This window comes from Drosophila busckii, chromosome 4, assembly GCF_011750605.1.
Source record: "Drosophila busckii strain San Diego stock center, stock number 13000-0081.31 chromosome 4, ASM1175060v1, whole genome shotgun sequence".
In the NCBI taxonomy this organism is placed as follows: domain Eukaryota; kingdom Metazoa; phylum Arthropoda; class Insecta; order Diptera; family Drosophilidae; genus Drosophila; species Drosophila busckii.
The window spans coordinates 47621-118756 of record NC_046609.1 but is presented as its reverse complement, the minus strand read 5'-3'; the positions used below and the strand labels follow the sequence as shown (position 1 = coordinate 118756).

At 35.6% G+C, this 71136-nt stretch overlaps 7 protein-coding genes across 12 annotated transcripts; 2 read left to right on the top strand and 5 right to left on the bottom strand.

Moving 5' to 3' along the window:
• Positions 1-13162: 13162 nt before the first annotated feature.
• On the bottom strand, positions 13163-18994 carry LOC108607364. 3 transcript variants are annotated; one of them, XM_017998077.2, is made up of 10 exons: positions 18889-18993; positions 18438-18551; positions 18243-18371; positions 16712-16867; positions 15989-16616; positions 15743-15925; positions 15283-15675; positions 14343-15208; positions 14062-14281; positions 13163-13729 (listed from the first exon to the last, which is right to left on the bottom strand). In XM_017998077.2, exons 3-10 carry the CDS (start codon positions 18321-18323, stop codon positions 13671-13673), a joined length of 2586 nt encoding a protein of 861 aa, XP_017853566.1. In that variant the 5' UTR covers positions 18324-18371; positions 18438-18551; positions 18889-18993; the 3' UTR covers positions 13163-13670. The 3 variants fall into 3 exon arrangements, with proteins under 3 accessions (XP_017853566.1, XP_017853567.1, XP_033150528.1); XM_033294637.1 differs by having other exon boundaries at positions 13715-13743; positions 18889-18994; XM_017998078.2 differs by lacking the exons at positions 18438-18551; positions 18889-18993 and adding an exon at positions 17932-18013 and having other exon boundaries at positions 13164-13729; positions 18243-18332.
• Positions 18995-19491: 497 nt separating this feature from the next.
• On the bottom strand, positions 19492-21804 carry LOC108607317 (fatty acyl-CoA reductase wat-like). The gene is made up of 10 exons (XM_017997988.1): positions 21690-21804; positions 21507-21622; positions 21372-21439; positions 20962-21288; positions 20785-20894; positions 20572-20657; positions 20400-20509; positions 19962-20216; positions 19645-19902; positions 19492-19588 (listed from the first exon to the last, which is right to left on the bottom strand). Exons 1-10 carry the CDS (start codon positions 21802-21804, stop codon positions 19492-19494), a joined length of 1542 nt encoding a protein of 513 aa, XP_017853477.1.
• A 1457-nt stretch (positions 21805-23261) lies between these two features.
• LOC108607365 (synaptotagmin-7) lies at positions 23262-28766 on the top strand. Of its 2 annotated transcripts, XM_033294638.1 has the most exons (10): positions 23490-23582; positions 23980-24143; positions 24210-24359; positions 24457-24541; positions 25656-25958; positions 26019-26099; positions 26162-26330; positions 26394-26606; positions 26919-27031; positions 28317-28766. In XM_033294638.1, the coding sequence occupies exons 2-9, from the start codon at positions 23983-23985 to the stop codon at positions 27017-27019; spliced, it is 1263 nt and encodes a 420-aa protein (XP_033150529.1). In that variant the 5' UTR covers positions 23490-23582; positions 23980-23982; the 3' UTR covers positions 27020-27031; positions 28317-28766. The 2 variants fall into 2 exon arrangements, with proteins under 2 accessions (XP_017853569.1, XP_033150529.1); XM_017998080.1 differs by lacking the exon at positions 23490-23582 and adding an exon at positions 23262-23280 and having other exon boundaries at positions 26919-28766.
• A 446-nt stretch (positions 28767-29212) lies between these two features.
• Positions 29213-44371, bottom strand: LOC108607363 (eukaryotic translation initiation factor 4 gamma 1). Of its 2 annotated transcripts, XM_017998075.2 has the most exons (15): positions 44190-44371; positions 42181-43080; positions 40443-41063; positions 40213-40384; positions 40024-40150; positions 39912-39967; positions 32074-34568; positions 31760-32009; positions 31539-31702; positions 30965-31469; positions 30679-30893; positions 30471-30617; positions 30188-30410; positions 30007-30108; positions 29213-29943 (listed from the first exon to the last, which is right to left on the bottom strand). In XM_017998075.2, exons 1-15 carry the CDS (start codon positions 44265-44267, stop codon positions 29882-29884), a joined length of 6117 nt encoding a protein of 2038 aa, XP_017853564.1. In that variant the 5' UTR covers positions 44268-44371; the 3' UTR covers positions 29213-29881. The 2 variants fall into 2 exon arrangements, with proteins under 2 accessions (XP_017853564.1, XP_017853565.1); XM_017998076.2 differs by lacking the exon at positions 42181-43080 and having other exon boundaries at positions 44190-44368.
• Positions 44372-50312: 5941 nt separating this feature from the next.
• LOC108607427 (metabotropic glutamate receptor) lies at positions 50313-56605 on the top strand. The gene is made up of 8 exons (XM_017998237.1): positions 50313-50500; positions 51235-52658; positions 52797-53044; positions 53124-53230; positions 54208-54333; positions 54387-54906; positions 54978-55273; positions 55339-56605. Exons 2-8 carry the CDS (start codon positions 51382-51384, stop codon positions 55819-55821), a joined length of 3057 nt encoding a protein of 1018 aa, XP_017853726.1. The 5' UTR covers positions 50313-50500; positions 51235-51381; the 3' UTR covers positions 55822-56605.
• Positions 56606-56872: 267 nt separating this feature from the next.
• On the bottom strand, positions 56873-65584 carry LOC108607406 (protein cup). Of its 2 annotated transcripts, none has more exons than XM_017998190.1 (8): positions 65369-65584; positions 63481-64939; positions 63273-63402; positions 59020-59535; positions 58865-58951; positions 57720-58163; positions 57256-57657; positions 56873-57198 (listed from the first exon to the last, which is right to left on the bottom strand). In XM_017998190.1, the coding sequence occupies exons 1-8, from the start codon at positions 65392-65394 to the stop codon at positions 56951-56953; spliced, it is 3312 nt and encodes a 1103-aa protein (XP_017853679.1). In that variant the 5' UTR covers positions 65395-65584; the 3' UTR covers positions 56873-56950. The 2 variants fall into 2 exon arrangements, with proteins under 2 accessions (XP_017853679.1, XP_017853678.1); XM_017998189.2 differs by having other exon boundaries at positions 58727-58951; positions 65369-65582.
• A 1465-nt stretch (positions 65585-67049) lies between these two features.
• Positions 67050-68818, bottom strand: LOC108607345 (phosphatidylinositol 3-kinase 2). The gene has a single exon (XM_017998029.1). The coding sequence runs from the start codon at positions 68764-68766 to the stop codon at positions 67153-67155; it is 1614 nt and encodes a 537-aa protein (XP_017853518.1). The 5' UTR covers positions 68767-68818; the 3' UTR covers positions 67050-67152.
• Between the last annotated feature and the right edge of the window lie 2318 nt (positions 68819-71136).

Sequence of the window (71136 nt, the reverse complement as noted above, 5' to 3'; positions counted from 1 at the left end):
GTAGGTGACGAAACCCACTAGTATAAGTATACATCCTTTTAGCACTAAAGCCATTGGCGAACATTTTTTAAGTAAAATTAAAGATTTTAGAATTATGATGTTTTATAATCTTTGGCGTATAAAATCTAAATATAATATAAATTAGATACTAGAAGAATTACTTAGTAGAAAATAAGAATGATAACATAAATAATTTTATGAAAACTGCGCTTTGATTGTTTGCTGTTACATGCGACTATAATTACCTGTTGAAAAATTTATATCGTTAAAGTGAATCAATATAAGGTATCTATGGTGCCACAAGCTTATTACGGCCTTTACAGGTTTAGGGTTGGATATTGTTAGGTCTCGACAATTGAAAGCGTAGTGGCACGGCGGTCAGCACGCGGCGCGTATTACTTGCCGGATACGGAAATATTATTTTAAATAACTGTGCATCATCACGAAGGAGCAAGAAATGGAAGGCAGACCATTCGCTTCGTCTACGCTCTTCGTCATAAGTTCATTCCTTCCTTTTTAGGAGGGATAGACGTGTGCGTGTGCACGGGAAATTAACAAAGGAGCGTGCAGAATCTGATTCGAAATATTTGCTTACGAAAGTTAGCATCGTTTAATTTATTTATTGCTTGGATTTACAAATGCGCAAGGCATTAGCTTTGCAGCACGTGTAAAACAAATTCAAGATTGAGCACTTTTTAGTAAAGCATTACATATGTACGTATGTATGTATTGTTGGCAATATTACGTGTATACATTTTTCCACTTATACGAGTATACCTCATTGTTTCTTTATCCATATTTCGCTAATTGATTATGTAATTAGGAAAAGGGTAAAAAAAAACGCTAGTAAAAATAAAATAAGTGAGCATTCCCTAGGGTGAAATATAAGAGGTATACCATTAAACCATTCTTCTAATACGGGAACAACTGCAATTGGGGCATAGTTAAAAACAGATAGAGCTATTATTATTATTATCATCGTCACGTTGACAACCACAAGTAATGTAACAGACCATTTTGCTGCCCGACGTCTAGGCGTTTAAATCTCTATTTAGTGCACCTCACAGGCAACAATGTGAACGTGGGGGATATGTTGTACCTTTCCTTGTTTCTTTTTCCTGCTTCTGGATGCTTTGCGTCTCTGGCACACGGTCGTCAATTGAACGCGCAACTCAAGCAAACGTACTCCCACTCCCCTAAACCCACTTCCACCGAAAATCAGGATCAGAAACAGCCGCCTGCTGTTGCCAGCGAACTAGAAAGAACAGTCGTTCGGCCACGTGTCGCTGACAAACTGCTTAAACACGCCGTTGATGAATTCAAATAGCGATTGCAGGCCCAGCCTTTGGTCGATTGCCGACTTGACAGCATGACGGGTTGCCTGGTTGCCGAATCGCCCTTTCCGCCATGTGCGTCCGCTTGTTCATGTAGTCGACAAATTACACACTTTGCGGCATTTTGCGCTTTTAACAATTTTATTGTTATCGATCGGTGGTCCTTGCCTGATGGCTGCCAATTATCAAGTGCTAAGGCAGACGAGCATTCATTGTAAGAGGAGTGTGAAGAGTGGGTGGGAGCGCCCAAAGAGCACACAAAAGAGAGTCCATGGACAGGGGCAGCAGCAAGGATTATGATATAACAATATGAAATTTGCCTAGGTCTAAAAATTAAAAAGAGATGAAGAAACGGCTAAATAATAATTTACATATTCAGTACATGCTAAATGTGATTAATTATATGGACGGCTGGCTTTTCTGCACGTGTGTCTGCTTTTACATGGGCCCTTTCCTCAATCACGCCCAGGCCTACGTAAACATAAGCAGCCATATGAAGATACGACAAACGTGCATGTGTAAAAAGGGATTAGTAGGTGGTCATCAAAGTTAAATTGTAGGTGTACATGACATTAAGGATTACACGAGTTCTCTTGATTTACCTGTCGTATGACTGTAATTGTTTTAATTTCGAGCCAATGTCAACTTAAAACAAACAGTATCATTTGTTGTTTTTCATATTTACTTTTTTAAGTATGGGGACACTGCATCTAAAAATCAAAACAGCATCATCATTATTTTGTTATTTGCTGCTTCTATCTATCCTTTGCCGGTAGCTAAGTATACAGGAACACAAATTGTTTGGGCCCTCCTTGAGTAAAGTCTGTCAACGCTCATATCATATGCATAAGTATGTGTAAATAAAATGCTCTGTCTGTTTATATAGTAGTTTGGTTAATATGCTTGTATATTAATAATTTATAAATTTATTAATAGGTTAACTGGGCTTAATTTTGCCGTTCCTTTATAATTATTTTGGTAATAATTTTATCTTTTCAGCACATCGTGTAATTAATTATTATTTTATTTATCTTATTAAATAAAACAAAACCAAAACAAGTGGACAGGTTAAAGTTGGGCGCCACCAAATTTAAATACACTTGACTAGGGCATCGCAGCAAACACACGCAAGCACTTCACAAACACACACACAAAAAGCTAACGCCTCACAGCTCGTTTTCGCTGTAGCGTCAGCAGCGACGCCGCCGCTGCGTCGGCAGCGACTTTTGTATGGCGCGTCAGCACGTGCACAACGCTGTCTATATTGAAAATTGAATTATAAATAATTCCATAAGTTATTTATCCGATCGTACTGAAATTTTGTGATTTATTTCAGATTTTTAAAGATCTTTGTGCTGCCTTATATATCGTTTTTTTCGATTTGCGGGAGGGGGGAGGAAATAAAAATAAAATAAAATAAAGCGTGTGTCCTGGATATAGGAGCACCTACATACCAATTTGGTTGCTCTAGCTCTTATAGTTGCTGGGGAACACGCACTCATACAGACGGACAGACGGACGGACGGACGGACAGACGTACATGGCTATATCGAATTAGTTTGTCTTGCTGATCAAGATATATATACTTTATGGGGCTGCCACGCCTCTTTCTCCCTGTTACATACATTTGGACAACTTCATAATACCCTTTTTCCATTTTTACAAAAATGTCAAAGTGTATAATAATTATAAACGAATATATATGTATAATAATACATATATTATTATATTTTAGCATTTATTTACTTAACTTTATTATTTTGTATTATAATGTTATTATTTAATAAAATAATTTATTTTTTTTTATTAATTATGTTTGTTTTATTTACTTTAAATATTAATTGTTTCTCCATTAAGGACGCAAATATTTTTTTTGTAATAGAATTAGTAATGCACACTTGCAAATCTACCCAAACATGGACAAACGAATGATAATCCTGCATATGTACTAACTTGGACGCAGTTCAGAGTTATTAGCTTGGACCAGGGGTGGGAGAGCTCTGAGTGCTCCCATTCCTCCCATTTTTTTCTTTTTTGTTATTCAAGCATTGGCACTGTTTTAAATTTTACATAATAATGTTGAAATAATAATAATGTTGGTTGCGCTTTCAAATTTTATTTTTTTCAAGTTTTTTGAAAATTTACTTCTTGATTAGTAATTTTATGCAGAAACAAACCATTCTTACTTAGTTTGTATCCTGGGCATAGAATTCAGGCAGATCAATCCACCTGTGGTCGTTACCTGTTGTCCTTGCGCACTAATCGTTTAATCATTCTTGAGTAAGATCTTTAAACTGGTATCAATATAAAATGTCAGTTTTGTTCACGGAAATTCCGATCAACAAAGTATGATTGATGAAGATTCATATGCCTTATAAATAATTTGACCTGATCTCAAATGTCATAGGTTTAGTTATACTCTGAAAACAATAAATAAAAAAGGAGACTTACATATATCGTATTTATGTGATATGACTTTTCAGTTACTAGATGGATTATTGAACCTTATGGCTAACCGAATAAATTTCGTTAAATAAAAGGAATTTATACTGAAATTAAATTACTGAATAACAAATGTTACGGTAATTTTCTTGAATTCAAAATCATTGAAATGAAATAATGAAAATCCCAAAAAACAATCAAAGGGATACCCCACAGTCGAGCGTTTTTTTTTTAGAAAACTCACAGACGGACTGTGTGGCAAGGGTACTGGAGGTGTTTGTGTTCAATGATTATGATCCTTGCACAGTTTTGGGGTGCGTGCACGCGTGCATGTTCATAGTGTACTCTACACATACACAGGCGCTCGATTGCTCATCACTCCCTTGCTAGCTTGAAAAAGGCGTAACCCCGATGATAAAGTTAAATTAGCACTCTCAGTTGCTTATTCTATAATCCCATCCCTATTTTATTAAACTACATTAAATCAAATTTGTAATGGAACAAATTTCATGTTGGTTGAGTATCACTAAAGTTTGCATCGTATTTAAAAATATTAATGGTATATTCTCGCAGTAACAAAACAGAGAGCTTCTTATCTGGGCATGCTAACTTTGAGGCAATACTTGCCTTTCCATACATTTATCAGCACCACTGCACCACAACATGCCTGTACTCCTGCATCCTGTAAACTGCTAACACAATCCATCCCCATTGCCTAGAAAGTGTTTATTGTAGGGTACGCGAATCGGGCTTAACCGTTGTGAACAATGCATTGTTTCATTATTTTCTTTGAACGCAATAATGAACAACACAGCAATCATTTAAACAACAATGCGATGCGCCCAGAATGCGGATAAAGATGACGATGACTAGGACTAGGTTATGGCGATGACGACAATTACAATGAGGATTTAGCCGCGGCGGCTGTGGCTGTGGCTGTGGTGGATGGCCGTCATCAGCAGAGCCCAAGGCCCAGTCGTATGTCCTGATATTGAGGCTGGAAGATGCCAGTTGACTGGGCAATTAACCATTCGCTTGGAAAAGGAAAAAGGGAGCTTCACCAGCATCAACAGCAACATCAACAAGAACAGCGACATAAAGCTACTCAGTGTATAGATGCTGAACCCCAAAAGGTTTATAGCTGTGACGGCAGTCAGTGAGAGTAGCGCTGGTATTAGTAAGTATAAGCATTTGAAAAACAGAGTAATTGGTAGACATACTGGCATATTCATATTGCTAACAGCCATACGATGGAAATGGGGGACCGTCTATTGGGTAGCAAAAATGTTAGACGCAAAAGCTTGTGGGGTAGTATTGAGCACATATACTTATATAAAATTGACATTCGATTAATCTGGGATTTCAGAAGTTTTATAAAGTATTACAATCTGTAATGTCCTGCAACTCTATTTTTATTTAGAACCAGAAGTCTGATAATATAGTAATAATTAAAACGTTGTCTTGGAATTGTTTACAAATACCCGAGGCCACATACATACATTTTTGACTTTATTGAATATGATTTCATATTCAATAGCACAAAGGAGACTCACGCACTTATATGAATATTTCTAAGTACACGGGAAACTGTTCAAAATATAGAAATTTAAAAAACCATTAAATATTTTGCTGTCCACCCAAAATATATGTATGTATATTTTAGATTTTTTGATATTTGACAAAAAAACAAATTGACGAACATAAATACATATGTATCTACATATATATGTAGTTTGTACGCATCACTTTGTAAGTACAATCAATGCAAAACAAGGCTTGTGATTTTTGTATTCGTATGCGTTGCTGACGCCCTTAATCCAACAAATCCAACAAGTGTTGTTGACAGCATCACTTTCCTTTACATTTCATTTCATTTTGTGCCATTAATTTTCGATACGAACGAACCGCAACGTGAAAAATAACAGCTGATCCCGCTTGGCTTTACGCATTTTCTGACTCCTGACTGGAACTAAATTGACAAGTGATAAGAAATTTCAGATAAATTCATAATTGAAAGAGAAAAGCATTAATTTTAATGGCGATGCCGAACTTTTTTGAGCTTATGTAGGTAGGAAATAAATGTCTCTAGAGAAATAAAGCAGCTTATTCTGGCGTATGTATGTATATGCATGTCCAACATTTTTGTTTTGTGTCCTATTTTATTTTTTTTTTCATATTAAATCCAAAATCTTTGCCAAATGTTTCTTTTTATAAAATATAGCTATAAATTTATAGTCACATACTTTACAAATGAATGTTGAATTGTGAATTTTAATAACAAATTCGGTAGGATATTGGTCGGCATACACTAGTAAGCATATATATTTTGTCATACTTTAAAATTAAATCTACTCATAATTTGAGCTAACTTTATGGACATATTGGTATCAATGGAAAGGTGTTCAAAATCCCTTTTTAATGATACCAAATTTGTCTTAACCCATTAAGTACCCACTAAAAAATGTTATCTGTTGTAAAATACAGGCTCTTGAAATTTTTTTTTGAGACATTTAAAAATAAAATATTGGGATGCAAAAAGTTGCCCCTAAATCTATATTAATAGTTACTACAAGAAAGTTTTTTTCAAAATTTGTCTTAACCCATTAAGTACCCACTAAAAAATGTTATCTTTTGTAAAATACAGGCTCTTGAAATTTTTTTTAGACATTTAAAAATAATATATTGGGATGCAAAAAGTTGCCCCTAAATTTATATTAATAGTGAATACAAGAAAGTTTTTTCAAAAAGCTTATTGATTATATTTTTTATGATTTTTTGAAAATTATTATTTTGTATGAAATAATAATTATTATTTTGTATAAAATAAATTTAAATACATGAGCAGCCCTGGTTGTAGTTGGCGCCAACCCGGCCGGATAATGAAACAGTGATGCCGGATAATGGCGAATAAAAGGCTTTGGCTAAATGTCGCTAACAGATTTCGAGCATGGTTAACAGAAAAATAATAACATTTTCTGTTAAGACTGTGGTGGTGCCACAGTGTCACTGTGGTATCACAGTATTTTTCTGTTAATTAGCTGTTAAAAAGCTGTACTTACGCTGCCAGACAATAGATGGCGCCAAATGAAATGAGATAAGAGAGAATATATTTATTTCGTATGCGTATGAGATTTTCGATTTTAAATTGATTTGATAGTTGCATTGCCGCTAATTTAAATATGTTAAATGATTAATATTCAATTTATTTGAATAAGTTAGTTGAATTATCATATTAATTTTTTGTATTTCATTTATTGCCCATTTACGATCGGACTAAAATTGTTAGTCAAGAGGAATAAGGAAATATGAGCTATTTGCAAGAAAGGAATAAAAAATAAACGGTTATTCTTCTCCGCCTGTTGTTCTTATCCTCCGTTCCTTTTCATTTTCTTGCATGATGATTGCTCAATTTTTAACTCAAATGACCAGAGGATTGTTTTATAATAATATGCACATATGTATGTATATATACATACATTGAATAGTTTTGTTACTTTAAAGCAGATGTAATAATACATTTAATAATAATAATACAAATTACCAATAATTACAATTATGCAAAAGTTAGTATAAACGCACGAATCTGCAGCTACATAATGTTGTACATATTAATTATTATTATTCAAATTTTCAATATAAATATACAGCGGAATTGCTGTGCATATGTACGCATTATGCAATCATTGTTTTGTTGTAAATAAAATGTACGCATGTGCATACATTTGTAATGTAATAATATATATGTATATATAATATACATATGTATATTGTCTTAATTAAAAAAAGGCGTAAACACTTATCGTGAAAAGCACTGCAATATTGTTTTAACTTAAGTCAGTGTTGAACTGAAATACATATGTATGTATGTATTTGATTCATTTATAGCAACAATGCATATTTTAATACACTTTGACATTATTTTTTATTAATAATTCTAATTATATAAAAGGTACATATGTATACATAAAAGAGAGAATGTCTTATCAGGATCCTGATTTATTTTATTTTAGCGCGATCGTATGATTAGCGTTGTTACTAATTAAGCATCAATAGTCAATTATCAACATAACCATAACTTCAACACAAAGAGGGGGTGGGAAAAACGAGCGCTAAGGAATAATTGTGAAAACAGCCGTTGACCTTGATAATTTCTTGTTTGTCTTCTTTTTGCGAAACTAGAAATTGAGCATTTTCGTGGGCGTGGGCAGAAGACAAATAAGAATTATCAAGTCTAAAGAAAATGCAAAATTCGGCGGCGAGGGCGCGGCTTATTCTAACACACATATGCATGCATACAAACACTTGCCATTCCTTTGCCCATATATGTACATATGTATGTATTTGCAAAACAGGAATAAGAAAATGAAGGTCAACGGTTTAACTCAAAGGCTTCACGCACTTGCCCTATTGCATTTGATATTCAGTTCAATTTGAATTTTAAAACGCAATTTTCATTGCGACATTGTGTGAAACGGCGTGTGCGTGTAGTGAGAAGTTTGTAAAAACGGAATTTTCATTGCGCGTAAAGTTAAATTCTTGAAGTGTGAAAACGCAATTTTCATTGCGCGTCAGTTTTGGTGTTAAATTTTTGAAGTGAAGTGTTTGAATTTTTAGTGAAGTGTGTGAATTTTTAAGTGAAGTGTGACAGTTTTTAAATAACCGTCCGTCCGTGGGTGCGTGTAGTGCTAGTTTAAGTTTACTTTCAGGTTTTATCTCTTTGCAGCTTCAGCTTTTAAATATCAATATGGTGTGGCTGGACACAATTATGTAAGTATATTTAAAATACTATAATTTTTGTTCCCTACCTCCTACTACTCTACCCCTACCCCTACCTACATTGTTATTGTACAATAATTTTATGCAATTTTTTTTTTTTATTTCCAGTCTTGGCGGGAATATAAATGTTGGCGATTTGGTGAATATCATCACCCTGGATGATCCATTCTTTGATGAGGCTAAATTGGTGGAAGCTATGCTGCGCACAGCATGCAAGTAAGTTTTTTTTTTAAATTTAATAACACACACACACAAATTAACTGAAAATATCACTGAGCTAATGCTATAATTTGCAGCTTTTCTTTGATTGTTTAGCCAGTTACGCGCAGAAATTCAAATTGCACGAGTTGCCATGCTGCAAAAAAAATATTTAACAAAATTAGCTTCTTTCTCAATAGATGGCGCAGCAAACTTATTTGATTTTCATAGAAAACCATACATCATTACTGCCGATGTGAGGCGCTTAATCGCAAAAGGCTGCTAAGTTGGTATTTTCATCCCAGAGAACGGCAAATGTGGCAATTTTTAGACACAAGGGTAGTACTGTAGAAAAAGAAGTGCGAGAACTGACTCGGACACAAAAAATGTTCCAATGTACCCACTTGCACTTAAAACACTTGAAAATACTTTTAAAGTGTTTCAAGTGGTCAGAAGACAAGGCAAAGGAAAATACGTTCGACTGGACTAACCCTTTGCGAGAAATAATTTCGCTTTTTTGCAACAGTGCAATCCATGTGATTTAATGTGAGCGTGACTTGATGTGAACGTGATGTAATATGAAATTGAATATTTATTTATAACCAAGCTCATTCACAATCACTACTTTGGTTTTAGCCTTTGCAGTCTGTCAGCACTGGCTGCAACGCCGCCGCGAAGGCAGGTAGAAACACTTGAAACACTTTTTTGAACCTTTTTCTTGTGCACTATGATCGCGAGACATACAATATTTCTTGTGCCCATCAGCCACTGTTTTGCTTATATGTATCAGTAGTACTGGGTTGTACCACTAAGCATACAACATGTATGCTTTGTATCCAACCGCCCAAGCCACCAGCAGAGACCTTCACTTTTAGAGCCCCCAAGTCACTGAACTGCTAGCTGAGAAGCGACGGCTCCGTCGTGTTTGGTTTCTGTCCAGAAATCCTAGAGACAAAGCCATTCTCAACCGGGTGACCAAGGAGCTTAAAGGAACCCTGGCAAGTCTTAGGAAGGAGGCCCTCGACAGCTTCGTCGAAGAGCTAGCGCCGGGTGACCCGCATTATAACTTGCGGCAAGTTATCAAGCATATAAAAAGGCCACTGAGACGAATCCCACCCTTCATGCGAGCTGACGGTAGCTGGTGCAGATCTGAGGCATACAGAGCCAACGCGTTTGCTCATCATTTTGCAAACGTCTTCACGCCATTCAGCCGATGCTCTCCCCAGGACGCAGCTGAAACGGCCAGGCTGCTGTCTGAACCCCCTGGAGCTGCAGACCCCATACCTCCGGTCACAGAAGTGGAGACAGCCATATACATTGCCGCGTTGGGCAACTACAAGGCACCAGGCGATGATGGTATTAATGCAATTGCATTGAAACTACTTCCTCCCCCAAGCCTGAAGATCATAACATCGATCTTCAACAAATGCTTGGAAACAGGATACTTTCCCACCCAGTGGAAACGCGCCCAGGTAAGCCTGGAAAGCCTGAAGCTAATCTTGCCTCTTATCGTACAATAAGCTTACTGCCAGTGCTCTCCAAAGTACTCGAAAGAGTATTTTTAAGCAGAGCGCTCCCAGTAATGGACGAGGCTGGTCTGATCCCCGATCACAAGCAAGGTCACAACCCAGAAGCATACAAGCCGGCGTACCCCAAGGCAGCGTCCTAGGACTGCTGCTATATAACGTATACACCGATCTCCCTGTGCTTCAGAGCCCCAACATTATGGCAGCTACGTACGCCGACGACACGGCATTCCTCGCTGTAGCCGATTCCCCCGTTGAGGCCACAAGTTTGATGCAATCTCAACTAGACCTGCTCAACTTGTGGCACGAGAAGTGGAATATAATTGTCAACAGCGACAAATCCACCGCCACCACTTTCTCCCTCCGGCCCGGCAACTGTCCACCAGTCACACTGGACAGCGTGCAAATACCACACAAAGACACGCCCAAATACCTCGGTATGACACTGGACAGGAGGCTCACCTGGAAGCCCCACATCGACAAGAAGCGTAGACAAGCCGAGGAGCGCCTCAAAGCCTATTACTGGCTAATAGGAAGAAGATCTAAGCTCAACTTCTCTTCAAAGCTGTTGGTCTACAAGGCAATCATAAGGCCGATCTGGACATACGGAATCCAACTCTGGGGAACTGTCAGCAAATCAAACATCCGCACCATCCAGACGTTTGAAAACAAAGCACTCCGTATCGCCACCAACGCTCACATCTTCCACGATAACGCCACTATTCACGAAGTGCTTAAGTTCCCCTGGGTGAAGGAAGAAATAAAGAAGGCCAGCAAACGCTAAACCCATCGACTCCACAACCATCCCAATGTCCTCGCCATCTCCCTGCTGGATAACAGTGAAAAGACCAGAAGGCTCCACAGAGTACATCCACTGGATCTCCCCTGGGACGAACCGACCTAGATGCACCCCTATAGCCAACCCACCACAGCCAACCCACCACAGATGAAATAAAGACCTGTCAATGTATAGCTACACAATTTAATGGTTGTCCACGTAGGACAGTTTTAAATAAATTTCACAGTAAAAAAAAAAAAAAAATTATATGTGTGGGTTGTATAGTGGTTGTACGCACAGTGTTTTTAAGGGTGAGTGCACTATTGCCGCTCTCTGTTTCATGCTAAAGTGATCATGACGCAGAAAAATTAAAATATCAGTCAGCTATCTTGACGGGCAGCTAAGCATATTATATTGTAATAATAAGCCTAATCCTACAAATGCTGATACAAGATAATAAATTCTTCGTAATTTTTACATAAATCAAAATTGTTCTTAATGTTAGAATAAAGCAAATTTAAGTATTGTATGGATTTTTATACACTTTGACATTTTTGTAAAAAATTGAAGTGTATTATGAAGTTGTGCAAATGTATGTAACAAGGAGAAGGAGGCGTGGCAGACGCCACAAAGTATATATATTCTTGATCAGCAAGAAAAACTGAGTCAATATAGCCAAGTCCGTCTGCCCGTCCGTCTGTATGACTGCGTGTTTCTCAGCAACTAGGAGGTAGAGCAACCAAATTTGGTATGTAGGTGCTCCTAAGCTCAAGACAAAAAAATAAACTGCCACAAAAAATTCTGGAAAAATCTAAAATAAATCAGACATAAGTCTTGTCATGTTTTTGACCGATACCATCAATCAAAACCTTCAAAACGATCGGATTAATAACTTAGGATTTGTTCGGATTTCAATTTTTACTATAGACAGCGGGGTGCCATAAAAGCTTTTGGTTAAATGCATAAAGCACCCGTAGACATGTTTGTTTTATTTATTAATTATAGTTCAAATTTAAAAAGAAACGGGGGAAAAAACTCAAAGAAATGCATATGTGCATACATATGAATGTATTTGGTTTGACCTTTATTATAGCAATATATACATACATTCATGTGCATATGAACATATGTCTACATATGTATGTATGTAAGTTAGCTATGTGTTTATAAGTAGTAATTGAAATTTCTCATATTAATTTGCATTAAGTTGCTATAGATTATATTCACAGCCAATTCGTAAACGTACTTTAAGCTTTTTGCCTTCAACTTAGGACTATTATTGTACTAGTTAATACATAATCTATTCTTAAATGGTAACATGTTAAATTGTTGAATTGTATGTACATAAGTGTTGGTATATGAGGCTAATCACCAGCATTATGTAATGAATTCGTATATGTATGTTCTTACACTGTGACACATTTGTCACATTTATTACTAAATTTAATATTGTCATGTACAACTTACACAAAGAGGATACATATGTATAAGCATATTATCTTATCTCATGCTACATCTTAAGTGGATTCATAAATTGCATAATAAACAGCATTTATCTTTGAAAATATGTACATATGTATGTATGTATGCACATATACATGTAGAAATATCCGTGAGTTATTCGAACGCGTTGTACATACCGGCATGCATAATGTACATTCATACATTCAGAACAACATTTATTTTATTACTATTATTATTACTATACTATTAAATTAGTTTTCCACATGATTAAAAAACAAATTTTATTTTAAAGAGAGACAATCAAATATGCATTTTCCAACAAAAATTATTCGCACAGGGTGAAAAGGTAAATATGTATTTAAAAAACCATAGTATCGTAAATCTTTAGAAATTACAACCTTCATTTTTATATCATTTAAAAAAATATTATTCATTTTAAAGTTTCTATTTATCAGTGTTACTTTTGCGTAGTGGAAAAATAATTTAGTGAAAAAATATTCGTTCCTTATTATTGGCAAGTCTATCGGTCTTAAGATTTTTTTTTTTTTTGCTTTTTTAAATAATTATTATTTATTAATCATGTTGCTAAACAAATTGTTTTTATGAAATCAATAATGTTTAATAAATAAATGTTGTGCTGACTGTATATTATAATACTTTTAGCATTAATTATAACAAATGTAACTCTTGAGTATGTGATATTAAGAGAATAACATCCAATTTTACATTTAAATGGCATTCAACTTAATAAGTTGAAGTATGTTTTTTTTGCGTGTCTGTTATTATTAAAATACATGCATACATAGTACATATGTATATTAGAATATACATACATTGGTAATAAAGCGACTGACCAAAACATCGTTTATTACGTTTATATAATGTGAGGCAAATGATTTTTTTTATGTTGAGTATGTTAATATGTTACTTTAGATAGACTTTAGACTTTACTCATAAGTATGTACAGACAAGGCATGTTTAACCACTGTGAATCTATAGGATATATTTATGTATATTTACATTTAATTAATATTATTGAAGTCCTTCTGTATGTGCTTATTTAAATTTATGTATGTATCTATGTATATCACATTTTCATGCCCAAAGTTCCATGACGTACGATGACTGTGTGTATGCAATTCCTTTGATAAATCACGATACAAAGTCGCGGTTAGTACTTGGTGTATATTCATCAGTGAATCGCCCCGGAGCTAGAAGAAGAAAACTATATATATATATATACCCACTCATAAATATGCAGTATATGAACACAGCTATAATTTGTGATGTTTATCCCTACCTAACCTAACCTATCCCTACTAAAGAAGAATATCTTTACTGTTATATCTTTCAAAGAGTCCAAAAACGATCTTATGAGCATACATATATATAAAAAGTTTATGACCTTTTGTTAGTTTTTATGAAAGTTACACAAAAACTAAAAATTCAATAATCACAATATTCTGGCATTTTTACGGTTTTTGATTAAATAGGTGATTTGTGATGACAGTTCTGGTGGTATTAAAATTAATTCAATACTTACAGTCTTCCATTAAAATAACTTGCGTATTTTCTATATTTGTACTGGGTGCAGAATGCGGAATCAAATTAAAATCGTCATCAGCAAGAGCGTTATTCCAACGACACCTGGCACCTGAGCGATGAGCTGTGGTCACTGCCATTGCTGGAGTTGAATATAGGCTCAAGTTCGTTGGACTTATAACACCTGACATTGTGGAAATTGATCCAGCATAACCCAGTAGCTGCAAATTGTTAATGTTTAACAAGGCTACAAATTTATATGGTAAGAGTGTAGTATCTTACCGATGTTGATTGGGAATGAAAGTGATTGAAGTATTCTCGACTATTTGCTGTTGGATACACTTGAGTTGCTATTCGGGTAAGTGAATTAGATGCGGCAACTGCTGGCATCTTACAACGTATGCTCTCTGACGAAATATGGGGACTTCTTGCTGGGTGAGGTTGAGGGGATGGCGTTGCTTCAAGCACTGTACAACTGCCGCTGACACTGGTACTGGCACTGACATCTGAGTTATTGGGACTTTGGTTCGTTTCAATAGCAGTGCTCAGGTCTCGAGTTTCACCCTCCTCTAAATTTGCCTTTGATGCACCTAAACTTAAGGACTGGCTTGTGCTTAATGTTCCTACAGGTGGGGATGACTGCCCCAACATTGCCAAATCACTACTGGTCCTTATGATGGCAACTGGACGTGCCATTGGCGGTAACATCGGAGGCAACATTGTACTGTGATAATGTGGTGGAGCGCTCGCCGTTATTTTAGAGCTACGCAATTGCTGATGAAGTTGAAAATGTGAAGGGTGCGCGTGCGAGGTCAGCTGATGAGAATGCGGATGAGAATTCGGATGTGCATGTGTGTGCTGAAATGTTGGATTTTCGATCGATGCTGTGTCTTGACAAACATATGTCACAAAATCAGAAATGTCGTGCGCTTCGGGTGAATACTTGTCGCCATGCTGCTGTTGCTGTTGTTGTTGCGTTTGTATCTGTATCTGTATTTGGGCCTGAGCACTCGATCCATCTTGATCCAACGAAATGTGCGTTGTATGCGCTGCAAGTCGTGGGCTGCCAGTGTGCTGAGGATAATATAGTGTGTTTACTGGGCTTACCGAAGCAGCGAGTAATGTTGAACAATTGTGATGCAATATTGCTGCAAAAATTAAGGTAAAGAGCACATTTACAGAAATACAAAGTTAAGCCGGATTGATTGAAACTTTTTCTAACCTTCGGCTGAGCGTATCTGTGGCATATTTGGAATACCCTTGCTATTTAGAGGTTGGTAACGATGCAATGACAGCGCGGAATCCGTTGTTACAGTTGTGTCTCCACTTGAGTTATTAGTATCAGATGTTCGAAGTATTACTGAAAAGCTGCCTGTAGAGCAGTTTTCAGCGGATGTGCTAGTGCGCGAAATGGCCGTTGGCGATGCACAGTGATCAATCTTGCAGCATCCAGCGACAGTGCCAGCTCCAGAACCAACACCTGCACCTTCGTCCAATGAAGATGCACTTGCCGCATCCGAACGTAATAATGGAGATTGTGATAAATGCACACCCCTTTGAGCCTGGTTCTGATTATGATTGGCATTTGTGTTGGGATTCTGATCTACAAAATCAACTGGTAATCGAATAGAAAATGAATATTGTATCGGCACATTTGTATTTTATAAGACTTTCTAACTTACCGTTGTAGCCACCTGAAATAGAATTAGCGACAATAGATCCAGCCTGAGCCAAGGCTTGGGAGCTAGATATTGGAGAGTCCGGATTCAATTGATATGTATTGCAGTCATAGGCATTTCCCACACTTTCGCGCTTAATTATGTTTGTATGCAAGCTGTTACTGCTGGCTTCATCCAAAATTGAATCTGAAATTGATTGCAAACGATGTTGATGAGATTATTTACTATCTTCTAATAAATGACATTTACCCCTTGACAACGTCCAAAGCTCTTGTGATGAAAATACTCCAGTCGCAAGGATTATGTCATTACAAACGACCCCGTTGTAAGGATTGTGTCGGATGCCTTTGGACTTAGTTTCAATACCGTCGGTATCGTCCTTGCGGTCAACAGCTGCATTGCTGTTACGGTTTTGACTATAAATGGTAAGTTGTGGAGATCTCGCTGCCTCCATAGAAGTTGCCATCAATGTGGGATTAGGCAGACTGGTAAGCGACGAACTATGAGTATTTATGAAGTTGGCTAAATATAAATCCAGCTCTCGTACTGACACATTTATATGATATGGATTTACACATAGGCCTGGATGCAAGCACTCTGGATTCTTTTCCAGCCTCTCACCATCAGTGCTTTCCAATGGAATTGCCTTAAAAAGAATGACCATAACGAGGTCAAGTCTCCAAACTTTATCAGCTTGTCGTAAGCAATCAATTCGTCGCATTTTGCCCTTTTGGTCGGGGTTTGAGAGTACACAAATGGATTTACGTTTGCCTATGATTGATTGAACGAAATCTTCTCGACTCTCCTGTGTTATGTCCTTTCTCAGCTTACCCAAAAGACGGGATGCCCATTTTTGCTTTACTTCTGTTTTCTCATTCTTTAAAACAAATTAAAATTTATTAAGATCTATTTGCTTGTAGTTTTTGATTAAGTGGTTTATATATGTAGTTGACAGTTTCATTTGCTTCATACCTGTAGCTCGTCCTTGCAATGTCTTTCCTCTTCCAAAGACATGCGTTTTTCATGCTTTTTATAATACTTTCGCTTTGCAGCTTGGAGATTAAACCAAGAGTACGAGAACGATTTGACATATGGTAAAAGCGCTTCAATGAAGGGGTGAAATTCATCCTAAATATTTAAAAGACATACCAAAATCGAAAAGGGTACATTTCAATTGAAAATTCAGTTTAGTAAATTTGCGCATGCTACAGTTCTGACATAGTACCTCTCACAAAACATATAGTATTCTACTAATGTGCGAAATAATATAAGTAAATATGTTCTTATGCTGAAGCCCTTTGATGTATGTACGTGCTTAGCTTGAACAAATAAGTCAACAAAAGGCGAAATAACTATGTGCATATGAAAGACAATGTCAGGATAGATACTTCACATTCCATTTTTCTTTATCATTTGAAAGTTTGGATTTAATATTGTATTATAATTATTTATGTAAAGGATATTCTATACATACATACATATGTATATGCACATTACATATTTTGCAACAAACATTACATTCGCGCGATTTATATAAAAGTATGTATGTATATATTTGTGTAAAGAGTATACTTTTATTCTTAAGCATATCCTTATATCTTGAATAAATAATCGACGAAAAAGTGTGCAACGATTTCCTCTAAAATGAGGGGTCTTGCATTATCCAGCCATTGTGATTGCTTATATTTTTTTTTAGTGTCTGTGAGTATATGCATATGTAAGAAAATATTTAGTGAAGGTATAACATATGAAGAGCAGAATAAAACATTTAAATACATACACATGTGAATACGTGTATTCTAGCTACGAAAAGGGGAAACTTACAATTTTTTGGGTTTTAGAGTAGAGTGTGACAACATTCAAAAATAATTTTTAAAATGCAAAATGCACTTACTTATTGAATAAGAATAAATTTATAAAGAAAACCAGGATTTGCAAAATATGTGAATAAATAAATGTACTGCAGAACGCTTTAAATTACTGAAAAAGTGCAGTAAAAGTATATACATACATACATCCTTACATACATTTATTTGGATATGAAGCATTTATTTACATACATACATACATATACATATATTGTAACTAAACAAAAACAAGAAGGTATATAGTACGTATATAGTAGTATAATCAACACAGAGACATCGAGAATTTGACTAAACCGAAGTAGGAATGATAAGACTGTTAATTACATTTGAATTTGAATGGATTTGTGTTGAATTTGTAGGCAATTCGCATTTCTTTTCGTTTAGATCCAGGGCAATTTACTCACACCTAACAATAGAATCAGTAACCTTCAATTAGTTGCATTTACTCACGCATCATGGAACTAAATATGTAATGCTTTTATTGTGTTAAGACCGTGAGCAAGGAAAACAATAAGTATAATTAATAAAGAAACATTTGCAAATACTGTATGTATGTACGCATGTTACAATATTTAGTTACGAATATCGAACAGTGTAAGCACGGCTTACGATGGGGACACATTTTTAATTCTTACCTGTCCGGTAGACGATGTTTGTAAATAGGAAGATACGTCCGTCTCGATCATACAGCTTCTCAGTGTATCCGGTATAAACATACCGTGTGCTGTCTCTTTTCATTGAATTAATTATTTGTAGAATTTCATCTATAGCAAAGGTGGAAAATTAGTGTGTTTTCATTAATATCTGTAATAGCAGTTTAAAAATATTACCCTGAAGTAACTATCATCCGACGACATGATTAATGAAATTTTCATTGCATTAAGAATTGGGCAAATTCTTTCTGTTTTTTCCAGCTCTTAATTCCTCACCTTAAGCCGTAATCGCTTAAAAATCAAAAGAGATAAAAGAAGAAAAACAATTGCGTCTATTAACATTAGTCATTACATAAAACACCTATAATTTTTATGTAATTTCAATGAAATATTCTTTTGCACAATTATTACACAATTTTTTTTTATAAATATGTTTACATACATACACGAGAATGTATGAATAGATATTTGCATATAATATATGAAAATATAATCACAGGCAACTCACAAAATAACTATATATAATACTTATAATGTACATTCATTGTATATTTTCTTTGGAATATATGTTTATGCATTTTTGAGTGCATATGTATATTCAGACAATCAGACGTTTGAGCATACATACAGACATTTTTTGTTAGGCTCTCAACACACAGCCAATTGGTGGCAGAAGTAGGTGCGTTGAGCTGAGCGGATATCATTCGACTAAATTTGAAGTCAATGGTCTAGTGTGAGGTGATATGCGAAAGCTCTCTTTGCTCCTTTACAATTTTCTCTCTCGTCTCTCCCATAAATTTGCCAGTACGGAATGGTGGGAGAGCGACGGGTGTGTCGACATCAGCACGTACATGGGCCATTTGCCAGCGCCATGTCCCACATGTTGTCTTCTGTTAAAAAAAAGTCAATTCAAATTTGTTCTAAAAATAGAAATAAATTTTCCACTATGCCCGAATACACGCGTGCAGTTCGCTTAAATATCTCTATATTTGCAGTTCAGTTCCAGTTGCATGCATACCTACATAATAAAATTCTCAACGCGCATGTGGAGAATAATACTCTTATTCTCTTGAAATGGGCCTGCCGCAAATATGTTAGCCATGTGTAGTGTGCACATATAACATTTCAGATTGCCAGATACGCACTATCTATAACCCTTAGGGTGACCATGCAATGGTCACCTTAAGGTGACCATTCAATTTGCAGTAACATACAATACTTTATTCAAATTTTAAATATTCTTACACAAATTGTTTTTTAATATCCAAAGTATATAAAAGACGAAAGAACAGATAATAGACTTAGCGATTTGATGCATCCAGTATAATCTAAAAATGGAAACTATAATAAAGATCTGACACATACATTTTTAGAACTAAGTTACCGATTCCATTTGTCCAAAGCCTTAGGAATAGTTTCCAAAGGATCATTTAACAGATAGTGTCGAATACCACGATAATATTGTTGAAGAAAAAGCTCCCAATCTAAGCAATTTAGGTCAAAGAAGAAAATATCTCTGTCAATAGACGTCATATGATTCCATATCATTTTTATATTGTCCGTTTCAAAGCGCCACTCACGCATTGAAAAATATTCAATAACATTCATAAATCTGTGAACCTTTTTGTACACGTGTAGTAACCTATGCAAGTTTTTTATATTTGTGTAATTATATTTGTAATTAATTAAATAACAACTTACCGCGGCTTCCGTCCAGAAAATATGCAAATAATGTCGCCCATCAATGCTGGTATATAGTGCAGGAAAAATACTAGGAGTAAGTGTATTACTTTACTTGGAGTGTTTGAGTAACAAAGATACCAAATGGCTTTCAAACTGGGATACATCAATCCGTATTTTGTGGTTCTTGAAGTGAAATCGCCCCAAGATAATTGGTTATCTTCAGATGTGCAAAAATTATATACGGGAATTGAATAGCTCCCTGTTTTTATTTTCCTATAAATGTGAAATTTATCGATCGTATATAAGTATCTCAAAAACGATATTAAAACCGTTTGGTTTGCTTAAACCTTTCACACATGTACATTAATTGATTAAAATCCACGCGTTTAATCAAACATACAATAAAAGCGAGCATTACGCTTATCTAAGATTGATCTTACTATTATAAATACCTACTGATATTTCACTTGAATATCCCATGAAGCAGCAATTAGACTATTGATACATAAGTCTACAGGAACCATATTTGCGATTGCTTTTGGCTTGCAATGTAGGGTTCTTAGCACCTAAAATATAAAATATGTATATAAGCATGTTTGTAGTTTTTAATTTTGGGTGCTCATATTACCCCAGTACCTGCACCTGCTATGGCTCCAGTGGGTCCATAAAAGTTGTCTATCCATCCAACAACTGGTTCTCTGTATGTCGAAATGACTGAAATTAAATCATCATATAGTAAAAATCGTTATTTCGTTACATGCTCTGTATGTTAAAGATTGTTGTGTTTGGTTTTGTTCCCTCAAGTCTTATTATTAAATTATACTGTGGAAATCGAGCATACCAATACCAGGGCGGAATACTCCAATGGGTAGGCATTCGCCAAAACATCTAATAACCTCTTCTGCAACAGCTTTAGTAAATGTGTACGTGTTTGGCCACTTACACAAAACTCTGCAAATAAAGAATTTGTTAAAAAATAAATATATCATTGATAGATACACAATGGCAAAATAATTACATGGGAGTTATCTGCTCCAAAATATTTTCTGGTATGCATTCGGCCATAAGCATAAGGCTCCCGGCATCGATTGGAATCGGATAGAATTTCTCCTCGATGTATTTTCGCGGACAATGTGTATATGCTGTCGATACGTGAACCACACTTTGAAGGTTCCTCATTTCCTTACATAGTTGCAGGACATCATAAGCAGAAATGACATTTATTCTCAGAGCCATTTTGAGCTTTTCGTCGAATCTCACTGTGGCTGCCATGTGATAGACTATATTGACGTGTTCTACTAGCATTTTTCGATCGGCTGGACAAATTCCCAAGCCTGGAAGTTGGCTAACAATAAGTAAAATACATTTATTTACATATTTCTCATGTACAACTACAATTAATGTAATGTAATGTATTAAAGTACTTACCAGTCGCCGCCAACGGCTATTACTTGGCGACGATAGTAAGGGTTGGCATTTTGCGCTGATTTAAAAATCTTTGGCAGTTTAAAGATGAAACAATACGATTAAGAGATACCAATGTATATTTAAAAGACAGCTTACCGGATCATTAAGTATTTCATCTATTCTCCGATGTAGATCTATGTTTTTCTTACTACGCACGAGGACATATATATTTTTTATGTCAGGGCACGAAGTAAGAAGCTTACACAAGAGAACTATTTAACCATTAATATAGTTATGAATTATTAGCTTTGTGTATTTTTATTGACAGAAGTGTCTTACTTTTGCCCAAAAATCCGGTTGCGCCTGTAATAAAAATGTACGATCCATTGTAGAGCCTTTTTATTAGAGATGTATCGTTCTGACTTTCACTGCTACATTTGAAACTAAGCTTCATTTTAAAGTGTATGTATTCCTTCGGAATATAACTTGTATATTGAGAAATTGCACAATTGCCGTCTAAACTAAACAATGTACCGTACTAAGCCAGTGCTAAAACTGCTTTAATGCCTTTATTCAATGGCCAACAACAGAAAAGCTAGTAGCTACCATAATATCCAACTTTAACTGCAAAGCCAACGAGTGCCACACTCTACAATATACCATAAAGTAATTTTGTAAACCATCTGCAACCCATGTATGTAAGCCTATTTGGTGGAGTTTAATAAATAAAACATAAAACTATGACAGCACCGAACATAAGTAAAATATATATGGTAGGGTGTTTGTTTTCCTCTATAGTTCAATGCAATGTACAGATATTGATTTTGTAGCGATCATATACACACACACATTTGCTTTTTATTTATTTGCTTTCACTTTTACCACATATGCAACTAACCAGTTACAAAACAAAAAAATTTAAACAAACTGATTTTATTTCTCAGTTATTATTTATATTTTTAGGTTTTATAAATGGACTTTGAAAAGTATGAACTTAATTCCAATGTCAAACTATGAGCATGGCAAATAATTATACGTTTTCGTATGCGAATAAATGCCCAGTGTTACTTGAAGCTCAACCTCAACTAAAACAGGACTCTGTGCCACCTTAAATAAGGTCGTATATGATTTGAGAATGATTTAACGGTATTCGAAAAAATTGTGCCACCGCTATATTTAGCCAATTTTGACCAATGTCGTAAGTAAATGAACTTACCACCTGAAATCTATGTAAAATTTTAATAATTTTTGTCAGTAATTTTTTCAGACCAAGTAATAGGATGAAGACGGTGTAGATATGTAATTTCGATGAAGATGGTGAAAGTCTGAATAACGGAGAGGATAAAGACTAAAGTTCATAGTCGACATTAAATAAATAAAAAAAAAATTAAAAAAAATATAGTGAAGAACATTTGTATAATTTTCCAGTTAGTGTTTCTAGAAAATGTTTTTATTTTAAAATTCTTTGTTGCTTGTTGTATGACACAGCGATAAACTCCTTCCAGTATTATTATATTTATTATATATTATTAATATTGGTCCCTTTCGGAATTCTCCCTTACATTCATGTCAAGATAAAGTGAAATTGCCTAATCATGCCCTTATACATACATATAAATCTACAAAAGCTCAATTTAACTGAACATCAAATTTTTAAATGGGCATGCGCAGTTGATTCGTTTTTGGGTGAGCTTTCAAATTTTCGTAATTATTATGTTTTTTTGGTACGTAGTTTATTATTATTATGTTATCCTGAACAAGAAAATAGAAAAGTTTCGGCATTTGGCCTTTTGAAGAAGCTCTCAAAAACACTTATACAGTTATAAAGATTTGTTTGGTCCAAGAATACATTTTTCCAATAACCCTCTCTTTATCTAGACACATTTATTCTCTCTTGCGCTCTCGAAAACGTAGAGCTTTTAACGTGTGTGTAAGTTACTGGCAACGCCATCTTATATTACTTCGTCTCACTTACTTACACATATGTACATGCAAAAGTTGGCCGAAATTAAGTGTTTTACCAAAAGTTCTCAAAACGAATAATAAAAACACAAATAAAATATATATTCCTTTTAACAATAACTACAACAAATAATAAATAGAAAAAACAATAGAAAATTTTTAAATAAGTGTGCCTAAACCCAAAATTATAGCCTTAAAAAAGTTACAAGTTCGACATACATAACTAGTACATGGCTTACATTTTTCTATGAAAGCACTAATACTAAATAGGTAATTAAGCAAAAGTGAATAGTTAAATACATAATTGGATATGAAAAATAGCGCAATATACATAAACGGGATATGTATATACATATGTATGTACATACATACACATGTCCATTTGTATCAAGGGAACAAGACTTTTCAGCTTATGTAAATTGAAGTGTGTCGACAGCTACAACGCAATTAACAAACTATTCCCGGGTTTTCTCCGCTTTGAAAAACCAGGAATAGTTTGTCAATTGTGTATGTAAAATACATATATTGGAAAAAAAAATTGATGTGAAACTATTATTATGAACCATATTTTCCGGTTTAAGTAGGATGGCTTAATCAGACAAATTTATGCATGCATATCTAAGCCGATAAACATATGTATGTATTTGCATACATATATTCTCTGTAGATTATGGCGAGCATCATTCTAATAGCTTGCCTAGCTATATTGGGCCTAATCATTGCGATATCACTCTTTCTGGCTGGAGGCTATTTATGGTGGAGGCATAAAAGGTCACAATTACAATTTATTGAACCAAACGAGGACGAAGAGTCCAGCAGCTATAGCCTGAGGTAAGCTAAAATAGACAATAAAATATGTAAAGAAGGAAAGAACAATACAAATTCGCATGGTTCTAGGGCCACTCAGGAGATTGTGGACTCTGGAAATCCACCAAGTAAGCCGCAGGCACCTCCGGTAGTGGCCTCACAGACGATCACCACGCCATTGCAAAACAATATTAATCGTAAACTGAACGGATTCTTAAACCTCAGAACACCTCTCATTGGGTAAGTTTCTGCTGTCTCCGCCAGCAATATGTTTTGAAATTAAATCGCTACATTTTTTTACCAATGCCAATAAATAATAAAAATCGTGTATATATAGGGGTAGCTCAACATCTACGCCTTCAAAAGCTCCAAATCTTTCAACAAGTGGCAGTGCAACTGATGGTACATCCAAAGATTCCGCGGTATGTATTTTCCTCTACCATATTATACAAATATCATTCAATATTCATTATTTGCGTAGTAAGGATTAGAAATAATAAATGTATTAAAAATCCGTTTTTATTAAAAAAAAACATAAACAATAATGGATTAAAGTTGGGCGCATTTAACTTTTTGATACACTTTGACTAGGGCATCGAAGGAAACAAACGCACGCCCTCACAATCACACGTAACAGCTGACGTCTTAAATATAATTCGTATACATCAATATAAATTATCATACGAACCAAATTTACGGTCCCTAGCTCTCATTACCGATCAATTCTTTTTTTCAAAAGCTGGCTGAAAACTAATAAAAAATTGCATATAATTAACGAGTAAATTGTTAATGTAAACAAGTAGGCGCATTTAAGTTGTATACAACCAACTTGTATGTACACTTTGACTAGAGCATCGCAGCAAACACACTCTCTCAATCACAAACACATTCACATATAAGAGTTTAAGCGTCACAGCTCGTTCTTGCTGTCGCGACAGCAAGCGCACCCCGCTGTTTATATTGAAAATTGAAATGTGAGTAATTAAAATATTTTTTAATGGCTTGGGTATTGGAGCACCTACAAATAAAATTTGGTTGCTCTAGCTCTTGTACTTGCTGAGAAACAGTCGCTCAAACATTCAGACGGGCAGACGGACATGTCTATGTCGACTCAGTTTGTACTCCTGATCAAGAAAATATATACTTTATTGGGTATACCCGCCTCCTTCTCCCTGTTATATAGATTTGCACAATTCATAATACCCTTTTCTATTTTTTACAAGAATTTCAAAGTGAATAAAAACGAACTATGCTAAATGCATTCTTATATGGGTGGTAAAGATAGGCGTGTCTTTGTCTGATTCTTTAATCAACTACATTTTTAAACAAAGTACTATACATCTTATATAAGTATATCCTATTTGGGTAAATATATAACTAGTCAAGCTGCCAAAAAGATAGCAGAAAATAAAATAAAAAATATACAAATTTAAAAAAAAAGATTTGGGTAAACATGAAAAAATCTAACATTAAGTTGTATTAACTGGCCTAAATACTATTTAAATAATGAAAACTATGTAAATAAATCTTCTTCAGAATAAAAGCATCTCAATGACAGACATGTATCTCGATAGCACGGATCCAAGTGAAAATGTTGGACAAATACATTTTTCTTTGGAGTACGATTTTCAAAATACAACGCTTATATTAAAAGTGCTTCAGGGAAAAGAGTTGCCCGCAAAAGATTTAAGTGGCACTTCCGACCCGTATGTACGAGTTACCTTGCTGCCTGATAAAAAACACCGTTTAGAAACAAAAATTAAACGAAGAACTCTAAATCCAAGATGGAATGAGACGTTCTATTTTGAAGGCTTTCCGATACAAAAGCTTCAGTCGAGAGTAAGAACCCATTTAAAAAATCAATGTTGAAATGATTTATGCCTTAAGCTGTTTTGCTAGGTGCTTCATCTACATGTGTTTGATTATGACCGTTTCTCAAGAGATGACTCAATTGGGGAAGTATTTTTACCGTTGTGCCAGGTAATCAAAGTCTCAAATCTTAACATTATAAAGAATTTTACATAAGTCGATTTACAATTTAGGTCGATTTCGCTGGGAAACAATCGTTTTGGAAGGCATTAAAGCCACCAGCAAAGGACAAGTGTGGAGAACTTTTATCTTCACTGTGCTATCATCCTTCGAATTCGATTTTAACGCTAACTTTAATCAAAGCAAGAAACCTGAAGGCTAAGGATATTAATGGAAAGTCAGGTAAAATAATGTGATTCAACAATAAATACCGCGTGTATCAATTGTTTTTAAATCTTTTTTCAGATCCTTATGTTAAGGTTTGGCTTCAATTTGGTGATAAGCGCGTTGAGAAAAGAAAAACACCTATATTTACCTGCACACTAAATCCAGTTTTCAATGAATCGTTCAGTTTCAATGTACCTTGGGAAAAGATTCGTGAATGCTCTTTGGATGTCATGGTTATGGATTTCGACAATATTGGACGAAACGAATTAATCGGGCGAATATTATTAGCCGGTAAGCCAACACATTTACTTATCCATAAAGTTGCTAACGAACTAAAAATGGCATGCACACGAGATACTTAAAGATTCAGCAATTAGTAATTTGAAAAATCAGAAGTCGTTTTTAAATCCACCCTCTAAACGCTGTCAGCTTAAACAGAATTTTTCAATTCTCCCAATTTTTAGAAGCAACTTAATGGATATTTATTAAGTACCATAGCACCACATTTGCGAATTAAATAATTTTTTTTTGTTTTGATATACATATCTGTCTAATAAATTATCGATCCACAACTCTAAAACTATAAACTAAATAAATAAACAGGTAAAAACGGCTCCGGCGCCTCAGAGACGAAGCATTGGCAGGATATGATTTCGAAGCCGAAACAAACTATAGTACAGTGGCATCGTCTGAAGCCTGAATAATTATATACCCATGTAAGTATATGTATGCATGTTTGTATGCATGTACCTAAGTGCTACAAATGGAAAAAAATGTATACACAAAGAAAGTGCACATTGAAAAACTCTAATTGATCCAAAATGATATGCAGTCATATAAAAAGTTGTGACTTCTCGGGCATTATATCATGGCTCTTTAAAAACAACAAGAAACTAATTAAATGCAAACATTTCAGTAAAAGATGTTTTAGCGCAAAAATAAATAAATATGTATATCAGTTATTGGCGTGATTGAGATAAGTAATATAAGAGAGATGAACATTTTTACGCTTATATAAACTGTTTTAAGACCACCTTGGCTTCAAATTATTTCATCCAAACTAGTAACAAATCTTTGTACGCTTGTCGAGTCGCTTGTCTGACCAGCTATAACCTTCGGATTGAGAAAATCTTAATAAATATTGTACTTATTTATCGCATCCTACAAAACTGTAAAAAAGAAGAACTGATACATATTAAACATGTACAATGCCAATTAGTATATTTATTCATTGTTGAAAATGTCATAGCGAGTAGATGCAGTTAGAATGTTCATTTGCTTTGTCTCAAAATTTATAAGTCAAACGAAGGAATGGTTTTTGAAATAGGGCGTTGGGAAATTTCGAGCGCAAAGTCAGTTGACCTATCACTCAAAACATAAGTCAAACTGAGAATGGAAAATTGGTGATCAATGTAACTCAAAATCCAACCGACAAGTCTTTGAACGAAAAATGTTATTTGTTTTTGAAAATTTGCTGTACACATATATTTTTTTCACAAAATCAAGTTTAAAAGTTTTAGAAGCCGTCATTTAGGAACAATTATTCCAATTATAGACAAGAATTACACTAATTAAAGAAAAGTCCTTATTGTTTTATTTTCTGATGATCCAAATGGGGAAATGCCAAGATTATAGAACTATTGAACAAGATTATACTCTATAGCTTTTGATACAGGTTAAGTTAAAGTAATATATTATCAAAAATTATTTTCTAAATAATGACTCTTTTTTGTGACAGTTTACACCCCCCTTAATAAAATAGAAAATATGTTTCCTCATAATTGTTTATGTAAAAGGGGTTACAGCATGTCAGAAATATATTGACTCGACCAATGTACACAAACACTGTCAAAATTTCTGTTAATTTAAAACGTTTGAAGCGTAATATGAAATGTTTTTAAATTTCCTGAATGGGTAATTTTTATAACCAAACACTTTTTAAGCAAAAACAAATAGAAAAAATCAATTTATTTGAATACAATGTAATCGGATTATTTACAGCACACGAATACGCACACATAACCTAGTTATTTGGCTTGATTTAAACAAGAAATAATCGTATGTAAGTTACTTTACTGTATAATGCTACAGTGTACGCCTAAAAAAAATTAAAAAATTGATTTCTTATATACGAAAATTGTATATAATAAAAGTTAATTGTTATTATTAGACTTATATTAACTGTAAAATGATATTGTTACAAGTTACTTCAAAATGCGAATTGTTGATTCTTTTATAATAAAAGAAAAATTATGTGCGAAATGGAGATTTAACAAATAAAAGCAAACAAAAGAAAGTTAGATTGTTAGGCTGTAATATTATATTAGCAAAGGCAATAAATAGGAACTATAAAGGAATTAGCCAACCATTGCCGAACAAACGTCAGCTGTTGATAATGAAAATATTTGAAAAAAAACTGAAAAAAAAACCAAATGCAAAACTAGTTTGAAATTAAGAGTTACAAAATAAATACATTATATAATTGATAAAGTGAAACTGAGTTTAGAAAACGAAAAATCGAAAATTCAACCCACCTTCAAATTACATATTTGTTATATACCTGTTATATTCTTAAAATCAATTTATGATAGTTAAATAGCTGGAAATAAAGCATTTTTAACCCATATTATTAAAAAAATGTAATTATTTCATAGTCAGATACCAACAGCACAGCACATTACAAAAAATACATCAGGTATAACATCCATTGAACATCAGGCATCGCATAGCAAACTGAAGTAAGTATAAGAATGTCAATTTCCACCGTAGTCGAGTTATTTGAGGTTAAAAATAATGCACTTTTCAATATATGCAATGGAAAATTAAAAAAAAAATTCAATAAAAATTGCATCAAATGAATGAAATGAATATCAATTTTTTGACAACAGTATTTAAAATAGCTTTTATCATTCCACATTTTATTACAAATAGTTTGACAATCTCTTAGAGATACAAATATAAACGATTAGGCAATTAAGTCTAAAAAATATCATATTATTTAATTTTATGTTTTGAATTTTATATTTATCTCCAATAATGATCTATATAGACTTCTCAGTGTCGGCGTTTATTTAAATTCTTAACAATCGTGTTTAAATTTCTTTGACGTTCATCTGCGTACTAAATTAAGAGCTGGAGAAAGTTATGAAATATAAACTGTAAGGAAAGCAGGAGCCATGTGTGTATATGTGAGTGAGTTGAATTTCAGATTAGCCAATCATCAAATGTGTTTTTATTAATAACATCATTGTCAGTAACTAATTTTATACATGTGCACATTAATTTTTTACCTGCTCATTACACACATTATCTTAAGTTGGAAAACCGCCACATATTCTTATCGTATGATGTCAGCGAATTATTCAAATTTCCTGCTATATGTTTTCCCCAATTGTTGTTGTAATTTTCTCTGTAGTTGGGCTCTTATATTTTTGCTCACTTACATATAACAATATTTTTGTGTACGTATATAATATGTGGCTTCAATGTAGTACACTCCATTTTGCATATTGTGTTGCTGCCGCCTATCTATTTGCTGTCTCAATGTGGTTCACAATAATGTTAAGTTAATTAGCTTCATCGTTGAAAATAGAATTGAAAAAAGGGTTGAGACTCTTCACAGCTACACCTGAAAGTTATTTTAAGGTTTTGTTTACTATTGTTTACTATTGCCGTTAAATTTATTGCGTACCTTTTCCAGCAGACTGATCCTTGGAGTCTCTCCATTTGCAGAGAGACTCTTTTTGAATTACATAGCCGTCGTATAGCTCTCCAAACAGTTCACTCAACAGGCCTATTATAATCAAAGCATGAAAAAGAACAAGAACATTATGAGAGAGGGACCGAAACCCCAAATAGCTGAGATATCTTACCTCGCGGATGCTCAAGACTATGCACTAATAACTGCAAGCCATATAAGCACTCCAATTGAAGATCTTCATTGGAGTCAATATACCGCTGAAATATTGGGATGCAAAGCTTTTGAAAGGTCTCGAGCTCAAGTTTGTAACTATTCTCCTTGTAGACAATAGCAAAATTGCAAAGAGTCTCCGTTAGACCCTTAATGAATAGCTTATCGGCTACTACAATGTTGCCCTGAAATACATTAATACACATTATGTAAAATATTGTGAAAATGAGACATTTAATACTTACATTACTGTAGTCAATGATGCAATCCGCAGTTGCGCCTTCCTTCAGCAGGTGCTCAATATGATCTATCACATTTTGAACCAGTCTTTCGGCTGACTGTCGTTCATCAAACACTGGCATTTTCATTTCGTTTTCCACGTACTCTAATCTCTGTAAAGTGACAGTGATTAAATTTTAACTAATCCAAAACACTTGATCATAATTAGCTTACATTCGATTCAATAAAATCGTTTACTTCATTATCTGACATGAAATCTGACCACCGCATGTTAAATCTTTTCCACATAGAGCGTGTAAAATTTGGCCCAATTTCCCGTGCGCAATATGTCAAATATGTTTTAAGGAACTTCTTACCCATGTTGCTACAACTTAGATTTTGGTTCCATAGATCCGATATTGTCAATATTTCTTTAACTATCAATGGGCCTGGGATACATAGAGGCAAAAGACAAAATTAGCAAAGAGTATGTGAACTTATTGTGGAATCAAAAAATTACCGGCAAATTGCATAATGTAGAGCCAGAGCTCTGGAATATCAACGATCAAATCGCTTGCGTATTCACTAAACTCTTTGTACGCAAGTTTAAAGTGGTCTACCGACATGTAGTTCTGCTGAATGAGCTGTGCAATTGTTATTGCCAAGTATCGTCTGTATTGCTTATCAACATGCGATAAATGCAAATAATCGGTTAGCATATAGAACAAGAATCCACAACGCTGCTGCTCTGGTATTCGTTTTATACACGTTATCGACATGCTCTGGTCAACCATCTTTTTGGCTACAGCCAGCTCGATTATTTCCGATATGACTGAATTGAAAAGCTTCTGGTCGCTATCTCTAGGTGCAATAAAGAATGCAGCTGGAGCTGCAGTTTTCCGCATTCCACTATTCGACGAAGAGGCACTTGATTGTGATGCAGATGCTCCTGCTGATGACTGATCGCTCGCTCTGAAAAGGCCACCAACGCTATTACTGCTGGTGCTGCTTAACGATCCCATTGTCTACGCAAATGATAAAATTCAATTAAAAACCATAGAATTGTATTATCTAGAAAAGAACGAGCACAGTACCTTATTAGACAGTCTAGCTGGCGGCGCCTGTTGAGTATACTTGGAGTGACTAGCTGACTTTTGAAGGGAAGAATTCATTGGGCCACGACCCTGTTGGTGCTGGCTTACACGCGACGATGAGTTTTCTCGTGAACCCTGTGACGACCCAGTTCTCGAATGGATTCCTTAATGCATTTAATTTATTGAACAAATATAAAAATTTTAATTGTTATTTTAATTACCTCTGTCATTATAACGCTCACGTTCCATGGAGTTCTTATTATATGATCCTTTGTTTCGTGGTCCACTGCGATCACGATCTCTATCTTTGTCTGTACTACTGCTTTTATCAATTAACAAAGAAAGAGCAGCAAATGAATTGGAAGGCGTTGTCGTTGGCGTTGAAGATTGTCGATTGGCGTTATGGCTCCAAATAAATTGCGAAACTCCTCCCATTTTTTTTGTGTCCAAATTCTGGTTGAGCTGTAATGTCTGAAATAACATTTATATGAAAGGATTTTTTTTTAGATTGATGTTGCAAAGAAGCCTAACATACCAATCCCTCAAGCTTATTACTGTCTACAGCCTGGGAACGGCTCCCTTTGCTTGTCTGCACATGCCACGTATTGTCATCGTTGTTGCCATTTGAATGTGAGCTCGAGCCGCCCACCCCACCAACTGATCCATTGCCACTGGAATTTTGCTGCTGATGGCGGATACTGGAACTAGAACTTCCACCGCCACCGCCTGTACCGCCGCTTTCTCCCCCAACACCACGTTGACTATGGCTGCCATAGCCGGTAGAGCGGGAATCGCCGTATCGGGAGCGATCGTCGCGCTTACCACTCCCACCAGATTGCGGCCCGTTAGAATTTGATGTTGAGAGTGAGCCACTGTAGGTCAAGTACTGCGCCGATAACTGCTCGTTTTTTGCTTCTTTCTCGATCTGTCCCATAGTTTTTGGGGCTTCGTTGCGAGTAGATTGCCATTTGTTCTTTCGCAAATCGATGACATCTTGGAGCATGAAACGAACCCGTGAACTGACTTTGACACCATCCTTGTCGGTCTTAGAAGCGATTGCCTGCATTCTTGTTATCGATTTTTCAAGCGAGTAGCAACGTCCAGGATCTTTTGCGTTCACTGGGGTCTGCTCAAACTTCGCACCCACAGTGGTGAGTAGCTTGCACAGGCACTCAAGCATATCCTCAGAATGCGGATTGAGCAGGGTGTCAATACAGGAATAAATGATTTTGCCGGTGAGCATAGATATCTTAAAAAGTTCGCCGATAAAGCGTACTGTGCCACCAGAGCGTCGTCTGATCTTTCGCTCCTCTTCCTCAAGAAGTGACTCAAGATCAGCTTTTTCGTTGGGATCCGTACATTTCTTAATCTTGTCCACAAGGGGCTGCAGCTTTTTCTCTTTGGCTGTGCTCTGCGATACATTTTGCGTGAACTCTCGCTCTGTTTTGTCGAGTAACGCATTGCGGAAGTGGGCCAAATTTGATTTGGTACCGCTCTCCATGCGCTCATCACGCGCCTTCACCTCAGTAATGAGGCGATGGCACAGTCGGGCATATGACACGGAAAAATTTGGCTCATCGATGGCTTTCTCAAAGACAAGAACAATCACCTCGTTCATTTTATCAGTCGTATCGATTTTTAGCTTGATTATCTCTTCGACAAGAGTGTCAAAGCGCTCGGGTGTCAGCTTGTTAAGTATGCCACGCACTCTCTTAACAAGCTCGTCTTTCTCATGGATGGTTTTGTTGTCGGGATTCCCTTCGGTTTCTAGTTTTGCTTGAGTTCTAGGTCGCCAGGCATTCTCTGTCTCATTGAGCTTCACATCCTGGTTAAGCGACAAGTTCACATGTATCATGCCCTTCATGCTGCTTCTGCCGCCTTGCACACCTGACATTGAGGTTTGCTTTCCCATAAAGCCGCCGCTGCCCAAATCATTGCTTCGGTTACCAGCACCTGTGTTTCCTCCTATCATGCCTACCATTGATTGCACACGCTTGTTACTGCTGTTATTGCGCATAAACAGGGGCATGAGGTTTGGATGCGGCAGTATCGACACATTTTTCACATCCGGCTGCACCCGAGATGCTTTCGCTTCTCTCAACTGCATCAGTTGCTCCCGATCGTACTGCTTTTTGCCGCTCGGATTTTTTGGGGACCATTGCCCCTCATTGTAGCAAATTAGTACAGTTAGCTGCTGCTCGATGCTAGTAACTGTGCTATTGCCTGAGACTTGGCTCGCGGTATTGTCTGATGCTGTGACCATTTCTGCATCCGGGCTTATGACTACGGATTGATCTTGGGGTTGATCTTGAACTTCCGACTTTGTCTTTGATTTAGACTTTGGTTCCGCTTCTAATGCAAATCCAGTTTCCTTTGTACCCGCTGAAGCGTTCTCCCGCAAAACATCAATATCGATACTCTCAGCACTTCCTTTTCCTCTTGCTACTTCTTCGCCGTGCTTTTCCAATGATAAGGAGGTCAAGGCATTTTCTATTTCCAGTTGAAGTTGAACTGGAGTTTGCATTAGCACCGATGATTCTGGTACACGATCAGTTTCATCCGGAGTACTTTCGTGAGAGCTCTCTCGAGCTGATGCGTCTAATGTTGCTGCCTTCTTTACCTTTTCACTTGAAGTGGGAGCAAACGCTGTGGTAGGCGGTTCCGTAATGTGCATCTGCACGGTATTGACTAATGGGGCTATTGAATCGACCAGACCAGCAGCATTGGAGTCGCTTGTAGTCACGGTCGCTTCGGACTTCGATACTGAAGCTTGCCTTAGAGTCTGTCCCTCTGCCTGTACTTCAACGAGTGGTACTTCACTTATGGCGTTATCGTTTCTAGCACAGCTTTTATCGGTATCTAGTGAGTTGAACGCATGAGCCATAAACTGGGAATGTGATTGCGGATGTTGCTGTGGTAGCTTATCCTCTGGCTGCGGGTGAGTAGGAGTACAGTCCTGAATTTCTGGAATACACTCGTTTGACGTCTTAATATTGGTAGAGGAGTTTGACTCAACATTATCCAAATTGCCTTTATGTAAATGTAATTAAAAAAGTATAAATCTTATTTAATAAAGAATACCAAAACTTTTAATTGTGTATATCCAAACCATAAGTAACAAGTGGACAAACTAAAGTTGTGCGTAACACACACACAAAATAGCTAACGCGTTTTCGCTGTAGAGTCAGCAGCGACGGCACCGCTTGCGTTGGCAGCGACGTTTGTATGACGCGTCATCAAGCGCACCCCTCTCTATATTGAAAATTAGAATGTGAATAACTCCTAAGCTATAAACCCGAACTTTCTTAAATTTTCGACATCGGTCAAAACCATGACCAAGCGTTTTCGTGATTTATTTCAAATTTTTAAATATTTTTTTATTGCTTTATATCGTTTTTTTCGATTTGCGGGGGAGGGGGGAGGAAATAAAATAAAATAAAAGCGTTCGGACTTGGATATAGGAGCACCTATATACCAAATTTGGTTGCTCTAGCTCTTATACATAGTTGCTGAGAAACAACACAACTTCATAATACCCTTTTCCATTTTTTACAAAAATGTCAAAGTGTATAAAAATAAAAGTTTATCAATTTTAGTTATTTCACCGGAAGTTTTATATTATACCACTTCAAGAGTTGGCTAAAATCTTTCCAATTTCAGGGTCGTAGTTTTTTGAATAATAATAAAATGTTATATAAATACGTTTTGATGAAATTTTTTAAATAAATTCAAATAAAGTCATAGGCCATTTTTTTGTCCAAGTCATGAGATATTCGATTGGCAATTGATAATTGTAAAACTAGCAATAAAATCTATAATCTAACGAAATCAAGCTACAATCTGCTGCAACTTTTTCATAAACTTTGACACAGCAGCAAGCACACGCACGCATATAAACTCACTCCCACTAACGCATACAAACATAGCAACTTACGCTTCACAAATGTATCGGCAACGACAATTGCATGGCGCAAGTCTATTTGAAAATTGAAATGTGAATACCTTCGAACTTATTTAACCGTTTATTTATCGTTCTCAAAATCGATAAAGCTTTTTCCCGTTAAATTTTGTGGGCGTAATACTTTTTTATAGATTTGCGATCGAAGTAAAAATAAAAGCGTATTGGCTTAGTATAGGAGCACATATGTATATAATTTATGGGGTGTGCCACACCTCCTTCTGTCGGTTACATACACGTGCACATCCGCAAATTAAAATTTATATTGTGCACGCCACAAACTGTGGCATAGCACGTGTGTATGCACCTGTTGTTTCATATGTTTTGGTTGGGACTAGCTGTTTTTAAAAATGATGAAGTAATATTTTTGTAAGCAACTGATCTGCGAAATGCATGCGTGAGTATCTTATAATGCATTGTTTAATACTTAACATTATAGTATTGTACTGTATATTATATATATACAACAAAAATTTTAAATATCGCTCTCTTTGGCTAATGTGTTAACATACCTCATAAAATGAAGGATGCATATGTACACTGTACAACACAAATACCTACAATATTTTCTTTTCACATCAAAAATGTTGCCAAGCTAATCACCTATGGGTAATCTTTGTTGCCTGGTGCTATAGATAGACAAAAAATGATATCGAATCGCGAACTACAACACTTCACACTCGCACTTGAATGATTGCAATGAATTAATTTTATGTGAATAAAAACAAGAGACTTGACCGACCCGCTGTCTGTATTTTGAATCACACTGAGAGCAGGAAAAACATTATTCGGCCAGCGACAAGCAGCGGTAAGCAAAACCTGAACATGCCAGCAAAGAGAAACATATGAAGAGAGTGCAAAATCCAAAGTAAAGATATGCCTACTCATACACACAATCACAACTATACATATAGGTACGCACGACTACCTAGAACAAGTCTCAAAGCACGTGCTCCTGATGATTGAGTGGGAGCGCTAAAACTCAAATATATGAATGAACATTTTTCACAAGAGACGTAAGCACACTATAGAGAGAGATTTCATGCGTGCTGAAAACTGCTGCGGTCGAGACAATTATAGTCTTAGTGCATGCGTATACGAGAGATCTAGAATCTTCTTTGATGTCGTTAAAGTCATTTTGCAATTGACCAAAATAAGTAATATTATTGTTATATTCTGATTATAAACAAAACATCTTTGAAAAATTTATATATAAAATAAATATATATATATCTTTGAAACATTTTTATGTAACACAAAGGCCTTATCAATATCAATAGTATACATTCATACAAATATAGCACACATGTGTACATTTTTGTGGAAAATAAAAATAAAAAAAAAAAATAATATATATATATATATATATATATATATATATATTAATATAATATATATATATATATATAATATATATATATATATTATATATATATATATCAATACTATATATATATATATATATTGCGACAATATGCAATAAATAAATAAGATCAGTCCAGATTGTGTGCCAAATTTCAAATTGTCGACGTAGCACCCTTTTTAAACGCAATGATATTGAAAAAGTGTATCTTAAATTTTTTACATTTTATCCTATAAAGTAAATTTATTCTTGATCAGCCGAAATGACTTTCTGTGGTATTAGCCACAAGATCTCAAATAATAAGTACAGAACATAAGTTAATAATTTAGAATTATTAAACGATTTGCTGGATCAAATTCGGTACATATGTATATGCTTTAATGCACTCTTGACCGATAAAGCTCGATTGGATAAATACTTTACATTGTATACTTTATAAAGAGAAGCGGCGATTTAAGTTTTCATAGCCACTTAGCGAACTGTATAATAAATACAGTTGGCTGAGTCCAACATAACTAAGCGAGTGGTTATCGGGATAAATTAGTAAATTAAAATGTGAATATGTGTAACTTAATCTAAACTTATTTTCGTTTGATATTGTGGGCGTATGGCACTTAATGGTGCTTATCAATCAAACCATTAAATCAAAGCATTAGTTAACAATGGCAGATCCGGAACCTAGTCAAGCCCTCGCAAAGCAAAATATAAAAAAAGTTCTCACCAGATTCAATACAAATCTGGTGTTTCGACTATTGTGGAGATCAAACACAAGAGCCATATTCCAAAATCGGTCGGGCACGACATATAATTTGGTTTTGTCTAAAGAAGAACGTAACATTGCATTTAGAACAGTTATGTTTTAATATATTAAATTAAGATCAAGTGAAAAAATTTAGATATTGAAAAAGGAATCAAGATAATACATAACATATTTTTTATATTCTAGAATTTTTATTTATGCCATTATTAACTAAGATTTTATTTATTTTTGCGCAGTTGCAATCATCTTAATGTATGACCGAAACTGCTAAACCGTTAAACTACGATTCCGTAGTTGTCCCGACTTTACTTTTCTGATGTAAATAAAACTTGTCTTCTATTTACGAGCCAAACGTGTATGCAAGTTTGTCAAGTACAGCAAAAACGAGCTGTGAAGCGTTAAGCTCTCATATGTGTTTGCAATAATCAAAGTTCGTTGCACCCAACTTTAATGAGCCTACTGGCTTTTTTTTAATGAATTGTGAATGATGTGTATATACAAAGATGCAAGCACGCATGCATACATGCATGTATCTTTTTATGTAAAAGAGTTTGTCCACACGGGTGACGGGTGATCGCTGTACAATCGACGAGTTTTCACCAAAATTCTATCAAAAATATCTAAGATACTCCATAGATGCAAGATTTTAAATTTCGGGGAAAATCAAGTTTCCTTCAATAAAAATTACTCACCAAAAAAAAATCTATAATTTTCACTAAAATTATTTAATGAATCCGACATGCTCAGAAACCAAGAAAACTTTCTTTGAATTTTTCGCTGGGATCATCCATGTGGAATCAGGTCAATAAGTATCAATTAAAAAGTTATCGATAAGTCCAAAGGTTAAACGGTATAAAAATTTCCAAAAATGTTGAAAAATCTATTTATTTATTTTAATTGTAGCCTAGAATTAAGTTCTGTGGTACAATTGGTATAGCCAGAGCAAAAAAAGAACAAAAATCAGAGCTCGCAAGAAGTGGTCCCTTTTTGCAAAAGGTCCCAAAAAGAACTCTTGCTCGCAGACACAATTGAAAACGGGATCAAAAAGACACTTCAACCCTGTTTTTACTCAGCGTGCTCTTTGCTCAATCAGTTAGAGACACTCTAAATCGGTGAGAGTGTCTTTTGCGCATGTATGTGTTTTGCGCGCTTGCATTAGTATAAAAAATTATATAATTTTCGCTACCTTGTGTCGCGTCGGCGCGGCTGCCAGTACAGACAGCCCTAATTTGGCGTTTTTTCACATACATTTTTGGAACTTTGTGTTTATCCACGCAAAAGGCTTATGCAAAATTGTCGGGGGGTGGGTAAACTCATGCCGTTCTCTGATATATTCCTACGCATTAACGTCCCAGCAAGTGACTATTTCTATCTCTATCACCCTTTCACGCTTTGCCTATCATCACTAAGCATATGCTTAGTGCTATCATGAAATAAAGCAACAACAAAGCATTAATGAAACAACAACAGAAAAGACATTTTGTGCTTGAACGCAAATCGTTTTTGCTCACTTGCCGAGGCTCAGTGGAAGAGCGCCGAGCAAAAATATCCCTTTCAAACTGTTGTCGCAAGAGCGCTTCGTGTGTTCTCTCACCGATCAACATAAAACAGAAAACACGAGTGAAACCAGAAAAGAGTGAGCGAGTCTGTATAATATTTCCCTGTTATTTCAGTGAGCTTGTGAAATTTTGGTTGAGCATATTTTGGGAGCTCTGACAAAAATCCGAGTTGTCGATAAATCGAACAGTTAACAAATATTGAATCTAATCAATTAAACCAAAAGGTATAGGCAAACGTAAAAATTATCGATAATTTCAATAGTTAGCGAATAGGCCAAATCTATGAAATCTGTGAAAAATATAATATTAAAGTGCAGTGGAGGAAAGTGCAGGCGATAAATGAGGAAAACTACATTTTAATCTTTAACAGTTTAGTTTAAAAAACGGTTCGAAATAGAGAAATACCAAATTTGTTACATTTTTTTATATATCTTTTAACACCACAGTAAGACGTGGCCGGGTTATTTGTATTTTATAATTCTTGAAGTTAGTCAATAAAGTTTATTTTATTAGCTTTAGTAGTATTTTTTAACTCGGTTCCTTGTCAACTGAATACATACAGAAGTACATAAGTATACGTTACTTATACTTTCGTATACTTATATTATTCTCTTATAACCTGACCAAACGGGTCATTCGTATCTTCAGAGATAAAAGTTATTCAAAAAAATTTAATTTTAGGTTGCCTCAGATTATTTTTAAATTTGTACAATATCAGTTTAATAATACTTACGAACTGTGTCAACAGTTGGTGATACAACCTCATCTTTGGGGGAGACTATAAGAATTCTGAAAAAGGATATGGTAAAAATATAATGCAATAAATTAAATATCTTGTTACATACTTTTTGCTTTTCTGGACTTTTGGAAGTGTTGGTGTGGGTAATATCTCTACAGAAGGCGCATCAGACATTGCCGAAACCACCGGGGTTTGTACTAAAGATACATCCGAGCGCTGAACGGAAATTGGATCTGGACCCACAATAAATTTTATATTTTACAAATGTTTCACTTAAAAACATTTTATTAGTTACCTATTTTAAAATGTGCACTAGCCCTCGAATCAGAACTGGTATGAAGTATACCAGGACCATCTGCATCTGGATGTGAAATGCATATAGGCACCTCTGCTTGTGAAATAACTGTTCCTGCAGTAGATGTCACAGCTGTGATTTCCTGGTACTCATTTTCAACATTCGAATTACTCTGTAGGGCAAAACAAACATTTGTATAATAGTTCAGAATTAAACATTTTGTTCGTTACCTTATCGAAATCATCAAGTATATTTTTTTTCGTTGCCGGATCTATTATCTGCAATCGGTGCTGATGTCGTCGTCTACCCGCCGGCGGAACCTGAACCGGCTGTGGAGTAACGCTCTGTGGTAAGACACTGACCATGGGCGGAACACCTACTTGATTGTTTCCAGTTGCCCCCACGCCAAGTACAGTACTTGCACCCGGTTGCACAGCGCCTGTTAGAAGTTGCATTTGAGCTGTTGTTGCACCGGGAGCAGCCAGCGGACCGTTGGGACCTGACTGCACCGGCATGGTGTTGCCAATATTGACACTTGCGTTAACTGCTACGCCACTGCGTGAATGTGGCGGTTGCTGGGTTAGTGTAGGCATATATTGATAAGGATAATAGGGTATATGAGCGTGAGTATATTGAATATGTGGCGAAAATGTTGGGTGTCTCGGATTAAAGGCAGGATACTGTGGTACTACCATCCCCGGGAACATTGCTGGCATTGGTACATGCCGGGCAGCTGCAGCCCCAGAGCTGCTACGGGGAGCGTTCGACGTTGGTGGAGGACCCCGAAATAACCCTGTACTCTGTGGGTTCGCTCGATTATTTCCTGAACTGTTATTACCAGAAGTCACATACTGAAAAGTGTTCAATTATTGTAAAATTTTCATTTAAGTTGAATATATTGCCAAACTACTAATTGTAATGTGTAAAATCTTGTGACTTGAAAAATTTATTACGTCACGCAGAAGAATGGATGTATGAATGATAAAGGAATGAATAAATCAAGAACAACATAATTAATTTGCCCTGGAAGAAAGATTACTATAAACATTTTTTGAGAATAAAATTGAATAAATAACTTCAAACATAATATCTTACTTAGGTGGCACATTTTGGTACTAGATCAAGAGGAATTCTTAAATATTTGTTATAGGCAAAATTTTCGAACACTACCGAATGGTTACGAAAAACACCAATGTATTCTAATTCTTTTGACTTAATTCGTTCGAATTTTTAAAACATAATTAACACTAAACCATTTATTTCTGGTTAGAATGATTTGTATTTGATTAAACCACAATATCATCTTTGTCTTGTATTTTTTAAAGTTTTCTACAATCCAAACTCAAACAAGTGGACGCATTAAGCACACGCACGCATGCACTCACAATCAGATACAGAAAACAACGGACGCGTCACAGATCGTCGCTGACGATTGGGTCGGCATTGACGCCTTTATGGCGCTTCAGCAAGTGCACCCCGCTGTCTATATTGAAATTTGAAATGTGAATAATTCCTAAATTATTTATTCATTCGGCAACGGTCGAAAACATGCCAAAGCGCTTTTGTGATTTTTTTCAGATTTTTACATATTCTTTAATGTGGAGGTGGGAGGAAATAAAAAAAAGCATTTGAGTTTGGGTGCCTACATACAAAATTTGGTTGCTCTAGCTCTTATAGTTGCTGAGAAATAGTTGCTCAAACACCCAGACAGACGGACGTGGATATATCAACTCACGCCTTCTTCTCCATGTTAAAAACATATGCACAACTTCATAAAATCCTTTTCCATTTTTTAAAAAAATGTCAAAGTGAAACCGATTAAGATAACAGATTTTGCTAACTACACAAATATAACTATTTTAAGCCTAGTTTTCGATCAAAAGAGGAATAAGAAAACAATCAACGAGAGAAATGTCAGGACTTTTACGATACAGAGGTATGTATCAAAATAAAAACCTTATAAATTACCTCTTTGGCGGTAACTGCTTGATAGTTGCTGCTTGACAGCAAATTGTTGTTTTTATAGTCGTATTTTCTACCATCAATGCAATTGACGCCGACGTTAACCCCAACGCTCATGCCCAACAGACTCTTTTCATGAACATAAGATCCAGCGGAGGGGCTTATTGAAATGCCATGCGTGTTACCCAAAGTTACGATGTTGTTACTCCCGTTGTGGCAACCAGCTCCACTTGCGTTTCCGCTACCACCTCCGGAGTTGCAACTGCTTATGCCTCCTCCTCCACCACTTATAGGTCCGCCGCTCAGTTGTGTGTGTGTGCTATGGACGTTAGGCGAGGGTAATATATTACCACTTCCAACCACGCTTGCATTCGAAATATCAGAAGCCGTCGATGCATTTCCTATATATCGGGCATTTGGATCAACAGCCATCTGAGCTCGATGTCCAGTAAGATTGTATAGTCCCGCTGCTGAGCTAAGCTCACTGCCGTTGAGTTGGCAACTATTAACAGTCATTATATTCCCGCTACTGCATATAACAGTTGACTGCGGCACCTGCACCTGTACAGGGACCTGAGATCCTGAGCCCGTTATTGGCCTGTTCACAACATTTGCGTAGCTTTGCTGCAGATGCTGGGACTGTGATTGTTGGTGATGTGACTGTGGTTGGGCTTGATGTGCCTGAACCTGTACTTGCGCTTGCGTCTGTGGAATATGTGCTGACTGTTGAACGTTTGAAGCCGTTGATGTCTTTAATATGGACACAACATTATATGCCTTGTTTATCTGGAATGGCTGAGATGTACTGTGAAGTTGTGGTAGTGGCTGCGACTGTTTTGTGACACCCGGTACTTGTACTTGCACTTGAGAAGCATACTTTTTTTTGTTTTTATTTGCCGGCAATATCTACAACAAATCCAAAAAAATAATTTTTTTTTTGTTTTTTCATACTGATAAAGATATCAGCAATAAATAAAAACAAAAATTGACCCCAAATAGCGAGTATATCAACATCGACTTTAAATACAAGTAAAATAAATAAAAGAAAAACAACAATAATTTTTAATTCATTAAGTTTGGTGTTTCATGTTTCAATCTCCTTAAATAAACGTATATCAGCAGTTTCCAGGTTTCCGTTGTATTTTGATTTCAATTACGTTTAATAATTGTTGCGAGTTCGAATTTCTCACATACAGACAATATAAAGAATAATTTAATATAACTTTTGAATTTTTTAACTAAAACCGAGCTTAAACTATCTTCAAATAAAATTAACATTCGGATATAACAATCGCATTTCCATACTTTTCCGATACATATAATAGATTCGAAAAACAATCAACTCACGACTCATATGTAAAATCAGGTATTCAAAGAGAAACAGGTCAAAAAATCAATTAACCTAATAACGGAAATAAAAAGGCAAATAAAGTCTTGTGTGGATACAACTTATTATTAAATACTTTTGAATCATTCATGTAAAAGCTATTTTCGAACCTGGTAGCAGGATTTTGTTAACAAAATGAAAATAAATAAAATCAAAATAATTAGAGGAAGACTTTTTTGCATTTTATTTTATATTAAAGCAATATGTTTCGGCATTTTTCATGAGGTTTATAGAGGTTTCACCCAATAATTTAATAAAGCACTAGTATTTTATTTCTAAAATACTGTCAACTGTCAAGACGCTTTAACTTGAAACTTTTCTCGAAGCTGTATTTTAAAGCCGGTTGACAGAATCGATCTTGAGAAAATATCGAGATTAATAATTGACAAAAAATTTGGAACGAAGATTTCATCTTCTTTGTTATTATACTACATTAATTTTTGGCTTATGTGGATCCAGTCAGCATATCCGCTGTCAAAGTACGAGCAGCCGAACAATTTTTTTCCTCAAATATTACAATAAGTTTAAATAATATAATATATGCAGCTCACGTAACATCATATTCAAACAAAACTTAAATATTAAAATAAAGAAATTTAAAATACATAACAAATATGCCGTAACTTACCATATTTTGTGATGAATGAGGCTGCATGATTTTAGCGATTTCGGCTTGTGTTGATAGTGTTGAAACAGTTGGTTGCATTACGAATAGACCAAACTGATTAAATTTGTAAATAGCAAGCTCGCCCAAACGGATATTATATCCGCCTTTTTGACGATCTCCGGGGCTATATTTGTCCCACTGGTAATTTGTCACACAATCATTTGACAGTTCCTCTGTAAAATACATATGTAAGTAAAAGTAGAAATATGTTAACAACATATTAGTACAATTTGTAAGATGTGCTTTCAGCTCTACTTATTGTACATGCCTCCAAGTATATCAGAAATAGTTAAGAGCGTTTTACACAAGATTGTCCTTTAATTCGATCTGAAAACATTTGTAAAAATTCAAATCAAATCAAATTAATATACATACTTGAAAATAGTAATAACATTATGTACAGACCACTTGCATATGAATTCACACATGTACTAGATGCAATCATACATATGGTCACCTGCATATACATCCATACATACATATTTGTTGTTATCACGGTTCCACGTGCATGTTTTTAATATATGCATAAGCACATACAAACACATGTATGTATATATATATATATATATATCTATATACATATGCATATACATGGTACATACAAATTACGTCTAGACAATTATATCGTGTCGAACATTAAATCTTATGATTTCGCGAAGTTTACGTTTTAAATATATACATATGTATGTAATTTAATTTCCATTCACTTTGGTTACTACAGCTCAGCCATATAGACTTAATTACAAATTTTGAAGTTTTTAACGTATTTAATAACATTTACAATTAATTTCAATGAAATTGTATGGAGAAATAAATAAATCTCAATTTGTTCAAGTAGACCTTTTTTTTAATCATGTTTCATACTTTCTTTCCTCATTTGCCGACGTTGCTACGTTGACGTCGTACGCTCTGTCAGCAACAACTCAGAGAGAGCGAAACTAAGGTGAATGATGTGGGTACATGGAAGAGCGGGGGCTACGGAGAGGAGATCAACCGAACGACAAAGAAAATGTGATAGAAAATTGCAGTAATACTTGAATATTTTCACTGCCAATTATCACACACTATTCATTTACAAATTTAACTTTTTGTGTAACGACAAGCGCAACGTCGACCAATTGCAATTTTCCTATGAAATGTCATAATGTAATTGTGAACTTCATATCTCATGGCTAAAAATTACCTGAAGCATTCGCCACCAGCAAATATATACAATATTAAAAACAGTAACTTTACTATAAGTGTATGTTTCTTGTAAAATAAACTATAAACTCTTAATTATTTTCAAAAAACAATTTATCAATTCCATCCACACACAATGTGCTTCTTCGGGATGTGGAATAGCTAGGGTTGTTGATAATGTATCAAAATAGTAAAATATCGATAAGTGGTATTTGTCAAATAATTTGTATGAGCATTGTTTTCTTAAGTCAAATATCGATACATTTTTTTTAATAGTTAATAGTTTCCAAAAAATAGAAAAGAAGTTAAGATATCTTGTGATATTATATATTGCATGATAGTAATTAATCAAAATACATATAGCTCTGTAAAACATTGTTGACAATCGATATTTTATTTTCAATAAGTAAATAACCAAACTGACCAAAAATTTTAATTTACTTAAACTCACTCAAATCGAACGTTATTAATATTGGATCCTAACCTGAACTTAGTATCGGTTTGAAAGTCATTTAACTAATAAAAAATAAGTAAATCAATGCCTATTGTTCTGCAATAATGAGCTTCAAAAAGTTACTAACTTTTGACTAATTGAAATCTAGGAAGGTGACAGCCCTTAGAAGTAGAGTTTTGAAAGATTGGTGAACGTTAAAAGTTAAGCTAGGTACACACGATGCAAACAATTTGGTTACGGCAGTTGCTTGTTTGTATTCGCTGCTTACCTTCAGTCGGAATATATCAGCAAGAAACAGAACATAGTCAATAGTCACCGCAACTTAACAAACAACGTAATTCAGCAGTATAAGAACTATACTGTTTTATGGGATGTGTCGTTAGAAGACTATAAAACAAATTACGAAAAGCAAAATGCGTATCGTGAAATCGCAGAGAAATTAAAACAAAAAGTAAAGATGAAATAAAATAAAAATAGTTTGTTTCTAATAAAGGAATTGCAGCATTTCTTGATTTTTGTGCCGGCATAATGTTAGCACGCTTGCACGCTTTTCGAAAACAGAATTGGTTTCATTGGAAAATAATGAAAGGAGGGAACGAGACATGGTAATACCAACACAAACAGCTGCACTACATTTTTTTCATGGGTAGCCTACAATTATTGCATGGGTAGCAAACAAACTCCCGAAGAAATACACAAAAAAGATCAAAAAATTGTTTGTGTGCCTTATGTATGCTTCTGTTTTGCTACCTGGTGTCGCGTCGGCACCACTGCCAGTGTAGACAGAGCCAGACAGCAAGCGTGTTTATTTCTCGCTTATGCTTATGACAGCCGATCGCATTTATGAGCGCACACATTTTCTTTTGGCCTTGTCTTTCTTGACTTTGCTGGTACCTATGCCATGTTTTGTGTATGTGAGTATGCGCCCATGCCCCTGTGTTGTGTATGCAGTTGATTCATTGTGAGTCAATGCAATTGTGAACATTTGTACAACAATTTTTTTCACTTGCTGCAAATTGTTTGCATGGTGTGTACCTAGCTTTAGACCATTGGCGTCCAAACGCTGCATATGAAAGAGCAAATCACAAATACACTAATAACAAAACACTAACACAAGTAAAGATGCCGTTAACTCTATTTTATTTCATACACTATAAAGATATTAGGCATCACTACTATTTCGCAAAGTTGTGACGGTGGTATTATAATAATTACAAAAACAAATGAGCACACTGAGCATAGGGATTGGAAGCCCCTGCTTTAGACAGTGAAATCTCTCGAAGTTTATTGACACCTAGGAAATTTTAGAGCGGAAATAAATTGTACTAGTGATTTCTGTGTCAATCTGAATATCATCGCTTCTCGCATAGCTTTTCCTCTCGTGCGCTTCTAAATCAGCCACCTGAGTCTGTATTGTGGATTCTGTTTTCCACGTAAAAAAAAATTAGTATGAGTATTGCCGTTCTGTTCCATTGGAAGCTAGAACATCGGTAGACTACGTTACAAAAATAGTTTCTTTGTTTTAAAAATCAATTCTTTTGGTGAAACTATCGCTTACTATCAATGAACTTCCACCTTTAACAAAGTCATCATTTATCAAATAATTTATCAGGGGTGAATCAAAAGTGAAATTGAGTTTCGCTGTCATAGAGGTGCAGATACATCGATGTATGGATGTTTCGATGTTTGTCTATTAAGTGAAATTAGCGCCAAAACTCATTTGATGAGAAAAAAAAAATGGACGCAGACCTGTGAAAGTCTATCTTACAACACATTTCATAAGTAAAAAATAAATAAAAGGTCACCGGCTAGAAATTTGTATTTATTAACTCTATCAACGCCGAACATCAATGATTTTCATGTATATATAAAAATATATAAATATTATAATATATAAAACATCGATAGTGTAAAATGAACATCGATGTTTTGGGAAATTCGAAAAACATCGATGCATCTGTTTTCAAGACAATGATTTGTTTCTTATATAAGTAATTTGATTATGACTTATATAAAAATGGAATTGTTGAAAAATTTCAATTATTCATTAGTTATATATTAATATATTAGGTATTTTTAATAATTATACAAAATCAATTTATAAGTAAATCAAATTAAATAAGAATAAGTCCAAGCCCTATTGTTCTGCAATGTTGAACTTAAAAAAGTCTAGAGTCGACTTCGACAAGGTTTAGTGAAAAAACTAACTAGGAAGTTTCAGCGCTGAAATGGAACGGAACTTAATGTTACTATGGAATTTCAGCCCACCTGTATAATTTGTTTTGTTATATAACTTAGCTGTCACGTGTATGAACAAAAAATACAAATTACTTATAGATAGATAAATCTGGATTTATTTATCAGATAGCATCTAGAAAAAAGTTGAATTAGTAAATTTTACTTAAAAGAAATTACGTAAAATAAGCCAATAGGGAGTATAATTGGCAAAAAGAAGCGTTCAAACACGTAGAAAGTTGCCACCAAGTTAAAAATAGTTGTGCTCATGAAGTTGACTAACAGTTGGAATCTGCTACGTTTATGATTATATGTATGATTAAATTAGAAAATGGTGAAATTGACTCCTTATATTTTTTGAGTCAATTTAATTTTTCCGTCTCAGTTTAGATCCAGAAGACGGACATATGTTTATCCCGTTCGATAGCGTTCTCGGTCTATTTCTTTTTCCTATAAAAAAACATCGAGGCAGCCATGGAAAAAGTTAGTTTTTTAGTTTCGCATGTACATACATATGTACATATTTATGTATGAGAATTTTATTAAGGTATTAGAGCTTATTCTCGTATTTCTTATTTTCCATTGGTATCTTTATACGCACATATCGTAGTGCAAAATAAAAGTATCTTCAAAATAATTTTCTTTCTCCGGTTTGTAATTAATAAAAAATAAAACAATACAAATATTGTTATTATAATCGAAGTTTAATTATCAATGACGCGACTAAGACGATCGAATCTTTTCCGACAAAGCCGTAATGCGAGAAGGTTACGACTTCGTGAGGCAGCACCCGTGAAACGGCTCGGTTGGCAATGCAAAATCGTTTAGCGAACAATGATTTGAATCGAGCAGCGTTTCGATACGATTGCTGCAATGATTACAGCTTGCTTCTTAGCGTAATCTATGGCGCGATGTGAAGCAACTGCAGCTGAGAGTTGACAAACATGAACAAACATGAGAGTTGCATTACTTAATGATACATCTGCTGAAAATTTTTCTAAGCAATTTTTGACCATTGGTAATGGTTAAGCACCTGTCGATGAATGGAGCGAATTACGAACTTACATTATTTTTAACTTATAGCGGCTAAGAATAAAAATTAAGATGACCTGACCTACATAACTCCGAATAAGTTCATTGGAATAATACATCCATTCAAATTTATTGACTGCGTCACAAATGAAGATGAAGTCACCATCCAATTGAATTTTTAAACTCCTTGGATGTGGCTGGCTTTCCACCGCACAATTTATGCCTAACGGTTGGCTCCGTAGTAATCATGCTTCTAAACATAAACCAACCAAAACTGTGCAACGCTACGGGTTTGGTGGTCACAAAATTGTGGAACAATGTATGTACGCGACGATACTCCAAGTAAAAAAGAAGGTAAGAAAGTTCTCATTCTGACGATCCCGATGGTCCCAACCGATATGCCATTTGAATTTAAAAGACTCTAATTTCCGATCCGTCTTGTAATCGTCATGACTATTAACAAATCACAAGGCCAACCCTTGAAAGTTTGTGGTTTGAATCTAGGATATCCATGTTTTTCCTATTGTCAATTATATAATATGTGGCATGTTCACGGGTCGGAAGACCAACTGTGTTGTTTGTTTTTGCGCCTGATACTAACAAAAAAAAAAATGTCGTGTATCACAAGGCACTTAACTGAAGAGTGCAACCACTAAGCATACTTAGTGGTGCAACCTATGCACAAAAATACAATAATAATAACTTATAGCTATAGAGATGCCGGGTCAGTACGAAGTCTGCAGGGTATATATATGTAGCCGACCAATAGATTACCAATTTATTTTATTTTTTTGGATATCACAGAAATCACATAAATATTTTCATTACATCCTTGCCTTGGTAACATTTTTGAAAATTTTATAACCGACGCGCGGATAGCTACAACAAAAACCTCTTAAAAAATCAATTGCTTAAGAGATATTAAAAGCTTGCAAGAGCTTTACGCGCTCTTTGACAAATGCTACATGATAAGAGCCTACACTTTTTGTTTTCATTCGAACTCTCTGAATACATTTTCCAGCGCTGATGTTGGTTTTTCTTTTACGTTGCCATTTACTCTTTAGGGCCCATAGTTGCTGATGCTGATGCAGCGTGCTTTTGCTCCCAAAAAAGGACATTTAGGGAGAGATGGACAGTTAGATGGCTGCTGTTGCTGCTGTTATTGTTGTTGCTGCTGATGGTCTTGTACAAGAACTGCTTGGGCTTATCATGAATAAATCAGTTTATCTACTGCTAATGCCATGGACAGATGTGCACGGTACCCAATTGCGGTACTTAATCCTAGAGTCACTGATTAAAGCGCGTGTCTGCTAAGACTGCAATAAATCAATTTATAATTTCGATGAACTAACCAAAATTCTTCCACAAGGTAAGTAAGTAAATAATGCGGATTATTATTATTACAAAAGAAATTTATAATTTAATTGTTAATATAAGGTCATGTTAAAGTGCATAGCATTTATGTACTTATCTATGTACATATATGTACCAATATAAATATTTTTTAAGTGTGCAGGGCAACTTTACAAAATATTTGTGTACGTTGTGTACTAACGCCTTAACAGATATAATAAAGACTATAAAAAAGACAAAAATTTGAAAGTCTGTCAAGTATAAAGAGCATTATGTTTAAGACATGAGTAAGACAAAAAGTGCAAATGTCTGAGATTGATTAAATCCTTTTTGAATTCACACGTAACAGAATATGTATGTACATATGCGTATGTTTGCATACATGTAGATATTAGATGTTGCTGCTTTACTCCTCGACGCGCCATTTCCACCATCAATGGTACTGGTACCATTCTTTTTCTTGTTGGTACTTCTGGTAAACTTCTTGTATAAAAGCTTTTTCTGGGTCGTCATTACACATTCAAGAAAACAGGCACATACACACAGGTACCACGAAAACTGAAAAAGCATCCCCCACAAAGTTTCTCTTAAGCTTTGGTGCTTTACATCTCTCTCTCTCTAGCTCTTGACATAAAGTTAGTCAATACAAGAATTCCAAACCAACACTCTTGAAAGTTTCGTAAACAAATTAGACCACAAATGCATCATGAATGAATTAGCTAAAAAAGATATAATTAAATTTCTTTTCAGATGTTATGGATTCAGAATTGTGGGTGTCGTTAACTTGTGAATTGATAATAAAAGCGTTGGACTTTAAGGTTTTTTAAAACTGAGTGAAATCAGTTAAAGATAACAGGTCTTAATTAGTGAGACTTTTTCTTAAAATAATACCACAAAATGGGCATAGAGATAATACGACGATGCAAAGGAGGCAAACCAGATGTTAGAAAGGTTTTAATTCGGATAATGTTTGCAATGGCAACATGGTTGAGCTGGGCTCAGCCCAACCAGCTTAGCCACCTTACAGTAGCCGCCACATCTCAAGCACCGGATATTGTATCGGTTTCCCTTCCTGGGGATATTGTATTGGGTGGACTTTTCCCTGTTCACGAAAAAGGCGAAGGATCATCACCATGTGGACCGAAGGTTTACAATCGTGGAGTTCAACGACTTGAGGCCATGCTCTATGCGATTGATCGAGTAAACAATGATTCAAACTTACTGCCCGGCATAACGTTAGGTGTACACATACTGGATACTTGTTCTCGCGACACCTATGCCCTGAATCAGTCACTTGTATTTGTGCGCGCTTCTCTTAACAATTTAGATACATCCGTGTTTGAGTGCGCTGACGGTTTTAGCCCGCAATTGAGAAAGAACTCGTCCTCGGGTCCAGTGTTCGGTGTTATTGGAGGATCGTACAGTTCAGTATCCTTGCAGGTAGCGAACCTGTTACGTCTTTTTCATATACCGCAAATATCACCAGCTTCAACAGCCAAAACATTATCTGACAAATCACGGTTTGATCTCTTTGCGCGTACTGTGCCGCCAGATACATTCCAATCGGTTGCATTAGTAGATATTATCAAGAACTTTAACTGGTCTTACGTTTCAACTATTCATTCGGAGGGGTCTTATGGTGAATACGGCATCGAAGCCTTCCACAAGGAGGCCACCGAGCGTAATGTCTGCATTGCCGTCGCCGAGAAAGTTCCAAGTGCTGCAGACGATAAGATTTTTGATTCCATCATAAACAAACTGCAGAAAAAGCCCAATGCACGTGCTGTCGTCCTATTTACACGGGCTGAAGACGCCCGACGCATTCTTCAAGCCGCCAAGCGTGCCAATCTATTACAGCCATTTCACTGGATTGCTAGTGACGGTTGGGGTAAGCAGCAAAAATTGCTGGAAGGCTTGGAGGAAATCGCGGAAGGAGCAATCACAGTAGAGTTACAGTCTGAGATAATTGAAGATTTCGATCGATATATGATGCAGTTAACGCCACGCTCAAACAAGCGCAATCCCTGGTTCGCCGAATACTGGGAGGACACCTTTAACTGTGTATTATCTCTAAAGCCAAATGCAAAACCAGCTGAGGCACACAAGTTCTCTCAAGACCAAAATGTAGAAAAAAATCTTTGTGATGAAGCCTTCAGGCTGTCGGAGAAAGTAGGGTAAGAGAATATTTTTCAATTACTTAAAAATTATATTAAAAATAAAACCTTGAATTTAATATCTTATAGGAAAAAACATCAAAGTGCATAATTAAAAATATTTCTTATGAAGTTTTATTAACCTCGGCTTTTCCACAGATACGAGCAGGAATCAAAAACCCAGTTTGTGGTAGATGCTGTATACGCTTTTGCACACGCCCTTCATAATCTTTATAATGACTTGTGCACGCAAAACGACCAAAACATTGGTCACCAGAAGCATGTGCATAGTGAGTCGGTATGGTATCGTAAGCCAGTGATTAGCCATTCCCAGGCTTGCCCTGATATGGCCAGCTATGATGGCAAGGACTTTTACAACAACTATCTGTTGAATGTCTCCTTTGTAGGTACAGTAAAGTTCGTTATAATAATTATTCTTGTTTTTCTTTGTATATTTTAGTTTTATTTCAATTACTTATATTATAGATTTAGCTGGGAGTGAAGTCAAATTTGACAGACAAGGAGATGGATTGGCCAGATATGATATTTTAAATTATCAACGTCTCGATAACTCATCTGGATATCAGTATAAGGTAAAGACTGACAAACAAAAATTTATTTTACAGCGTAGTTCCTCCTATGTTGTCGATTTTATAATGGGAATGGGTATCTTAATAATTTTTGGTAAATGTATAGGCAGAAGGTGACTGTGCTAAGATGCCCTCGTCAAAGTGTATGGAAACAAAGTGTATGGAAACAAAGTGTATGGAAACAAAGTGTATGCAAATACAGCCCCAAACTTTAGTGCGCGCTTGTTATTATTACTATTTTTATACTCTTTGACATTTTTGTAAAAATGGAAAAAGGGTATCATGAAGCTGAGCAAATGTATGTAACAGGGAGAAGGAGGCGTGGCAGACCCCATACAAAATATATTCTTGATCAGCTCGACGGGCTGAGTCGATATAGCCATGCCCGTCTTTCCGTCCGTCCTCTGTATGAGGGCGGTTCTCAGCAACTAGAAGAGCGTAGGAGCAACCAAATTCTGTATATAGGTTGCTCCTATATCCAGGACCACTACGCATTTATTTTATTTTTTTATTTTCTCCCCCTCTCCCCCCCAAATCGAAAAAAACGATATATAAGGCCAGTAGAAAGTCTGTTGTTCTGAAATAATCTGAAGATAAATCACAAAATGCCTATATGTTTTCGACGACTAGTGAAAATTTCAGATAACGATCGGAAAAAAACTTCTAGGAATTATTTACATTTCCATTTTCAATATAGACAGCGGGGCACGTGCTAACGCGCCATACAAACGTCGCTGCCGACGCAGCGGCGGCGTCGCTGCTAACGCTACAGAGAAAACTAGCTGTGACGCGTTAGCTATTTTGTGTGTATGTGTTTGTGCATGCATGTGTTCGCTGCGATGCCCTAGTCTAACAATAAGAGTTGGTGGCGCCAACTTTAATTTGTCCACTTGTTATTATTATATAAAGTCTCAGCTCGCCTTGAAAGCTCCCCCAACTAAATTTTATTGTTTAACGTTATAGATGTATTCTTCTTCCAGGTGGTTGGAAAGTGGTTCAACAATCTTGAGCTGAATCTGGACACAGTAGTGTGGAACAGGGAGAAGGATATACCAACGTCAGCATGCTCTCTCCCATGCGAAGCAGGAATGATAAAAAAACAGCAGGTAAAGAAAAAAAATTTAATTTTAAAGCGCCGTAAATTTTAATTGTGTTTTAGGGGGACACATGCTGTTGGATATGTGACAGTTGTGAAACCTACGAGTACGTGTATGATGAATTTACGTGTAGGGACTGCGGGCCGGGATTTTGGCCTTACCCAGACAAGCTGTCTTGCTTTGCTCTAAACATACAGTATATGAGGTGGAACACACTTTTTGCACTGGTGCCATTGGCTATTGCCGTTCTTGGCATAACGATGACAATCGTTGTTATTGTGTTGTTTGCCAGAAACCACGATACGCCCTTAGTACGAGCATCAGGAAGGGAACTTAGCTATACGCTGCTCTTTGGCATTTTGGTTTGCTACTGCAACACCTTTGCCCTGATCGCCATGCCAACAATCTGCTCCTGTGTACTTCAGAGGTTTGGCATTGGCGTCGGATTTTCGATTATCTATAGTGCACTCCTAACAAAGACCAACCGAATATCACGCATCTTTCATTCGGCATCCAAGTCGGCGCAGCGCCTCAAATATATCAGTCCGCAATCCCAGGTGGTGATTACAACCTCACTTATCGGTATGTACAACTCTTGATTGAGATATCAATTGACATTGGCTGCAAATAAAATCTGTCTATACTGTCCGTAGCAATACAAGTTCTAATCACTATGATTTGGATGATCGTGGAACCACCAGGGACTCGCTTTTATTATCCAGATCGCACGGAGGTCATCCTTAAATGCAAAATTCAGGATATGTCGTTCTTATTTTCTCAATTGTACAACATGGTGTTAATCACAATTTGCACTGTTTACGCAATTAAGACCCGCAAAATACCTGAAAACTTTAATGAGTCAAAGTTCATAGGATTCACTATGTACACGACCTGCATTATTTGGTTGGCATTTATACCCATATATTTCGGCACTGGCAACTCCTATGAGGTAATGACTACTAGCTAAGCAATATCACGGGTTTCATAAAATGAATGCTCTAAATCCCCACGCAGATACAAATCACAACGTTGTGCATCTCAATAAGCCTAAGCGCATCAGTGGCCTTGGTCTGTCTGTATTCACCAAAGGTCTACATATTAGTTTTCCACCCAGACAAAAACGTACGCAAGCTTACGATGAATAGCACAGTATATCGGCGTTCAGCAACAAATGCAGCTGGAGCACATGGAGGCCCTACTAGCTCAGGATACAATCGCACACCAATTGGAGGTAGTGTTTCTGGTGTAGGTGTGTGTCCAACTGGAACCGAATATGGTGCGGCAGCAGGAACGGCTACACTGCCTTCATCGTCTGCACGAAATATGACATCAACTTACAATGGCAGCTCTAGTACCGCAGACTTGGCTCTGGACCAAACTCGAACCGTTGATGTACATAGAAAGAGTGAAGATTGCTCTGCGATGCCAGGAACTAACCTAGAAAGCGATTGTGGTATTAGCATTGTAGATACTCCCTCTATTCACAACGATGATTAGAGGCTAGTGAAGCAAAGCTAGTACAGTATATTTATGTAGTAGATTGGCAATTCTGTAAGAAGACATTACAGAAACTTAGAAATCATAGATATATCAAAAGTTATATTGTGTCAAAAATACTAGAGTCATAAGAATCCCAACAGCTTGGCTTGTATACATAGCTAGGAATGTATACATATGTATAATGTTACAAATATAGCATCACATCACACCTATTTTTATCACATTCCATTTTAATATAACGTAATCTGAGCGTTATCTTTCCGAAATATCAACACAATTTAATGGTGATCAATAACTGTTAAATATCTTTCATATATATATTCTACACTATTTCGGGCATTGCACCCGTCGAAACTACTACAACTCAATCGCACAATGTTGATATCCTGGTTAGTTACGATAATTTTAATTACTATCATCGATATTTATATGTTAATAGATCAAATATATAAACAGTGCGTATGTATATACATATCCCTGTATAAATTTAACAAACATGTCCGCAATTTGTGTTCCTACTTATAAAATTGTTATATATATTAGCAATAGAAGGTCCCACCTATGAATTTTTAGTTATGTGTTAAATTAACATTTTTTGAACCAAAAACAAAAATAATTCAATTATTTCATTAGCATTTCTAGTAATATCCAATTCAGTTAGTTTCAGAATGAAGGAGAGAAAGCTTACAATTATTATTTAACCCATTGTTTAACATCTAAATGCTTAGTTTAGTAAAACGTTTAATACTTTTTGAATATCAAACAACTCAAATAAAGACAAACATGTAAAGATCTATATATTTAAGCAATTGTAGTTAAATAATAAAGATAACCATCATAATTATTCAGTTTGATATTTATTATTTTTGTATTTCCTTTTCGCCGTTCTGCTTTAATCTACATAGACTATTTACAAATCAAACGGATATAATTTTTTTACAGTACAATCAGCAATTAATTTCAATACATTGAGAGTGATAGTATGCCATTACTTTTGGACTCCATGCAACAACAATATTCACATAAATAATATGATATTATACCGATATTGGTACAGCATCTTATGATAATTATAATTTATTTCAAAGAATTTTAAGTAACTCTCATAGTCAATACGCATGTTTATTCAAGAGTGCACTGTAGATGAGGAATGTTGAATGCTACGCTCGAATTCTTCTAAACTTAGTGCTTGATTCATATTCAAGAGCGGTAGTTTTCCTGCTGATGCTTTTGCAAGCAATTCTGGAGAGAACCACTGAGCCAATTGATTTGAAGCTAGTGGCAAGTGCTCATCCTTATGATAGCTCATGTTAGCGAGGTTGTTAGTTTTAATTGCATTCGATAAGTCAGTGTTGTCATGACCTACTGAGATACCTAAAACATAAGCATTAATACAACTTGTGAATTGATTCGATATTACCAATCCCTTACCTTCTGCAATAGGTCCAGATGGGTGCTGGTGTTGCAAGGTGACTGCACTTGTTTGCTGCTGCTGCTGCAATTCCCCATGCAATCTATGCCTGGAGTCCTGTTGTTGTTGTTGTTGGAGCTGATGCATTTTTTGTTGTTGAAGGTAATGAATGTGCTGTATTTGAGTCATGTATGGGAAATTTTGTGGAGGAGGCAGTGTCGTATGCACACTATTACCACCACTAGCACTAGAAGGAACAGTATTGCTGTGAATATTTTCGTGAATGCCTTCAATTTGCATTGACTTAAGTCGTTGTGGATGCGAATGCATTTGCTGCAGTTCTGCGCTTGATACAAATGCGCCATGCGGTCCATGTGATTGTTGCGGAACAGAATTAAGATTTCCTTTTAGTATGGGACGACCTATGTATAGCAACTATATTAAAAGAAGCCTATTTAAAACGTTAGTATATAGTCCTAATTACCAAATAATTTTGTAGCATGGGGTGTTTGATTTGGTCCAGATGGCCACTTTATCTGCTGAATCCGTGCATTTGACAACTGCTGTTGCAATTTCGGTGAAATTTGAGGACTATTAGGATTTAAGTGGTGCTGATTTTGATGGTGGATTGCATAATTGCCACCCAAAATCATACGGGGAGTCAAATTAACAATGGGCATTGTAGATGTTTCGTTCGCCTGTTGCTGAACAGCAGACGCTGATACTTGCAACATTTGATTAAACTGCTGCTGACCGCTGTTGGTGTAATTGTTCTGTGGGGGAATCGAGTCCTTATCGGCTGTCATTTTTCTTAACACAGATGTTGGCGTAAACGCCAAATGAGTTGGAGAGTTACTATGTCGTAGTTGTTGTTGCTTTTGCGTGTGGTGATTGACGTCGTGACATGGAATGCTTGGTGTAAATAATTCTAAAAAGACAATAAGGATTTATTTTAAATAATTACAGGGTTTTGAAATTTGTAGTTTTAAGGACTTCTTTGGGTCCAAGAATCCTACGTTATGCTTGTCATGATTAATTTAATATTTTTGAAGCTTGTAATTTTGATACATATTTGTTTGAAAAATTATTATGCATGTGAAAAGAATTTAAAGCGAATTTCGACAGTCTATACTTGGTTAAATAAAGTTGTATCTTTTTATGCGTTTTATTTGCAGCAATATTCATAACGCTTTTTGATGATCTACATACAATTTTTCATTCATTTAATAAATTCAATATATAATCAATTTTATGATCAATCGTATGGATTCTTTATACGTTGCACATAATCACTAAGTATACAACACATAGAGGTGCCAAATTGACAAAAAAGTTGTTGCATACAATTTTTGGACGATTGGGCTCCAGGCATGCTTTTTAAACTTTCGTGCTGAGATCGGGAACCGAACACTCATTGTCGAAATCAAAGCTGAGGTAACCAGTGTTGCCTAGGTTGTATAAGTGATATAATTACATTGTTCACATGCATACCTTCATTGGAAGCCAAACTTTTTGTTAGGGGTGAATGGATGACGAACTGACTATGATGACTTATTAAATCATTGGTATAGCTTAGTCTTTGTTGTGATGAGTTTCGCTCAGGAGTAGAACATTCATATAATACTGCACCAATGATTTCCCTCGTTTGCAAAGATGTATTCGGACTATTCATTTCTTTTTCCAGCAGCTCCGTGGACACATCCCCTCGGGCAACACCTGCAAATTGAGAGCAAGCTACATGTGCAACATGACGTGTGTTAAAATTTAATTTATAAATTCGTTACCTTGCAACAAATGATGTATTTCCATTCGCTTATGTGCCTGCAATTTTAACAGTGCTGGCATATTCGACTCTTGGACGCAAGCCCCTTGTGTCATAGCCATATGTAACTGGTTTTGAGCCATCGTCGAAGGTATCAATTCCGCAGGCTTGGACCGTTGTTGAATATCCAAGCCAAGTACACCATCTTCTCTAATATGGTGTTTTTGTGCAGTTTGTCCAACTAGATGGTCTCGTGATTCATGTAAACTAGAACAGTGCTCGCCAGATGGAGTAGGTTGAAGATTGCAATTTGCCACTATATGCTGTTGTGGCTGCTGAATACTACCCTGCTGATTCTGCTGAGAGCCCAGTTGTTGCAGAAGCCTCTTAAACGCCTCTGTATCTCTGGTGACTGGCTTCTCCAGCTGCTCTGAATTCTCTGCCCTTCCTCCAGACTGTTGTAAATTTGTCACAGATAACTCCGACCGCAAATCCACTTTAGTCATTCTTGCTTCCAAATCTATTACGCTGGGCATTCCTGTAATACATAACGAATTCTGTTACAAGTCCTAAAGCGCAAAATATACCTCAGCGAAATAATTATTAGTGCAAACGCTTTTCAGTTAGTTAGTTTAGTATAGGTAAGTATTTATAATGATCCAAATATTTTTAAATACTCGTGCAGTATTAAAATATTATATTATATATTCGCGGACACTTTTATTACAAAATCAAAAAACTATGATCATATTCAGAATATAGAATACGCAAGTCCTGATTTGCTATTTCGGAGGTGGCTCACTAATGGTGAGGGCCGACTTTGAGCTCTGCGGAATATCACCTAAATACTTTGTGTCATCTCAGTCCAAATAATCAATGGCTTCTCTAAGATATAATCACGTGGAATGCTACTGGGTTTACAGCATAAAACTGAGGTTCTAATTTGTCGACAAACCCATTGAGTGGGGTGCTACTCGTCAGAAATACATCTGAGACAAATATACTTCAATTTAGAGGCTACATCTAAGCAACAAACTAACGATGGAAGGCAACGTGGACTGTATCCTGTCAGAATCCGTCAAGCTACGTTAAGGAGCTCGCAGAATTATTTACAGCGAAAATAAGAATAAAATGATGTGTAAACAACTTCTTAGCGCAAGTATAATGCACTCCTCGATTTCACAAACTGGAGAAAGAGTTATAGCAGTTTTCGGTCAATAGGAGACATCTCATAGCAAGAGCAAGCACACAATGGGGATCTCGCTTGTGACTCCAAAGGCAGAGCAGCTTCTATAATGCAATTATAAGCAGCAACATAACCGACCGTTTCCCCGGTAGACAAGACCAATAAACGTGGATTAAAGACTACATACAAAATATAACCTGGAAATTTGAATCTGGAAGTTCTCTATTACACTACAGCGTCTAATTAATTTACTCGTCATCCAGTAACTGAATGATCACCGGTAGATTGAACTCAACAAAAATGGATTGGCTATAGGAATATATAAGTCACACATTAACTAATCAGTTAGTCAACGTTATCATGATATCGCAGACTTTCAAAACACTAGAGTCCAATTTTGTCCCCGCAGCCCGCATTGCAACTCAGCACAAGCGCCTTACACTCAAAAGAAGACAAATCAGCAAATGAGCACTCGTAGGCAAAAGCTCATCACTCTATGCCTACAGAAAACGTGATGCTAATAAGAAAACCAATTAGGCGGATAGGCCGCGGTGATGAAGAAGAAACATTTGCGGGCCTTGAAAATGTGTTTAGCAAACCTGCACAAATTATTCCAATAGCAACATTAACAAGTGACTCACAGCTAAACAAGAGCCATGGAATTTGCCCAACACGTATCGCACAATCAAATGATTATTGAGTGCATACGTAAAGTTTTGCAATGGCACTCTTCAATGCTTAACCAAGAGGTTACTTCCTGCAGAGAGATGGAAAGTCAATAACAATAGATATATAACAGATATTCCAACAAGTAGACGACTAACAACATCCACATTGCATGACGATAACAGCTATTCTCAGCGTTCGGAGGTGCCTATGAGGCATCCGCGCAACAGGCTCTTCATATGTCGAAGTGGAGAAATGGCTCTCTGATTGGCGAATAAAAGTAAACGAAAAAACAATGTTTACCCTAAACAGGCAAAACTATCCACCGCTCACACTAAACAATTCCGATCCCGCAGAATAACGAAGGACGTATTTTGGAGAACACTCACGAAGACCTCACATGGGTAGGACATGAAGCCAGATAAGCAACTAAAAACTAAAGCATAGCATCACTGGCTTATAAGCTCGGTCTTCTCAGCTTGAATATAAGTCTGTTCTACAATTCAGTACTTTACCCATCTGGATATGGCTCCAATTGGGGAACGCCAGCAGTAGCAATATTGATATTATCAGAGACAATAAATATTAGAATATCACGGCCACATACAAGAGACTTAAATATAAACATTCAGAGATTAATAGCTGAACCAAGGTAAATATACAGTTAAACTTTTTTTTCGCATTCTAATCCCTCGCGCAGAGCTCCCTTTGTTGGGCCTTGCACAGCTTCTGTGCTGCCTGCTCCGTTGCGTGTAACGACCTACCACATCGATAGAATCTGGAAAGTGCATCCTAAAAGTTTAAAGAACTGTTATAAGCGATAGTTATAAAATTTGTATACTTATTGTTAGTCTCAACTTAAGAGAAGTTTAGTTTAAAGCAAAGTTTTAAATAAATTTTAAATGAATTAAAATATTTAGAAATTTAGTAACAAGCTTAAGAGGAGGAGGAAAAGTGGATATATCAAAAAGCTAATGTAGCAAACCACGTCTCAAAAGTCAAAGCATTTCTTTGAGAACGTAAAATTAATCTTTTGGAGTAACCAGCATACAGTCAAGACTTAAAACCAATCGAAAATGTTTGGGAACTAGTACTTTCAAGCAAAGCTTACAGAAATGTGCGCTAATTCGAGAATTCAGCTGGGCTCAAAGAAGCTATTGTTGAAAAAAGTGGTAAAATCGAATAGAAAGGACCCTAGACAAGCTGGTTTGTTCAGTGTCCGACTGCTTGGCCGATGTTATTTCGAAAAAAGGAGGCAATATGCATTATTATGTATGATTTTTTTTTCTGTAAATACAATATCTCGAAAAAACAATCAATGCACGGTAATAAAAAATTGGAATGTTACAAGGATTGGGAAAATCTAAAGAAGGAAGATTTCGTTTTCGCTGTAGCGTCAGCAGCGACGCCAACGCCTGCGTGGCAGAGACGTTTGTATGGTGCGTCAGCAAGCATACTCCACTGTCTATATTGAAAATGGTTTTTGCTTAAACTGGTTTCTTTCGTTTTGCGGGGGAGGGGGATGAAATAAAACAAAATTAAATAAAAGCGATATGTCCTGGGTATAGGAGCACCTACTTGCCAAGTTTGGTTGCTATAGGTCTTATAGTTGCTGAGAAACACGCACTCATACAAACGGACATAGCTATATCGACTCAGTTTGACTTGCTGGTCAAGAATATATATACTTTATGGGATCTGCCACGCCTCCTTCTCCCTGTTACATTTCCATTTTTTACAAAAATGTCAAAGTGTATAAAAAAAGAATATAAAATAATTAAAAAAAATAACAAAAAAAAATACTTCACTATACGTAAGTTTTGTGTCTAACTCTTATAATTTCTGTATTTAGACATTTCCACAGCATAGTCAACCGCGGCCAAAAATAAAGTTCAATCACCGCCCATTTTTCGACACTGTCTGTTGCGCTTGCATGGCGCGTCAGTACAGTGCTTTGCGCTGTCTTTATGTAATATTTAAATGTGAATACTCCGAATCCATTTATCCGATCGTTCTAAAATTTGCATCGTTCGAGAACATTATAAAGCTTGTGTGTACTTTATAATTGCATTTTTCCGCGCTTCAAGATACGTTATTCCATTTTGTATAAAAATTTAAAATTATATAACAATTGTCCAAAAACTACAGCACCAACTATAGTAATTACGAAGAGCTACAAAATACACCTTTTATCAAAATGAAAGAATATCTTTTCACTTTCAATGCATACAAATGTTGCATTCGGCATAAGAAGTCATTTTGACAATAAGTATGTACAAAAACTGCTGCCGCTGGTTTTCTTTTTAAATTGTTCATAATTTTTTGCAGTTATGACATTTTTTTTATTATTGGTGTGATCAGTGAAGTTCTGGTTAATTTTTCTTAATGTTAAAAGGTCTAAAAGGAGTTAATATGAGGCTTACCGTGTATATCCGGTGATACAGTTTCTGCTAAAGATTCAAATTGGTTATTATTTAATGTCTCATTGGGGGCAAACCATTGACTGAATCGCGATGTGCCAGAGGTTTCGCCTTTAACCACGCTATCATTGCGCTAAACAGGTAGAAGTAGAGCGATTCGCAAATTATCATTAATAATTAATTATATGTATTAATGTACAATCGCTCTTACCATCAGTGAATGATCCATCGGATCCATGTTAAGAAAAGCATCAAAGTTGAAGCCATCTTCTAGTTTCAAGGCGTTTATGTGAGAATGCTTTGATGATGAGGGGCACATCGTGCTGTGTTGGGTGTTTTGTTTATATGAACTTTTTCTGTCACAATTACCATCAATTAAATTTAGGCTGGCAACGCTACTACTTTTTGACGCATTTGATTGGCTTTTGTTTTCGGCTGCTATGGTTTTTGAATCCGAGTCGGGTTCATGATCACGATCTAGATCCTTATCCTCCAAGTCATCGAATCCGTGCAAGTCAATAGTATCATTTTGCGAAGTTGGACCAGCGCTAAACCATTCCGGCTCATATCTATCGTGCATATGATAAGCGTTTGCTCTCTTTCCGCGATTTTGAATGCCGGAATCGTTAAAGTTAAATTTGTCTTTGTTCGATGATTTACGTCCCCCATGGACAGTCTTTTTTCCATTGCTTAGGTCTCGGTCACGGTCGATGTTTTCTCGATTTTCGATCAATCTGCGTTGACGATTTCGCTGTTGGTTAAGACCCACGCCGTTTAGGGATCTTTCTTTTTCGGGTTCGCCATCCTGTTTTTTATATTCCCAATCATCATTCCTTGGTAATAAACGGCCACTGCCTATACGTCTTTCCTGTACGTTAAGGCCACTGCCGCTATGGCGACCGCAACCAGACATTAATAACGATGTTGGTGATGATGTCAAGGATCGTTCATCTTGAGTGTCCTGAGCGATTGGACGTTTTTCACAACGATTCCACTCCGCATGTCCTACCCCTTTGCTGTTAGGACTCATACAATTATCAGCGTATCGAATCTGATTTCTATGGTCAGAATTTACTTCTTCATGTGTGGGACTTGAGCCGTTTGGATTTAATTCCGTAACATTTAGATTCATCAATGTGTCAAAATGATTAGTTGCATTCGACTTTTCATCATTGAGCTGCTTACCATTTGTGCCAGAATCAATAGCAAAGCGACGCTTTGCAAACGCTGGCATTAAATGTGATGAAGAAATGCTTCTATGATCAATGGCAGACGGCAACTTATTATAAGTAAGATTAGAAACTGAGCTTTGACTTAATCTATCAGACTGTCCATCATCTCCTCCGATCAGTCCCTGATCCCCTGGAGTAAATCGCTGATAATAGTTGTGGGCTCGTTCACGATTTCGTAGTGCTCTTCGTGAGCTTAGCAAGCCATTAGAGCCAGTTAAACTTGAAATATCCCTTTCAGGCGATAAGCCGGTTTTATTTGCATAGCTGCTGTTCCTGCTGTTATTGTTATTGTTGACGCAACTCTCGCTACTCCCCAAAATGGATGATGTACTTACTCTCCAAAAACTGAGTCTTTGAAGATCAATACGGCTGGAACAACTTGGACGAAGCCTGGCGCATCCTTCAAATTGAAGAGCTAGTAGATCTGCTCTTGAGTACCTGAAAAAAATATATATGCGTTTGCACACATAAACTTCATTAGCATAAATGTATATTTAACATATACATAAATATATATTTTATATATGGTATGATTACAACTGATTTAGTGAAAGTTCAGCAAGCTACAAAAAAGTAAAAATTTTTAAATATGCATGTATTTTAGATGCCTTAATGGTATTATTCTCACAAATGTATGTACATGCATATCTCAGGGCTTTCATTTATGTATGTATGTACATACATATACAAATGAGTGTACAATGCATATGATGTATGTATGTATATATGTATATGTACAAAATGCAAAAAAAAGACATATACGTACATATGTATATATACAATTCATGTACACATTTAAAAAACACTATATACTAATAACTATATATATATATATATATATTTAAAATTGGATCGAGTTCTACTAACCTTGGTTTCATTTTAACTAGTTCCATTTCTTAAGGACTTGAAATTCGCTAAATTTGTATAAACATGAATTGGCCCCGCAGCACACATATGCATACATACATACATATACTTCATGTACGTGTGTACATATTCGCACTTTTCATGTAATAAGTTTTGAAGAAATTATTTATTGCTATATTGATTAGCTCATCATCTGCGTATAATATTACAACATAAAATTGACGAAATTTACTAAGGTATCAACTTTGAGTATAATAAACTTTATGTTAAAATTGTAAGCTAAATTAATGTAATGTGTGACCGTTTTTCACGTTTAGTCGTTCAAAAGAACTGTTTACATCAATGAACTGGTTTTTCTTTTAAATATGATAGAAGTCGTTATCGATATTCTGTGTGGTTTATTCTTCCCTAATATCACTGTCAATTTTTTTTTTTCTGAAACGACCTTTTTGGTCGACTCTAATTTGATACCATGAAAATCTTGAGCGTCAGTCAACAGCGATGGAAATATAATGTTTTATATATGTTTGGCTTGTTTCCATTCTTCAAATCGATTAACGTAAAAGTAAATATATTTCATATTTTTTTTGTGCTTTATACGCAAAAGATTTACAAATTAAAATTCAGAGTTCTTTATAATTTCCACGGAAATTATTATATTTTCATGTGAATGGCAAAAAAATGTCATCTTAAAGCGCTCATCTGAAAGCACATTAATAACCCATATTACAATTGCAGATATCTATTGCTAATAACGCTACATTTTAAAATGAATAGGTTTGAATTATGGAGAATATTCATGATAGCTTATCAAGGATGCTATATAAATAGTCAAATTAAGTTCCGCTGAATGAATTTCAACGCATTTTTTAACTTGATTTTTAGGACTTTCTTTTTCCTAGATTTAAATTACTCAATAGCTTGTTTAACAACTTTTTTAAGTTTACCATTGTAAAACAATAGGTTTTTGTTACTTTTTTAATTGTTTTAACATCATTTACTAAACTAAACTAATTTACTGCCAATAATTTACGCATTTAATTCTTGGTCCGATAAGCAATAAAAGTTATCAGGCAACTCTAGAAGTATGCCATCGCCAAGGCTGGTTGTGAAAATCGAGAGGGAAATAGGTGGCAGCCTCGAACAACAGCTGGGTTAGTGCTGATTCATTCAGCGCAAAGATAATGAGCTGATTTAAGGGGCTGTGGCACCGCTAAATGGAATTGAAGTGAAATTATTTTTTCCAGCCCAAATGTTAGGATTTTGGAAATTAGCTATTTGATAATTTTGGAATTATTTGAATTTCTGCATAATTATTATTATTCAATTTACCTTCGTCCCCAGATTAAGGTATGCTTGCATATATCATATTTACAATTAAATTAGTATATTATAAAAGTTGTATAATTATTATATATTTATTAATTTTTTTTATTAAGAAAGACAATTAAATTATTCAACGATATAATCATTAGCTTTAGCTGTCGTTTCGCAACAATAAAGTTGTCTTAGATGGAGATCCAAGTGAGTTTGGACTCTGTTGTTGTTGGTGGTGACGAAAGGATTCAACATGGGATTTAATAAATACGGGAAAACTGACACGTTGTTGAATATGTGAGTAGGGTTGAGTGCACACTGATTTTGAAAATAATGATTCGTTGTCAATTTTAAATGTGCCTTTTTTTAATAAGTGACGTTCTTTTATTTTGTCCAGACATCTTCTTCGAGTTAGCCGATTGTAATATACGTTTAATCCACTTGAATCCTAAACACAGTGAGAATGATTAGTAACTGAATAATAAACTGTAAGTGAATTTTACCTCACTTGTTTTTGTATACTCTTGGTAAATATCATCTTCGTTGTCAAGTGAATCTAATGGATCAAGTTTGTATTCGCTTTTATCCTGGGTATACATTTTGACATTGTCAAATGAGCGAATGTGAGTCTTAAAGTCAAGATGATCATCACGATCTGGATCACTTGTAAAGCCATCCACGTCTACGTTTGGACTCTCGGATCGTGAATGAATGGGACTCAGTGAAGATACCGCGGGAGGAAAGTTGTTAAAACTATTATCATGAGCTTCGTCCTCAGTTGTTTCAATATCAACCATTTCTTCATCATCTTCTAACTTTCCATCGATTAGATCATTAGATGCTCGCTCATTATTATTTATGGCGAAATTTTGTTGCTCAGTTAATATAGGCGCAGTTGGTAAAAAAACGCTTGAAGTTGTATTGAGGATTGCACCTACACCCGTACTGGGATCTGAACCTGAAACTGTAGTTGCATCAGCATTTCCAACCGGCAACAATCTGTGTGTGCCAGATGTGATGCAATCATGGGTTAATACAGTTGAAGTTCTTGTTGATTGTCTTGGACCTATATAAGTACTACTACTCGAATTGCTGTCACGTGCTGTATATAAGGACGTTGATACAACAGCTGCGGATCCAACAACAGGCTTGAAGGCCGACGAACTTAATAACGATGGAATATTAAACTCAGAAATTTCTCTGCTATCTGTAGTATCAGGTAAATGAAGCTTTCGGTTTTTCATAACTCCGAATGCTGCAGTTGGGCTGGTTTCATGCTTTAAATTTATCTGGACTTGCGTTTTTAATTGATGGTGGCCATGTTGATGTTGATGTGTATTACAGGCGACAGTTGCTGGTGAAGCGACGCTAAGCTCTGGTCTGATCCAAGGACAGGACTCAAGTCCAGTGAAAGAATCGCTGCCTGCAATTAACTTCTTCGGGATATTATGATTGTTTTGCTGGTGCCACATATAGTCTACGACAAAGTTCCTCGATAATGGCAATATGGACAAATCATGCTCGTTACGGAGAGACTGAAGTGAGGAGTGATGTAGGTTAAAAGGAACGGTAGTAACTGCCGTAACCCCAACAACTGCAGCGGCCGCTACAGTGCTGTAATTATATTGATGATCAATAGACGTCCGCTTTGAACAAGTCGTTTCCTCGCAGATTGTGATCTGTCTATCACTCCCGCCGAGCAGAGAATGGCATGCACTCTCATCTACAGCACTTGCATTTGCCTCCAGCGAACTCTGATTTCTGTTATTATTAGCACTTTTATTATTAGTAATATCAATATTATTCTTATTGTTATTATTTTTGTTATCATTATAGTTATTATTATTATTATTATTGCTGCTGTTACTTGGATTCGGTCCGACAAGTCGTTTTCTCGTTCCGCCATTAAACATTGCCTTCACATCCTCCCAAGCATGTATGATTTTCTCATCATGTGTATTGCCGCATAGAGTCATGTGCCGTCGCCACGAATTAAAATTAGCAGCATCTGGCTGAATATAGCGGTCACTTGTGGTAATGCGGTGAGAATGAAATATAAATTTATTTGGTGAGAAGAACATTCCACAAAAGCTGCACTTTATGCATTTCGCTCGCGATGAATTATAGCGAGAAGGCATAAATAATCCACGACAGCCCCAGGCACATTTATGCTGCACGCTAAATGCGAAGTCCTCAGGTAATCTCGGAGGAGTATTATCGCCCAAGAAGCTTTTGCAGAGACGCTCAGCTTCTCTGCGTGTTATCATACCACATCTTCGCGAGCTAACAGGCATGGCTCCAGCTCTCCGAAGTATCTCTAGCTGAACAGGCGTGCATTGTACACAAGTTATCCCCAGAGCAACGCGCCTATTATGTATTTCATTATAACTAAACTGTTTCAATAAAGTATTAGAGATTTGCGCCAAGCACAGCCGTTCTTGCCTTTCAATGTACAGCGAAACTATCGGAATGCCACAGAGCAGTACAGTGCTAACCTGAAATAATGGATGTATTACAGTCAGCATGATTATGTATTATACACTGTATAATTTGCACACAAAAAATAAATTTTAAATAAATAAAATCATAAGGACTGTACATTAATTAAGCCCGAATTTGCAAAATATTTGTAAGTAAGACTACAAAGCCACAAATATATTGAAATAACCGTACAATTGTTTAAATTCGTCAAATTGTTTAAAACTAAAAGTTGGTCTATTATTATATAACGATTACTTTCTGATGGAGTCTACATAATTATATATAGCATTAAGCCATTGTGAACTCTTTACTAAACAATCATTGTTATTCTGAGCCTCAATTTGTCTTGCGATTCTGTTGAAAACATTTATTGTTTAAAAAATCAATACAAACTGGGTGTGCTGTTGGCTTAAACCATTATTACGATTTGTATACTAAAAAATGTATTTCAAAAATCGTACGAAAATTTATTTATTTATTTATATATAACATTAAAAAAAACCTATCTCGAGATAACGTAAATTCTGTTTTATCGATCAAAAGTTATCTTTAATATTTTTAAAAATTTAGTAATTGTTCATTTTTACAGAATAGCTCATTTCAATTTATGCCAATTACGTTTTTATTTTTATTAAAAAATGGAAAAGTTTTATGTAAATTAAGTTAACGGCAGGAGTATATATTCTTGATCAGAAAGACAATTTTGTATTCACCGTCCGTCTGTATGAGAAAAGAATCTCAGATACTTCCAAGAGTTGAAGATGTACTTATTTAATAAGCAGATTAAGTATATTTTTTAAGTTTAATCTCTCCCACGAATCGAAACAATGACAATTGATATATTTTAAATTCTACACAGCTGGCACTGTAAGTGCGTGCGATCCCATAATTAACTTGCTACAATTTTATAAAAATTTTAAAATTCAATTCCTCTTGAAACAGCTTATTTTTTTCTATATAAAACTAGTTCTATTATCTACCACGCGTATAATCTTGAAATACGGCTTTACAATACTAGCTCCAAACATTCCTTTAAATTTGTACACAAAAAGACATTAACATGTCAAACACCCCTATAAATAACATAGTAACATAGTAATATTTGTCAACTAAATGACTGAGTACTTATTTTAATCAGAATAAATACAATGAAGTTATGTCGGATGAAGGTACTCACCAGTTTAATAGAAAAATGTAACTTTTATTTAAATTTAAAATTTTTTAGTGTATATATTTGAACGTTTTCAGCACTTTATCTTACCAGCTTTCTTATTTATTTTTATTTTTGCAGTTAAAATCAGACCACGTACTCTTGCATATCTCAAGGGAAACATTTGTTTTCTTTCATTCTAAGTTAAAATAAGTAAATCACAACCCTTAAAACAAGAAAAAACATTTACGCTCGACTACCTTATATAAATATAAAATACATTTTAATCATGCCTTCACACCCACAAACATAAAAAATGGCATTATTTAGTATGACAATTAATGATATTAAAATAGAAAATAAATAGTTTTATATAGTATATTTTGTGTTTCTTAATTTTGCAAAAATTTTAGGTGAACTCAACGCACATGATTTGTTTTTTGAGAAACGGGTGGATTCTCCATTGAAATTGGAGGACGATCAGATCGTTGGGTAGGCTTGGAAAATGCCATTTGGGCCATTTCTGAAAAATAGAAAATTTTTATATGATAAGCATAGATTCATTTTTTTATTGATATCAGAATACAGCTACCAATTTAAAAACGTTATCGTAACCTATAAGTTTTATAAACTTAGACATATTTATATTTATATACTTTATGGCAGACCCAATAAAGTATATATATTCTTGATCAGCAAGACAAACTGAGTCGATATTGTCTGTCCGTTTGCATATACGAGCTCAGGTGTTATTCAGATTTCAATGTGCGGGGTGCGCTTACTGCCGCGCCATACAAAAGCTGCTGACGCTACAGCGAAA

Bases quoted from the DNA above. Each gene is read 5' to 3' on its own strand.
- LOC108607364 (XM_017998077.2), bottom strand. From the start codon at position 18,323: ATGTTTATACCGGATACACTGAGAAGCTGTATGATCGAGACGGACGTA. The intron at 15,926-15,988 runs GTAAATGTCATT...AATCAATTTCAG, and splicing joins GCTTTGGACGTTGTCAAGGG to ATTCAATTTTGGATGAAGCC. The intron at 14,282-14,342 runs GTAAGATACTAC...AACAATTTGCAG, and splicing joins TTCATTCCCAATCAACATCG to CTACTGGGTTATGCTGGATC.
- LOC108607317 (XM_017997988.1), bottom strand. From the start codon at position 21,804: ATGAAGCTTAGTTTCAAATGTAGCAGTGAAAGTCAGAACGATACATCT. The intron at 20,510-20,571 runs GTAATATGAGCA...TTTATATTTTAG, and splicing joins TAGCAGGTGCAGGTACTGGG to GTGCTAAGAACCCTACATTG. The intron at 19,903-19,961 runs GTAAGTTGTTAT...AAACTTGCATAG, and splicing joins TTTTCTGGACGGAAGCCGCG to GTTACTACACGTGTACAAAA.
- LOC108607365 (XM_017998080.1), top strand. From the start codon at position 23,983: ATGGCGAGCATCATTCTAATAGCTTGCCTAGCTATATTGGGCCTAATC. The intron at 24,360-24,456 runs GTAAGTTTCTGC...GTGTATATATAG, and splicing joins CTCAGAACACCTCTCATTGG to GGGTAGCTCAACATCTACGC. The intron at 26,100-26,161 runs GTAATCAAAGTC...TTTACAATTTAG, and splicing joins TATTTTTACCGTTGTGCCAG to GTCGATTTCGCTGGGAAACA.
- LOC108607363 (XM_017998075.2), bottom strand. From the start codon at position 44,267: ATGCAACCAACTGTTTCAACACTATCAACACAAGCCGAAATCGCTAAA. The intron at 43,081-44,189 runs GTAAGTTACGGC...GATTTGTTGTAG, and splicing joins CTCATTCATCACAAAATATG to ATATTGCCGGCAAATAAAAA. The intron at 30,618-30,678 runs GTAAGCTAATTA...GTCACTTTACAG, and splicing joins ACGATTTTATTGAATCGAAT to AGATTAGAGTACGTGGAAAA.
- LOC108607427 (XM_017998237.1), top strand. From the start codon at position 51,382: ATGGGCATAGAGATAATACGACGATGCAAAGGAGGCAAACCAGATGTT. The intron at 54,334-54,386 runs GTAAAGAAAAAA...ATTGTGTTTTAG, and splicing joins GAATGATAAAAAAACAGCAG to GGGGACACATGCTGTTGGAT. The intron at 55,274-55,338 runs GTAATGACTACT...ATCCCCACGCAG, and splicing joins GCACTGGCAACTCCTATGAG to ATACAAATCACAACGTTGTG.
- LOC108607406 (XM_017998189.2), bottom strand. From the start codon at position 65,394: ATGGAACTAGTTAAAATGAAACCAAG. The intron at 64,940-65,368 runs GTTAGTAGAACT...TATTTTTTTCAG, and splicing joins CTAGTTAAAATGAAACCAAG to GTACTCAAGAGCAGATCTAC. The intron at 57,658-57,719 runs GTAATTAGGACT...TGCTATACATAG, and splicing joins CCATGCTACAAAATTATTTG to GTCGTCCCATACTAAAAGGA.
- LOC108607345 (XM_017998029.1), bottom strand. From the start codon at position 68,766: ATGTTCTTCTCACCAAATAAATTTATATTTCATTCTCACCGCATTACC.